This window comes from Vombatus ursinus, unplaced genomic scaffold (genome assembly GCF_900497805.2).
Source record: "Vombatus ursinus unplaced genomic scaffold, bare-nosed wombat genome assembly UNPS02014809.1, whole genome shotgun sequence".
Lineage (NCBI taxonomy): Eukaryota > Metazoa > Chordata > Mammalia > Diprotodontia > Vombatidae > Vombatus > Vombatus ursinus.
The window spans coordinates 8,743,525-8,815,613 of NW_020954587.1; positions in this window are offsets into that span (position 1 = coordinate 8,743,525).

Consider the following 72,089-nt stretch of genomic DNA (forward strand, 5'->3'; position numbering starts at 1 on the left):
ATTTGGGGTATTCTAGGCAAAGATACTAGAGTGGTTTGCCATTTTCTTCTCAGCTCATTTTACAGTTGAGGAACCTGAGGCAAACAGGGTTAAGTGACTTGCCCTGAGTCTCACAGCTAGTAAGTTTCTAAACCAGATTTGGACTTGGGAAGATGAGTCTTCCTCACTCCAGGCCAAGCACTCTATCCACTGTGCCACCTATACCCAGGGCTTTTTGCACCATATCTTGATATGAGCAAAGGCATGATCCCGGTGGGGGGAAGAAGGGGAAGAGGCAGATGACTTGCCTATGTGGAACGAGCATACTATGATGTAGTAAGAATAAAAAAGCTTGCAGAAGGCCTTGAAAGCAGCAGAAAAGTTTATAACTAATACAGTAGGCAATAAGGGTACTTTCCAGCCCCTTTTAACTTTAGTACCTTCTCTCTTTTATTTCCTGTTTATCCTGTATTTTTGTTTGTAAATACTGGTTTGCTTTTTGTCGCCTCCATTAGATTTTGAACTCCTAGGAGGCAGGGACTATCTTTTGCCCCTTTTTTATGTCCCCAGTGCTTAGCTCAGTACCTGGCACACACAATGGTAGGTGCTAAATAAATGTTTACTGACTGACTACTTGGAAGCTTTCTGAGCAGACATATGACACAATGAAAGCATATTTTAGTCAGTTAAAAATTCAATTGAGTAAACATTTTCACCATTTATTTTGCCAGAACATGTGACTATAGGGAAGCAAACATCCATGGACTTCATAGGTGTGTCTATAATGTCTATGCTGACATGAACATATATTCCACTCATGTACACTATCGTCGATTCTTTCCGTTAATTAATTTAAGTTTGTTTACTTAGGCAAATGTGAATGATACAAATATGTTCAAAAACACACACTATTCTGACTGATTCTTTTCTTCTGGCACTGAAAGTTTCTGTAATATATCTACTGGAACCATGGAAAGGAGAAACTTCATACCGGACTGGGTTCCAGGGAAGAATAGGCAGAGTGATGGAATAGAGGGAGAACTGGATTTATAATGAGAAGACCTGGTTTCAGACTTTGACTTTGATAATATCTATATGGTCTTGTACAAGTTACTTCACTAATGAGAGAAAATGATTATTAATAACTGGTGATTTGGGGAGATCCAGAGTCCCCTTCTCTTTTTCTAAAGTCCTGATTTTAAAAGTTCAGTCTCATAAAGGACTTTGCTGATAATGATATTGTACTAACTCTCTTGTCAGACCTCACTCTGCTCAGGCTTGGGTAGAGTATAAATTCATGGAATAGGTTGCCCAAGACTAGGGGGGGGGGACTTATGCAGATAATATAATCCAAATTCAGGTTCAGCTCCTCATTGTAATATTCATTCTCTCATTAATTGTTAACCAATCAGAGTTGATTGCCATACTTCTGAACACTCCCCTTCCAAAAGGAAATATAAGCCATGAGCTGGACACCATGATTGTTTTTGGTCAAAGAGAGATGGCCAAATGACCATCTTTTTATTAAAATGTTGACGTTATTAATAAAATGATTAAATTACTCAGAAATTATCTCTCAAACTTTTTAAGTAGTGTTTTTTTCCAATTATATTTAAAGATAGTTTTGAACATTCATTTTTTATAAGATTTTGAGCTCCAAATTTTTCTCCTTCCCTCCTATTCCCCCTCCCCAAGATGGCAAGCAATCTGATATAGGTTATACATGTGCAATCATGTAAAACATACTTCCATATTTGTCATGTTGTGAAAGAAGAAACAGACCAAAAGGAACCACACACCCATATACACCCCAAAAATAAAGAAAGTGAAGCTAGTGTGTTTTGACTTGCATTTAGACTCCATAGCTTTTTCTCTGGATATGGATAACATTTTCTGTTATGAGTCTTTTGGAGTTGTCTTGGATCATTGTATTGCTGAGAAGAGCTAAGTCTATCATAGTTGATCATTGTATAATGTTGCTGTTACTGTGTACAATGTTCTCCTGGTTCTGCTCATTTCACTCAGCCTCAGTTCATGTAAGTCTTTCCAGGTTTTTCTGAAATTCACCTGTTCATCATTTCTTATAAAACAATAGTATTCCATTACATTCATATACCACAACTTGTTCAGCCATTTCTCAATTGATGGGCATCCCCTCAATTTCTAATTCTTGGCCACCACAAAAAGAGCTACTATAAATATTTTTGTACATGTAAGTCCTTTTCCCATTTGTATGATCTCTTTGGGATACAGCCCTAGAAATGCTATTGCTGGATCAAAGGGTATGCACACTTTTATAGCCCTTTGGGCATAGTTCCAAATTGTTCTCCAGAATAGTTGGACCAATCTTAAACATTTTTAATTGCCACACTTCTCTAGGCAACAGTTTCTAAATCTGTAAAAAGGAAGGATTTAGACTAACTTGTCTATAATGTACCTTCCAGCTCTAGATCTTGTGATTTTTTTAGAACAATTTTGACCTCTTCAGCTGATCGCAGCCTGAGGCTTCGGTGGTCACTGAATAACATGGGTTTCTAAGTGGTCTTAAAGGCTATTTGGGAATATGGTTTGAATGTGGATGGTCTGAAACTGCACAGTGAGGAAAATACCAGGGCTCTTAAATTTCTGACTCTTGCCTGCTGCATCCTCTCCCGCCCCCAACACATATGGCATTATACAAGGCTATAAGGAATAGAGGTTTCCTTACCTTCTCTGTAAATCCCAGGAGGGTTTCAATCAATCATGTAGGACTAATTCTCAACAGAACCAGATTCTCTCCACTGAATGTATAGCTTAAGGGAGAGGCAAATGGCCATGGACAGCTGTACACTTTTATTAAGAAAAAGAGAGCCAAAACATAAAATAAGCATACTTTAAAAAAAAAAAGACATGATCTGAAGAAATTGCTTTGTTCTGTAACTATTTAGCAGTATTCACCTTACCCTATATCTATTCCGTTAGACTGTAAGTTCCTTGAGGACAAGGATCATCTTCTTTCCTTGCTTTGTATCCCCCCAGTGCCATAGGAAGGTCCATGGGAAGTCCTTGATAAGTACTTGTTGATTGACTGGCTTTATCCCTGTCAGACTTTCCCCATCTTATGCCAGTTTGCTCACTAGAGTATAGTGTTTACTCTTAGTGTGTTAACCTACTAGGTAGAGAGGAAACAGTCAATAAATAATTATTGATTGACTTAAATCTGCTAATTATGAGTTTTTCACTGGAACTATTTCCCCTCAGTCTCTAATCAATTGGCCCAAATATCCTATCTCCTTGGAAATCTGAATAAAGTGTTATATATAAAGTGTCAATTCATATTATTATTATTGTCATTCATAACTCAACAGCATGCAGTCATGCAACTCACTCTCTGGTTCCTTGATAACTAAACAACACTCTGAAGGCATTAGATCTAAATGACCCAGCACCTGCATTCCCATTTAATAGTCATGCCCTAGGTTACCTCTTGATATGCCTCTTTTGATGAATTGTAAATGAATGGATATTGGACCAAATTTAGATGGAGATGATTGAACCAGGTGTTAAAGAGGCCAAGAGGACCTTGTCACCACATTAGTATGGATCAAAAAAGCTACATACAGCATGGTCTCCACAAGAATGGGAGGCTTGAAAAGCAGGAGAAAAGTCAAAGATATAACAAAATATAGAGAGGAGAGTCTTTAGAACATTGAGAGGCTGGCTTGGGATAAATCAGAAATCTCTGGCCAGCGTGACTGGACTTTATCTTTGTTAGGGCATACTACATCATACACATACAAATACAAACACACATACTTTAACACATATATGCATATATACACACATATTTATGCATACATAGGTATATATGTGTATAATGTATGTGTGTATGTATATATGTGCATATATATGTGTATATAGTTTTTATTTTTATTTTTGGTGTGAGCCATTTATGATTTTCCCAATGCATTAAGAGAATGGATATGAGCCCTCCCTGGTTCATCATTTATTCAGCAAACACTCTCCTACTGTTAAAAAATTTAATGTTGTGATGCATATCCTTACCAGGCTTGAAACAAAGCCCACTAACTATATATTCCATTTCTCAAAAGGTTTCCCCCAACACATCAAACCTGAAGAAATTGGAAGTTAGCATTGCAGCTACAAAAGGAAAAAAATATCCTTCCTGCAACCAAGCCAACATTTAAGGCTAGGCAAACTCCTTGAGAAAACTTAGAAAACAAAAATTTTTATTACCAATCTATGAGCAGGTGGAAGAAGTCTTTTTAGGGAACTCACTGCAAATCCTAAAGAATCAATGTTTTGCTATTAACAGGCATGCCATCACATCAACAAATTAGCTGAAGGCTGTTGACGAGTGGTTCAGGCAAAATGCCTGTTCCAGAGGCAGTCATCTGTGCTGAAATGGGGGTACTTGGCTGTTGCTAAATTTGTCAGCTAGGATGGTATGCCAGACCCTTATATGTTTATGTATTTCAACTCCACATAGAGATTCAGTAGGACCTAATGCCCTCTAATGGGGAAGCTAGGTCACACAGTAGATAGAGTGCTGCGTCTGGAGTCAGGAAGACTCATCTTCCTAAGTTCAAATTCAATCTCAGATATCTTCTAACTGTGTGATCCTGGGCAAGTCACTTAATCCTGTTTGCTTCAGGTTCCTTATCTGTAAAATGAACTGTCAAAGGAAATAGCAAACTGCTCCATTATCTTTGCCAAGAAAATGCCAAATGGAGTTACAAAGTGTCAGACACAATTGAAAATCAACTGAACAAAATGCACTTTAATAATAATACATTGTAAAGGTTCTGAAAGCACAGCCTATACCCCTTGTTGGTACATTGATCTCATTCATTGTTTTCCTTTCCTTTCCCCTGAGTCACAAGGATGATAGACTGCATAGCCCTTTGGCAAGGCTGAGGTCATAATTTGTCAAAGAGTTGAAAGAGACAGGGCTCTCTATTGGCCTCAGCTGCATTTCTGAGCTACTGTACTCTGAGCCTCTTTGGTGACCTTCTGGGACTTTCTTCTTCTTCTTATAATTATAAATTATAATTATAAAGTAAGATCAATCTTTCAAGAGTATGACTGAGAACCAAGTGAATCATGTTTACATAAACCATTGTAATCAGACACTAACATTATATATGTATATATGTATGTATTATATAGGTGTGTGTATATATATGTGTGTATACACACACACACACACACACACACCCCTACCTCCCAGATTTGTAATGAGGATCAAATGAGATAATAATTGCAAAGTGCTTAGCACAGTGCCTGGAACATAGTAGATGCTATATAAATATTAGTTATTATTATAATACAATCTGCAGGTATACCTAACTTTTAGTAAATGGGACAATGGAAAATGTAAATTTACAAAAAAAGAGGTAAATGAGAAGATAATTACATGATTATCCATTTTATAAGAGGGAAGGATGGAGTGAATGAACCCAAGACCTTTGATTACACATCTAGTGTTTTTTTTTTCTGCTACATCTTTACAGGTGAGGTAATGGAGAGTCAGAGAGGTTAAAGAGCTTACTTAAGGCCACATCATGACATACAGGGTAATGGCAGGTATGTGACTCGGTTCTTCTATTTCCAAGTTTATTGTTCATTTTGTTATATTGCCTCAGCATAGGTCGAGGCTGAGGATTTTGGAAAGCTGTAAAATGACGATGCAGATGGCATTATTAGGGTTGGCTTCGTGAAGAAATTGTATTATTTTTAGAATTGAAGGAAGGGGGGGGAATGGAATAAGAATTTTTAGATGACTTTATTTGAGGAAAGTAGAATCTAGCCCTCATCCTAATTTTCAGGTCTGGTACTTCACAAACTCTGACATTACATTTCGTTTTATTTTTCTAATGATTCAGAGTCAGTTTGATTAGATTCAGGCTAGGCTGCTATGTCTCTCCAAAATAAATCATTTCCTTGGATTTAAATGTTTTTCTTTTTCCCTTATCCCAACCCTCTCCCAGAATCCCTTGTTCCACTCCTCTCCCAGGCTCATATATATTTGGTATTAACCAGAAGGGAGCAGGTAAGAACTACTAACAGACTAAAGAATCCATCCATTTAACTGAAAGGAAGGTCCATTTCTTTGGAATAGTAGCTATTGTAAAAACACATTTGAATGATTGATAATGAAAACATATTTCTCTGAAGATGATAGGTGGAATAGGCTGTAGGTGAATGTACTGAAAAATTGATTGTTCTACAGATGATTTCCCCAACCATTATTCTATTTTAAGGTATTCATGATGGGGTACTTTCTAGGCCCCTCAAACATTCAACAAGTTCCTTTCTGAGATTGTATCATATTTCTGTGCAAACCTCATAGTGACTACCACCATGTTTTATTGATACAAGACGCAATTTGAATATTTGTTGATTTGAAAAAAAAGTCTTCTTGAATCCTAGGTTTGGGGATAGTTATCAGAATATAGAAACTTGAAACATTTGACCTTTATCAGAGATGTGTTGTATATGACTTCCTACATTATTAATTTAGGTAGAATTTAAACTCCAGTTCAGTTTGGATCTCAAAACTGTGGGTTCTAGGTCATACTGTCCTATAGCTATAGAAGGAAGAAATTCACGGGCTATTCTGGAGATAAGAAAATCCACCTGCCTTGCCTACAGGAGCAATAGAGACAGAGAATTTCTCCCTTCTGAAGACACTGGCATGATTTGTCCCCTTCCTTTCCAACATTCTTGGAACTTTAGGTTTTACAGAGGAATGAGACCCTCATGTAATCATAAAGCAATACTAACAAAACCAAAAGTCCAGTGTCAAGTCCTTATTCCTGTCTTTATCCCTATATGTTATTACCAATGTGCTTTAATTGACACATGAGAATTAATTTGAGATACCCATGGGTAGAGCAAATGGGAACAAGGGCAGAAGAAGTGAAGTTCAGGGCAAAGGATTTTGCTTGTCAATCACCAGAAGGGAAACTTGCCAGGTCACAGGAGGAGACAGAAGGGAGTAACTTATGGTCCTGAAAGAAACTGCCCCCAGACATGGCCAACAATGGTTTTAGGAAGTTTTTATTTCTTCTCTTAGTTGATATGTAGGAACACCTACATGGGAGGGTCCTTCTCTCCCATGTCAGGGCATCTTAGTTAGCATCTGCAGGGACCATGGGTATTTATTTAGAGGAGCTAAAAAACTGATCCTAGTTCTCTTTTCACATCAGGGATCACAGGTCAGGCAACAACCAGATGCCAGCAAATGTCCACACGCCTCTCTCTGACTTCATAAGCAAGCCACAGCTCCCAATAGGCCAGCAAAGACATCCGAGAAAAGGAAAAAATACAGTTGAAAATCGTTTTCAGGAACTCACAAATTTTTCCTGCAAAAAGGCCTAATTAACTCTCATAAAGTGAACAAAGACTTTAGAGGAACATAGAAGCTGGAGGAGTTGTTATTAATTCCTCCACAATGCAGCATTGGCTTTTTGAAGTTGGAAGAATGGTGAGAAGACTGATTTTTAAAAACCAACAACTGCTAACTGTGGCTATAGGGTAAAAAAAAAAAAAACACTTGTCATGGGCAATATAATTTTCAAAGACTGGAGGAAAAAAGATGATTTTACTAATGAAATTAATTTTTTTCATTCAAAGCTATACCCAAACCAATGTGAGAGGTAAGTCCAGGAGAGTTTGTAAGAGCTGAACATCTTCATCAAACTGTAAAATGTTCATCCCCAAAATATTTGGGGGATTTTTTTACTTCCAATGGACCTGGAAGTCTTATCCTCATTAGTTGAGTGATGAACTCAGATAAATATATTGAAACAGAATATTTTGGAATAATTTCAATTAATTTGGGAATTCCCAAGTGGACATGGACTGCTGCAACATGATCTTACACCAGGCTACTTTTCTACATGTGGTAAACAATGCTATAGATAAAGCTATAGAAGTTGAAGAATTGATCCAAGAAATGGAGATGAACATGCTTCAGTGACCTGATTTTAACTTCACAGAAAATCTATAAACAAGAATCAAAACTAAACTTGGAAAAATATATTGTTTGTAAAGAAAAAAGTATATTAATATCTAATGTAATCTGTGTCTTCATGAATTTAAAGTCAAATTGCATGAAACAAAAGATTGCAGACAAATGAGGATGTATCACATATACAAAGTTTTAAAAGAGGAAGTTGCAAAGTTTATTAGATAAATCAGTACATTTAATTATTTCACTTTTTCCTGGCTAATTTATATACCATTGTGGGTGTGGAATGAAGTATATCTATCATGTTAAATGTGCCCATCATTTTCATTGGTTCATCTATCACAAGGGGATCAAGGATGAGAGGGGGCAGTTCTATGCTGTGTATAACATGAAGAAGGTTAAATCCTGCCATCTACTACCTGTATGACATTAGCTGAGACACTTAACCGTAGATTTGTATCTTCATCTCTACAATGAGGCTATTGACCCATATAACTTCTCAAGTCCAGCTCAGCTCTAGATACAAAATAAATCATTAATGAAGGGACATGGGCTTCTCTACTCCAAACATCACTGTCAGTGTCACCCAACATCCCTAGGGAGGTAGAGGTCAACAGTAAATAAGTATGATGTTAATTCCTGTTGGAAATTTGGTCCTTTTATATCTAGACCCCTTTGTAGTTACCACCCACACATTCCCAAATCCATTAGACGTTTCTCTTGTTACTTGAATAACCTTGATTACTATATCCCCTTTCGAAGGCTGGCCTCCCACAGAGAATGATTGCAAAGAACTCTGTTAACTGGGCATAAAAAAGTCTGAATTGGTTCTTGAACCTTAGCAGTGACTTTCTGGAAATCCTCAAAAACTCTGTGCTGAGACTGAGCATAAGTCTCTGATGGCAAAGTAACAAGGCTCATTTGTATTTGAGCAGCTTTCAGTTAAAAACAAAGTCCCCATAAATCCATTCTTCATGCATAATATCTAGATGTCTCTTGCATCTATCTCATTTTCCTACCCTCCTCTACCCATCTCCTCAGAGTCTGCTTCTCAGTCCTTATTCTTGTTTGCAGCATATTATCAGCTTTAAGCATGCCTTTTTATTTTTTTTAATTAAGGGAGAAACTTCAGCTCACCTCATCAAAATAACCCCCTAAAAACACAGCCTCCAAAGACACTGCTCAGTGTTTCACAACTGTAGGACAACCACTTGTTAGATGTGTTATAGTGAGGATTCCTTTCATGTAGAGGTTGAACTAGATGTCCAATCAGGTCTTTTCTAAGTTTCAAAGTCTATGATGTAGTGATTTGGATTTTTTGTATCACCACATTTTAAATGTTCATCCCTCTATGCCCTAATTCTCAGGGAGAACATAACATATTGAACTATGTGGGTCTCCTTTAGGAAGAGATAAACCTTCCATCTTTCAGCTCCCATCTTCTACCTGATCACCAGCCTCCTGATCTCCAGCCTGGAGTGGGAATATAGAGAGGAGATCTTATAGCACTCCTAACATTATACCCTTGATTTCATCATTACCAGTACCATGTGGTTAGCAAAACAAACCAGAGTCCCTCCAAAGCACTGTCATTCAACATCATCATAGTTCTCTTGGAAGTGGGATCCTTAGCCTTTCCATCTGGGGAGATGTCATTAGATTCTCTCTCTCTCTCGCTCTCTCTCTCTCTCTCTCCTTCTGTGTGTATGTCTCTGTCTCTGTCTCTATCTCTGTCTGTCTGTGTCTCCTTCTCTCTCTGTCTTTCTCTGTCTGTCTGTCTCCCACTTTGTTTATCTCCACGGAACAAGATACCTCCGCACTGGGTACCCCTTGGTGTCACAACCCCCCACCCCTACTTTCCTGTCTCCTTTGGTGTGCTGTCTCCTCTATTATATGAACAAGCTAAAATCAATATGCAATGGGAAAATGCATGCAGCAATGAACATTTTTGTATTTCCAATAATGATGTATGCTTTTGAATCAATAAAATGGGACATAATATACATCAAAGGTATCCTTTATAACAAAAATGCATACTCTTAATAAAATACATTGGTCAACACTCTAAGGCAACTATAAAAATATGACCTCTTTGTTATCATAAAAGGAGAATGAGGATTGAAAGACATTCTCAAAGCACATGACAAACAGTTAAAAACCCAAAGAAATGCTTTTGGTATCACTTCACTGACCAATAATAAAAACTGATAATAGATACTGATAATAGATCATTGGATTCATCCAATGGAATGAAAGCAGTTTACCTCTGAATAGAGTATATAAAATGGCTAAGATCTGTAAGAGAGGAATCAAAAGTCTCTCTATGGGTGACATCCACTCCAACTCAGTCACCAATATACACATCAACTTATTCAACAAGCATGAATTGAATAAATGACTGATTCATCTGGTTTTGTTTCCAGGAATGGAGGAGTTTATGATGGCAATTCAGAAAAAAGTCATTGACACATGAAATCACAGACAAGTTATCCCTAAAAAGCCTAAATCAAGGGAGATTGTTCAAATAAATGGTAGAAACTGTGCAACAAACCCCTGCAGGCTACAAATATTTAGCACCTTCTGAATGCATCTTTGAAATTATAAAGATCAAGGAAAATAAATCAAAATAACTTAGGAACAACCTGAAGTACATGAAGCCTTTTTGTCCTGTCCACTCTTGGAATTGTCCTGAGGATGCTTTCAATGAGCCCCTATAAGATGAGCTTACATCCCAATACTTGGATTCAATTACAAAAAGCAATTATTTTATCTACTTATGCAATAGTCCACAGAATATCAAATATAAAAGAAGTAACAGGAGAGTGATCTGTCCCGTGGCCATTTATGTCTGAACTTTGTAAAAGATGAGAAAAAGGAAATGATACAAATAATTATATTTGTCTTTGCTTTAAAACTTTCACATCTTGTATCATTTGATCCCCACAGCAACTGTGTGAGGCAAGCAATGCAAGTCTATTGTATCCAGTGCACAAATGAAGAAACCAAGACTCAGAGAAGTCATTTGATTTGCTCTGAGGTCAGACAGCCGGGAAGCAATGAAACCAAGGCTAGAACCTAGCTCCTGTGTTTCTTCTTCTAGGGTTCCTTCTGCTTCACAGTAGAGGTTGGTGTCAATTTTCTTTCCTCCTCAATCTGTTCTCTTCACTTTCAAAATGAAACAAAACAAAAATTAAAACCAAAATACCAGTTTGGGAAAAGATAAAAAAGGAAGAAAATTATGTAATAATTTGAAAAAACTGATAGAAGATAAAAAGAATGCAGTTGTTTGCCTTTTGGGGTTTTATACTTGCAAATATTTAGAGGTTCAATGTAAGTCCAGCCAAGTCAAATTGACAAGCATTTATTAAGCTCTTACTATATGCCAGGTATAATGTTAAGTCTTGGAAATTCAAATATAAGCAAATATAGGGACAGTTCTACCTTCAACAACAAACACATCAAAGGCAGATGAAAATTGGGGCAGGGAAGGGTCAGGTGGAAGAAGGAGAGAGAAGGGATTTGGTGGTGAAGTCCAGAGAGTCAGGGGCAGAGCTGGGAGAGGGGTGAAGAAGGAAGCGTGGTGGTCTGCTTCCTGAAAAACTCATCAATCAAAGTAAAAAGCCACCCATATGGAAGGATCTTTTCAGGGTGAGAAAGCTTCTGGAGGATTGTGGGAAAGTCCACAGAGTGCAGTAAGAGCACCTTACCTTCTTCTAAGGTTATTTCCTTAGTTAATCGGCACATACACATGGTGTACAAGTAGTATTCCTTAAGTAGCACTGTTAGGAACTGTAACTAACTTGTGCTTTCCCCCATATCCAACCCTCATACATTTCAGGTAACTCTAGAGGCTTTAAATTCTTCCCTGGGGACACTATTGAATATGACAACTAGTGTCTGTCTTTGAAGCTCCCAATTGTTAAAATAGAAGACAGAATGTTAAGGGCTCCTCTGGAAACCCTTTACCCTTGTACTGGGCAGATGAAACTCTTTTATTACAAATGATATGCTTTGTACCTGGGGGTGTTTCTGTTCTTATGACTGAGTACTTGGGTTCAGGCTGTGAGCCATAGGACTGACAAAGACATCAAAGTCATTCTTTCTAGGACATAATGTGACAGGAACACCAAACAAAAGAATCCCTCCAGCCCAAACAACTCTGCATACTTTCAAATAAAACACCCAGGGACGGAAGAAGCCAAAATCAGGTTACATTAGGTTAAAAAAATGGAAACTTTATTTTGCTGAAATTAATCTTTTCATGGGCTAAGTTTCAAGAGGGAGCATCAGTGAGTCATGCCATAAATAAGGTACAATTTGCTTTTCGGAGGAAGTTTAAATAAAAAGTTGGAGTATCACTGACTGAATGAGAATGGTTTGTACATGTTTTGTTTCATAGTTCACTCATGTTTCAGGATCTAGTATTTGACAAGACGCTCCTCCAAGCACAGGCAATGTCAGTATGAGACCATTCACTTAGAGATGGTCTATTCTTTTGCACTTTCAACGGGCTATATTTTTTAGAAGGATCATTACCTATGCTAAACATTTCAATCATTCCCACTCTCTTACATCTTCAATTGCTTCCTGTCAACTGATATCTTCGACTCTTCCTAAAAGCATCTTTATCTCCCCTCTCCTAAAAGAAAGAAAGAAAATATAACTTTTACCTTGTTTGCCTTGATCTCAAGCTATTATCCTCTATTTGTCCTTGCTTTCACTGATAAACTTCAGTGCAGGAGTATCTAACTTTTTTTAAGTCCTGGACCCCCTTGGAAGTCTAGTGAAGCCTAAGGACCCTTCCAGAATAATGTTTTTAAATAATTAAGGAAAGGTTAAACTTTAGTCAGAGGTTAGTGAAAATTTTTTTTGAAAAGTTCGTATTCTAGTTCACAGCTTCTCTGAAATTTATCCACAGGCCCTTGGGGATCCACGGACCCCAGTACCTTCTTCTAGTCAGGGTAGTCTATACTCACTTCCTTCACTTTCTCACAATTCACTCCTCAACCCCATGTAATCTGGGTCTCCTGCAGCAGCTCTTTGAAGTGGTAAAAACCTATTAATGCTTAAATCTAATATCACTTTCCCAGTCCTCAATGTCCCTGATCTTCCTATAGCATTGACACTTTTGACACCCGCCTTGTTACATTTCCTCTTCCATGACATTGGTTTCTCCTGATTCACCTCCTGCCTACTTTGTCACTCCTAAGTTTCCTTCAAAGGTTCAATTTGATTTAATTCCACACACATTTAATAAATAACTACTAAGTTTAAGGCATGGGCATTTAAAGTAAAAATCTAAGTCCTTGATTTCGATGAGCTTATATCTGTCTTCCTTCTCCTGCTTCTTAACTGTAAGAGTTCTTCAAGTTTCTAACTTCAGCCATACCTTCTCTCATATTGGCTCCAGTGGCAGGCTTATCCATTCCAGTGGCCTCAAATTATGTTTTATGAATTGATTATAGATTTCAAGGAAAAGGTACACAGTCCACATTTTAGCAGACCTCAACTCCTAAAATTCATTTTTGTGAAAATCCCCTATCTAGCTGATGCTATCTTATATTCGGAGATGATGAATAAAAGAAAAGAAAAGAAAAGAAAAAATAGACGAATAAAAAGGTTAGTGACCTTTCTGAAGATGCTTATCTGTGGTAAAAGAATAATTGAACATATACGAGTAGTACAATTACAAGTCAGAAGAAGGCAAGTCAGTCTTATTTCTGTATCTCTAATATCTTGTGACAATGATATGAACCCACCAGTCATTTTTGGCTGATACTATCAGTCCTTAACAAACAGAACCTCCACCCCAGCCTGCATAGGAAGTAGAGGAGAGGAGTTAAATTTAACCAACCTGCAACAATGATCTCTATACTATTACCTTCTAAACTATGTATCCAGTCCATGTCATGCCTCTGAGCTCCAGTTCCACATTTCTATCCTGGACACTCCTATCTGGATCTTATAGTGGCATCTCAAGCAACATGTATAAAATAAATTCATTATTTCCCTCCTAAACCTTTCCCATCCTTCTATATGCCTTGTTTTGGTTAAAGACACCAAGTCAACTACTCTTGAAATCTCAGATAGTCACTTACTTTTCCTTGTCTCTCATATCTCACATCATTGAGCTGCCAACTTCTGCTGAATCTGTCTTTATAATATTTCTCATTTCTATCCTTTTCTTTACATTCACAATGTTATCACCCTCATTTGGGCTCTTTTGACCTCTCATCTGGTCTATTTTATTAGCTTCCTGTCTGTCCTCCTGCCTCCAGTTTCTCCCCTCTTTAATGCTTTCTTCACATATTGTGGATGCCAAATCATCTTCCTAATGTACAGATGTGTTGGCATCATTGTCCTGTTCAAAAAGTTCAATAGCATATCATTCCCCTTTATATATATATATATATATATATATACACACACACACACATATGTGTGTGTATGTGTGTATGCATGCATATGTATATATATGTGTGTGTGTGTATATGTAGTATGTGTATATGTATGTATGTATATACACATATATATGTATGTGTATATATGTGTGTGTGTATCCTTAGCATGATATGTAAGACCTTCCACATTCGTCCTACAATTTGCCTTTCTAATCTAATTTCACTTTATTCCCCTTCACTTATTCTGTTTTTCAGTCAGTCTAGAATACTAACTGCTCCTGCATTTCATTCAGAATTCCCACTCTTTCTTGCATTTGATCAGAGGTAGATGAAGAAAGCTGGTGCCCTTTCAGATGTCCATCTGTGGTAAAAAGCCTAACTGAATAATATGAGCATAATCAAAGGCAAGTCAGAAAAGAATGCAAATCAATTATTGATACAATATCTGTAATATCTTTTGACAGCTATATGAACCCACCATCATTTTTGACTGATGTTGTTAATCATTAACAATCTATCCCTCCAACCCTAACCTCTATGGAAGGTTCATGGTGGGGGGCAGAAGAAGAGCTTGAATGTATCTCCTTGTCATTGTCTGACCACTGAAAGCCTTCTTGTCATTTAAGATCCAATTCAGGAAACACTTCTTATATAAAACCTTCCCTGATTCTACCAAAACATTGCATATCCTGTTATATAGATTATCATACACCACTGGAGGAGTTCACATGCAGAGTAAACCTGTTTAATAAGGGAACTTATATGAAGGACACATGATCTACACATAAAAACATTCATTAAAGGGAGCACATGTTTTACTTTATATCATACTTCCATCAGCACATATACCTCAATTAAATTTTAGGTTCCCTGAAGGGAGGAATTGTGTTGTATTTTAGGTTTGTGATCCTAGTTTCTTATTCAGTATTTTGCACACAGTAGAAACTTATTAAATGTTATTAAATGGAACGGAATGGAACATGTCTCCTATGTAATAATCAATGGACTGATAATTTATTTAAATAGTTCAGCCCCTAGCAATTGTTCTATGGAAGAAGAAGGATGGTGAAGTGAAAAGAGAGAAAGGAGCAAAAAGAGGTTACTCTTTATGTGTCTTCAGTACTTGATAAACAACAAGAAAATTTCAAGAACAGATGGAAGGATCTCTTCACCAGAATGTAATTAAGGGATTAAGGATAATTTTAACATTATGCCTATCTCTGAGGAGCCCAAGAATTAAACTTTTTGCAATGCAAGCTAGTGTCTTTTGATATCACAGTGTGTCAACATGACCACATGTGAGCTCTTAATGTTTTAATAATTATTGAATAGAGCCTGATGGACTGAATGGTCTTATTTACCTTGCTACAGGGTATGTGTGTGCATAAAATAAAATTTAAATTTATTAATCATTTTATCCATTGGAAACACAAATGAAAGAAGAATTCTATGCTTCATCACTGCACAGATCATTGATAACCTTCAGGCACCATAAGATCTTTTCATTCATTTTGAGTCATTAAAGAAAGATTCAATTATAGTCAATCTAATTGTAGTTGTCACATGTTTTATTGTGTCCTATTTCTCTAAAAATTGGCTTTCACTATATGATACATATGTGGCTTCAATATGTGAAAAATACTTGTTTTCTTTGATAGTGATATTATTTTCACTGATGCAGCTCACAATACCCCACCCCACAACTCGGAACATTTTCATGAGTTGCTTTAGTTAAAAAATATCAATTTCTAGGTGGCCAAACTTCCAGTGAGGATCCTAACTAGGAGATTCATATCTGTTGGGGTTCCTGCTAAGAGAACAACCTGTGGTTGAGACTGTCTTATAATGAAATTCTTGTGATACCGTGACAGGATCACGGGTAAAGAGCTGTCAAGAAGGAACATAAGCACTCAAATGACCATGATACGGGGAGCTTATTATTCATAGCCATATAAGCATATATTGCTTCATCAACCTTCAGTTACATGGTCACACATTAACATCTGATTGGCCATACAGTGGTGGCTTTGTGTACCCCTATTGAGAACCCAGATCTCCTGGATCTTTCCCCTCATATCTGATTGTTGTTGCTGGGTAGATTTACAGGGACTGAGTGGGAGGAGGACCTTAGGGGCAGTCAATCATCAGGTGGTATGGACTGCAAACCTCCATATCAACTACAAGGCCACTGACATTAGTAAAGTTTGCTGATAGTTTGCTAACCTTGTTTTCCTACCCCTAAATGAGCCTGACCAGTTCAGTTGTTGGATACATAGAAGTTTCATGGCATATTGGGGCATCAATTAGGGGTCAAACATAGAATCACTTCTGTCAATTAGGGCCTAGAAATAGGCTAATTCTCAAAGATCTTTCTATAAATAAGCCCCTTTGAATAAAATCTAAGCTAGACCAATCTCGGCTGAATTCTGTTTTATAGCAAATGTTAAGACAAGGAAGTTCAAGGTTATATTCATTATTTAGAGTGCTTTCAATGTTCACATCTAGAAATTCTTATCATAGTCTAGATAACAAAGTTGCTCACAAGCATACTGACATATTATTTAACAACAACAACAATTCACATTTAAACAATGCTTTACAGTTTACATAGTACTTTCCCACAATATCTCTGTGAAGTAGGTAGTACAGCTATTTTATTATCCTTATTTTACACGTATGAAGACTTTGAGGTATTTCTGTGGACACTAACACCAAAGCCAAGTCATTTTTATTATTATTTTGTTGTTGACAAATACACACAAAAGAGTCAGGAATATAAAGGTAGGTCAGGATAATGGAGGACAATGAAGCTATCTCCACAGTTTGGCTTTTGTTCTTCATGAGTTTGTTTGCATGACAAGCTAGAGATGATATTGGAAAATGAGGTATGCTTCATAACCCCTGTAGTTTTCACGAAAAATCTTTGGAAGAGCCATGTGAAATGGCTTTGGAGGGAAGAGAGAGGGACACAAGAAATCCCCACAAACCAGTTACAAAGAATTTCTTACCCTAAGTCAAATAGCTGTCCAGGACAAAGTATTGAGATTTAGCTTTAAACTCAGGGGATTAAAAGACTTTATTTTGGTCTAAGAATATTTTGCTCAGTTTCCATTCACTCTTCCTTAACTTAACATGGTGGCTTATTGCCTCAGTTGGACTAACAAGCTGCCTTTATATGAGAGAAACTTCTCAATCAATGAAGCCTGGCAGACAGGAGCCAAAATGACATTGGGTAGCCTGAAGATATGAAGCCTAGAAACTGGTAACAGAAGATGGCAACCAAAAACTACCAGAGATTCCCATTAGAAACAATGTTATGCCCAGTGGAAAGTAGAGACAACATGCCCAGAAAAGATGGCAAGATCATCAGAGAGTAGCATTTTTTTCCTGTGTAAATATGCTTTATTATTTGTCTTTCTAACCTTGTGTGGAGACACATAGGTTTGTACAGTTAGTATAAGGATGATTATTGACAGAAGGAGGAGTTGGAGGCCATACATTTAGGCTTGAGAGGACATTGTAGAGCAGGTCAGACACCTGCAAAGTATCTATCACTCTCAACTACTTCTGTTCTCAGCACAGAGGACAGAGCCAGTGGGAGGTGATGCTATGTATATGTGTGAGAGAAAAAGGGTGAGACAAAGAGAGTGGAAAACCTGCCCCACAGGGTCTTGTCTATTAATTAAGTGTAAATCAGATCTTGGAGCTGTTTTATAATGTGAGAGGTATGAATTTCTTTAGTTATGTTGTTGTTTAGCAGTTTTTCAATCGTGTCCTACTCTTTGTGACATCATATGAGATTTTCTTGGCAAAGATGCTGGAGTAGTTTGCCATTTCTTTCTCCAGCTCATTTTATAGATGAAGGAACTGAGAACAAAAGGGGTTGATTGACTTGCCTAGGGTCACACAGCTAGTGTCTGAGGCCAGATTTGAACTCAGGAAGTAGAGCCTTCCTGACTCCAGGGCTAGCACTCTATTCACTGTGTCACCTGACTGCCCCTTCTTTGGTCATACATTTCACCTATGTTCATGCCTTTTGTTCCAACAACTGGCCATGTGCCCTCTTGTCATGTGATTCTTCATATATGTTCCCAGGCCACTTATTTTCCTTAGATATATGTCCATCATATGTGGTCTCTGGTAATGAGGGTTGTATGTCATCCATTCTTCATATGTGTTTCTTAGTTATATATATATATTTTCTCTGCATGTACCTTTCCCCATTGGTAATATGGAAATCTATGCAATACAATATCTCATGTCCACATGGTGTCACTCTTCTCTTGTCCCAATTTATTTGCTGTTATTTTATTCAACATCTTCTGTAAATGAAACAGCTTAATGGGGGCTCTTGAGCTATGATTTTGAGTGAGTCTTGACCAATGGAGCATCTCAAACCTGGGGTGACTTTTCTAGGGAGCTTACATAAAAGAAGAGATGTCTTTGTGGAGCCCAAAGTTACACAACCCAAGGCAATGTAGCTAGAATTGCTACTCTGCCTGGTTTCAACTCCATGAAACCAGATTTCCCTCCCAGGTTAAGCTCATCATCTCTAATCTCATCACCATGCTTCTAACTCAAGACATAACTGATAGCACCTCCCTCAGCCTCCTCTGCCATCTGATTGGAAGGTTGGAGGATGGAGTACCAAATTCCTCCCAATGCCTTCCTTTATAGAGGGCAGAAACAACTTTTTAGTTCACTCCACTCTGAATCTGCTGCTCTGCCTGAATTCAACTCCACAGAACAAGTTGGGGCCTGGAATTTAACAAAGGGCAAGTAGAGGCAATTCCCTAGATGCCCTTTATCAGCAAGGGCATGTAACCTAGTAATAGAGGGATCTTATTGACTTGCTTCCATTTTGTGTCAAAAGACCCAAAGAAAGGGATGATCACCTTTTATACCTAGACATATCTTCTTTCTGATTGGTCTGACAATGAATCATTGATACCTTCCCTGGCAGTCCTGATTGGTGGATTTTAATGAGGAAGTGTATCAAGAGTCTTCAGTGCGTCCCCATTACTTCATCCTTGAAAGGGGGAGGGCTTGGGTAGATCAACCTACAACTAGGGAAAATGGCTTTCAGATGTGGCTTACCCACCCCTCTCTGGCACTTAAATAGAATGTGAGCTGCTTTATGAAAACCAACTTCCTCTAGCAGTCTTTGGCTGGAAAAACATAAGTTATCTTAATCAGGTTTTCACTGGCTTAGTTTCCCCTACTGTAGACTAGGTCACCCAAAATTTTGATGAGGGGAATAGTAAGGGCAAAAGTCCATGCCCAATGTCTCAGGGGCTGGGAACAGATTACTTTTCTCTGCTAGAATGGGAGAGGTCTCTTTTGAGTTAGGCTAAGAGGTGGGAGAAATTTAAACAGAAAAATAAATACAGGTCAATATTAAAAATCAAATGCTACAGAATTAAAATTAATTTCTTTAAGTAGATGCCCCTGTGCCAGATGCCTTCTGATCTCTTCACTTCCCCCCATCCCCATCCCTACTTTTCTCCTTTCTTTTTACTATTGTTTACTCTTATTAGATTCTAAGCTTCTTGTGGGCAGGGACTATCTTATCTTATATTAATTGTATTTGTATTGTATTCCCAGTGTAGTGCCTGGACCATAGTAGACCCTTAATAAATGTTTAATGGATTGGATTAGGTAGTGGATAAGGCACTGGCTTTGGAATCAGAAGGTCCTATGTTTGAAATCCAGCTCTGACACTTCCTATCTATGTTACCCTAAGAGAGTCACTTAACTTCTCTGTGCCTCAGTTTCCTCATTTGTACGCTGGGAGTATTAGACTCAATAGCCTCTAAATTGAGTTTCAATTCTAAATCTATGACTATGAATCAGTACAGCTATAATTTGGACTCAGAAGGTCACTGCTCTTTCCACTATACTATGGTCACAGAGATTTCACAGGTCTATGGAATAAGCAACAGAAGGGATCTCAGAGGTCATTTATTCCAACCCCCTCATTTTACAAATGAACACCCTGAAGTTCTGAGGGAATTTGTCTGCAATATTCTGTCTCTCATTACATACAATTCAAAGCACATAAAACAAAATATGGGCTCTACAACAGAATGTAAAGTTGAAAAATAGTGCATAACAGTTTCTCATCATCACCTAATATGAAAGAGTACAGTGCAAAAATATAGTGGAAGGATAAAGTATGATCTATCTACAAAGGACAATGAATTTCCACAATTACTGAGGTTTGCCTTTCAAGTCATACAGATTCGTGTGGATGGGTTCTTCTAGTTGTGTGATATGGGGCAAGTAATTTAGCCTCTCTGAAACCCAGTGTTTTCATATGGAAAATAGACATAATCATTCCTATACTCTCTACCTCACAGGGTAAAAGTTAAAATGCTATGTAACTATCAGTTATTATTATTATCATAATGTCTCCATGGGAATTTTGATCTTCCAGAGGAAAATCCTCTATGCTAATCAAATCTAGGATCTCTAGGAGCAGAGACTACTATTCTAACGATCTAAGTACAGGCTTTTAGGAGCATACTAACTGCCTCAGAGGACATGTCCCCCTCATATATAGAGGGAAAAAGAGGACATACATTCCAATTCACTGCCTCTTCCTGGGTTACTATCTTTGTCTGATTCAAGGAAATGACACCAAACACTCCAATGTTTCTAGGAAGCCAACTCTCTTCTGATGAATTCCAAAGAACAAATGGTTCACACATGTTAGGGGCTATACTTTTATATTAGTGTAGACAGAAGAAGTGACACTCTTACCTTAGGTTAAGTGGACCTTAGGTACCTTAGGATATACCAATCATAAGTAGTTTACATATAAGGCTAAACACAGGATCTAGTAGACCACCTGGAAGTCAGGGGCTGCATTGGTGGATATTCATCATTCACTCAAATTATCTTTGTCTCTTTATTTTCTTTTTCCATCTTGGTGAAGGGACCTGATCTATACAGACTGCATTGATTATACAATTTGAGAAATACTACTAATCTCCTTGGGTCAGATCAGATGGTTTACTTATGAGTTAAAAGCAGAAAAAAGTTAAGCAGACATTGCCACCAGGCATATAAACAACTCTCTCCCATGTATGTCTTCATATTATCTTTCATTACCAGTTGCCTCTCATTTCTAGCCCTGAGATCTGATGTGACATTCCAAAGTCTATTGATTTTTTTTATCTGCTTGTGTGATGCTGACAAATTCCAGAAGGTTTAGGGGTCTGCCGCTTCATTCAGTAGAAACAAAGCCTTCTGGGGCAGAGGAATACTTTTTCTGGCAGAAAGACAACAGATGGAATATAAGCAGGTTTAGAAGCTCTGGGGATATGAATGATATTACATGGAAATAAATAAAATACAGCCAAACATCCCCAAATCATTTTCCTTCATTAGGATTTTTCACAAAACAACTCAGTTAAAAGACTGAGGCATTGTTTAGTGAGGAGAGACAATAACCAAAAGTCAGAATATAGTTTACATGTTTTAATTTCCTCACCAAACCTTTCTGGCATTCGTGTCCCCATCTGGAAAATGATAATAGCAAATAGTTAATTACAAAGGGAGTTTGGGGAGCTATGGATCAACAGTCCACTGAAAGTGCACAATATCATTAATTATTTTAAAAATATGTTTTCATTCTTGCATGCTAATGTTATCCAGTTTTATATTGACAAAGCAGAATGAAAATTTCCAGAAGACATCTAGGTTTCTGAAATAATAATGTCATTTAAAAAACTTAAAATGTAAATGGAACTCTTTTACTCCAAAATCTTACAGGCAGCATAGTATAGGGAAAGGCTGGATTTGGAGTCAAAGGACTCAGGTTTTAATTCCAACTCTATCAGGGCACCACACCTAGATTCAAGAAGACCTGTGTTCAAACTTGACCTCAGACACTTAGCAACTGTGTGTGAACCCAAGCAAGTCACTTAACCTTGTTTGCCTCAGTTTCCTCATATGTAAAACGAGATGGAGAAGGAAATGGCAAACCAAGAAAACTCCAAAAATTGGGTCATGAAGAGTCTGACACAGCTAAAATGACTGAACAACAAATCCCTGTATGTTAGAAAGGTTTGGTGAGGAAATTAAAACATGTAAACTATATTCTGACTCTTAGTTATTGTCTCTCATCACTAAGTAACAACAAGTCCGTGTATGATCTTGGAGAAGTCACTCAAATTCTCTCAATCATCCTTCTGGAAGCCTACTCTTTAGCTAAACTGCCTTCTTGCTATTCCTCCCTCCTCTCTATCTCCTTGGAAATGATTGTCTGTAATCCATGGAATTCACTCCTTTCTCATCTTTGTCTCTTAGCATCCCTTGGCTGCTTATAATAATAATAATGGTTAGCATTTATATAGTGTTTTTATATGTTAATTCATTTGATCTTCCCAGTAACCCTTTGAAGTTATCCCCATTTTACAATGGAGGAAACTGAGGTACAGGGAGTTTAAGAGACTGCTCAGGGTCATTCAGCTAGTATTTGAAGGATGATTTGAACTCAAGTCTCCCTGACTTAAGACTTCCTTGGGTTAAATGAGATGTTCAAAGTAGATGAGCTCTAAGATCCGTTCTATCTCTAAATCTGTGGTTCTTTGCACTGCCTTTCCATTGCCTCAAAGGACTGATGTCTTTTCTGATTCAAAGCTCAAAGACCTTGAACAAGTTATTTTTTCAAAGGTGAAAGTGGCTGTCTGGTCATTGTTATAACTCACATCCTAGTACTAATGTTTCAAGCATATCCTTGTGTTCTCAGATTAATGGGGCATTGCTTAAACCCCTCCCCACCCACAAAGGGATTGCTTCATTCTAGAGTCCAGATTCACAATAAAGAAGGAAAAAAATAATTTGCACATTAATTTACAATTATTTGTCACATAGTAACTAATAGTGAATAAATCTCCCCCACCTTGGACAAGTAACTTCTCTCTTGGCTTTAGTTTACTCATCTGTAAAGTGAGAAGTTTGAACTACATAGTTACGGTGAGACCATCGTAACTTGGTCCCACATGCCTGTGGAACTGGCTTCATTTCCTGGAACCTCAGCCTGAGGTTGAATTTCAGAAGCAATATTTGGGCAGCTCTTTATCTAATCATTCCAGGCTGCCTGATGTCCTTCCTAGACAAATTATTTTTGTTACCTTCTATGCTTCGACAATCTTTCTACTCCCTTTCTTCTGATTAAAAGTTTCTTTTCCCAGGGTTTCCTCCAATCTGCAAATTAAGTGAAATAACCCTGGTTTGGGGATCAAAAGACTTGGATTTGAATCCTGGCTCTTCCACTGCTCTGTTGTTGGTGTGAGCCTCAGCAAATCACTTTATCTGGCTGGGCCTCAGTTTCTCATCTGCAAAATACATGGGTTAGACCAAGTGACCTCTAACATATGTACTAAATCTAGATCTTGTGATCTATGAGAAATATGCATATTTCTGTAGGTCATTGGAAATAAATGTGTTTTCATCTGTCTGTCATTTAAGTGTGAGTAATCCTATAGGTAGTTAATAAGTACAGATTTAACTACCATGAGGCTCTGCTAGCCATTCTCCTGGATTTATTCAACAAGAAGTTTCAGAACCTGGGCCAATCCCCCAATGGTCAGAAGTAATAATGATGTGTCAAGTTCCCTATGACTATGAAAGAATGGACCACCTTCTACTACCCAGCACTCTCACTCTCTCTCTCTCTGCAAAGAACATTGACTTACTTATGATTGCACCCTCTAAAGCAGAACAATAGAGACCACATTTGGTAGGAGCTAAGCCACTCTGCTCTCCATTCTCCGAGATGATACAACCTCCTCTTCATCCCATTTTCTTTCCTACTTTGCCACATATATCCTCCTTCCTCCTTGCTTCCAGCTCTTGTCCAGAGAACTGTAATCAAATAAATAGTTCCATTGCCCTTAGAAAGGGGTGTCAATTGACTGCCCATTATTCCATTCTTTGTGATCTGCCAAACTCTTAACTCCTTTCCTAAGTTTTCATTCCCCTTTGAGGTGTTCCCCCACTCTCATTAAATTGTAATTTTCATTACATTAAAATGTGAATTCCTTGAGGATAGGGACATCTCATTTTGGTATCTGTATCCTTTGGTGCTTAGCACAATTTACATAGTAAGCACATTATAAGGAAGTATATAGTAAGTGTTTAATGAATGTTTTATTCATTATTCTCAGAGGGTAGATGACCTATTACTAATCTCTGTGTTGTGATTCAACAGAGGCAACAATGGAGAGTGGAGGGAGAGTCAGATTATAAATGTGTCTGATTTAAAAAAAAAGTTTTTATAGTGGCAAGCCAGAATTGTGGGTAGAACAATACTTCTGGATGATTAAGTCTAGAATACATGCAAACACACATATGCATATAAATTCACACATATGTATATGTATATGTCTACACACAAACAGCAACAAGAATATAACTAATGTTATACTTTTCTGGGAGGTGGATTCTTAAGATATCAAGATGATGCAGTTTTTAAGATTGCTTAAAAGACATTTTTTTTCACCTCAGCTCTGCACCTTCTAGATAATTCACTCAGGGTCCACATTTCTGGCAATCCAAAACAAGAGCTGAGTTCCTTGCCTCTATTTGTGGTCATCCTCTACAATGCAGAAAATCCCCACTCTCCCATAGTAGTCGGCTCTAGACAAAAGTCCTCTCAAATCTCCGGACCTCTCAAACTTACAGAGTTCCCTTCAATACTGGTCACATCCACCTGGGGATCACTGTTCAGTCAACCATGCTTAGGGATGGAAACATAAAGTAGAAGCGTCATCAAGGAATCCCATTGCCCAAGTTCAGCTCATCAAATTTAGAGATTTCTCTAAATGTCACGTCAAAGCATAAGCTGTGCTGTTGTGGTAGGGGGAAGGGTGGCGCCTCCCTCAGTTTCTCATTCAAAGTCCAGGGCCTGCTACTTGCTACACTAAAGGGTTGAATAAGAAAAGGATAGAGTGAAACAAATCTTTTAAAGTTCACTGAGTAAGCCACCCCTCCTGGTTTAGCGGCCAATCCTGTATGGTGTATTTTTGATAACAGCCACCCTATACCCTCCCCACTCTCTAATGATTAAGGGATCAATAAGGGGGTTACTTTGTCACCCCAAAGCTGAGCCAGCACACATTGTTTGCTGAGAGTAGGATAAGCAGTTCTGCACATGCTCATGGTATGCAACTATTAATATAAACTTGTGTGTAGGTAAGAGATCTATATCTATATCTTTAGATATGAATATGTGTGTGTGTGTGTGTGTGTGTGTGTGTGTGTGTGTGTGTGCAGGTAGGTAGTTCCCAAGAACTGAATACTGTCTATACCCTTTGAGTTTAAAGCAAAGGAGTCCCTAAACAGAAAAGAGATTGCAGCTACTCAGGGTCCAGGTTTCAGTTATGTTTGTTGGTTAAATGAACAAATGAGTGGAAAAAACCATTTATTAAGCTATTGCTATGTGCTGGACACTGTGATAAGTTACGGAGATACATAAACAAAACAAAACAAGCAAACAAACAAAAAAGCCCGTTTCCTCAAGAAGTTTACATTTTAATGATGAAGATTACATAAAGGGGAGCTTGGATTGGAAACAGGCTAGGGAAGGTGAGAGTACTGAAAATTGTTAGGAATTGGTATTGTTACCTGATTCCAGGCAAGATAGGTTGAAAGCTTACCTGTTAGGGCCCAGGGTTCCAAGGGCAGTCTGAGTTCTGGTCCTAGGAGGAGGAAGAAAAGGACTAGAGAGCAGATGGTGTCATTTGAAAATGGTAGTGGTCAGGAGCTGGACAACATAAAGTGAAAGCTGAACTCTTAGAGATCAGAGATATGTCATTACATTAAATAATACAGCAAAAGAATTCAACTACCTCTCTTGTATTGAGCTAAAATTGAATCCTTCTTTCATATGACATTCCTTCAGAAGTCTGAAGACAGTAACTATAACCCTTTGAGTCTTCTTTTTAACGACAGCTACCATAATTCTCTAAAATATTAATATCCTCAGCTTTTCAATTATTACTTTTATTATGTAATTTTAAGTCCCTTACCATCCTGTTCACCCATCTCTCAACTAGCCCCGGTTTTTCATTGGGTCCCTTATGATAAGATGTAGAGAATCTCTCCATAAAACTACAATGATCTGCTATATCTTCAGCTGCATGATGCACAAGGCAACTGATCCATTAGCTGCAGTCTTAGTTGTCCCAGGGAAAGTCAATTTACTATGTATTTTTAAAAATATGAATCACAATTAATAACTCAGAAGACAGACTCTATTTTAGAATATTTCCACCAATGCATTAAAAAGCACAGAACACAGTGTTTTGCTCTCCATAAAGAACACATATTTTAGACAACTTTTTAAAAGGACACTTCTCTCATTGCATTTTGATCTATTCTGATTTAATTTAAAGTTTGGAGATTAGGCTTGACCTTATCTATCAGTGATTGAGAGTTGTCTTATGGTAATGCAGTTTGGTACTTATTAATAGGGTTGAGTGAACATTATAACAGAGAAGCTCTTGGTTATCACTGATGCTTGCAATTACTATGGAAACCAAACTCATATGCATCTTTCAGAGATCCTGTCTGAAAAAAAGGAAAGAAGGAAGGAAGGAAGGAAGGAGAGAGGAAGAAGAAAGGAGGAAAGGAGGAAGGAGGAGGGAGAAAGGAAAAAAAGGAAAGAAGGAAGGGAGAAAAAAGGGAGGAAGAAGAGAGGAAGGAATGAAAGGAGGGAGGGAAGGAGGAAAAAGGACAGGGAGGGAGGATAAAGGAGGGAGGGAGGGAGGAGAAAGGACAGAAGGAGGAAGAACAGAAGGAGGGAAGGAAGAAGGAAGGAAGGAAGAAAGGAAGGAAGGAAGGAAGGGGGGAAGGAAGAAGGAAGGAAGGAAGGAAGAAAGGAAGGAGGGAAGGAAGGAACTCCTTGAAAGAAAATTCCTTATCATGCATAAATAGGTTCAGCCATGGAAAAATGCTCTGCCTACAAAACTGTAGTAAGGGTGAGTGAGAACCTGTCTTAAGTTTTTGAGGAGCTAATAATGTATACATAGCTTTGTTTCATGAAACCATAATTTGAGTGGTTGAAGTGGTTAAAAATACCGTGTGGATCAAATCCCTGCAACACATAAGCACATACAAACACTTTGAGGGAGCTTATAATTTGACTATTAAATTTATAGTTTGCTACAAATTACAGTGTGATATGTAAGCATTATCCGACCATTCAAATATCTATGCACAAGCCCCAGGTGTCTATATTCATTCCATTGCTGGGAAAGAGATAGAACTGAAAGACCCAGTATTCTCTCCTTTGGCAAATTGATTCTACAGACAGTATATGACATGAAGGTTTTTAAAAATCCAAATTTTTAAATGACCAAGAAATTTTTTTCATATTTTTCCCTTCCATTAATTTCTTCCAATAGAATTGAATTAATTAGGATTTAGGATGCTTAATTCCTCATCTCTCCTCCTGCTTCCAATTTGCAGAAAAACAGTTTGCAATATAGAACATTGATAAGAAGGTTCCTATGAAATGGCAAGAGAGAAATAAAGAGAACAAAATGTAACTGTATGAATGACCCACATGATTCCCCCCACAAAGACATGTGTCACATGGGCACTTTATGTCCCTGTCTCCCCACTCTTACTCCCTATTCTCATTTACCTCTCTGTTCTTCACTTTGCCTATCTCTGCATCTCCTTCTGCCTAGCTCTCTACATTTATTTGAAGTCTGCTCCTCAAGAAACCATATTTTTGCAATTGCAGGACAGGAGTGTTAGGAATCATAAATGATCTGAGAAACAGGAAAGAAACTGGAGAGGGGGCAGGGAATAAACATTTATATAACAACTATTTTGTGTCAGGCACTGTGCTAAGAGTTTTACAAATATTGTCTCATATAATAATAACAACAACACTTAACATTTTATGTAATGTTTACTATGTGCCAGGAACTATACTAAACACTTTAAAATTACCATTTCATTTGATCCTCACAGTAGCCCTGTGAGGTTGGTGCTATTAGTAACTACAGTTTACAGATGAGGAAACTAAGGCCAACAGGGTTAAGTGACTTCCCTGGGGTCACACAGCTAGTAAGTGTCTGAAGCCAGATTTAAACTCAGGAAAACTAGTCTTCCTGACCCTAGGCCCAGCAATCTACACACTGTACCACCTAGCTGCCCTAACAATTATACATTAATTGCCAAATCAGATGGTTTTTCCTCAATCCTGATTCTGAACCTCTTTGAAGCATTTGACATTGTCAATCGCCATCTCTTTCTGCACACTCTGCTCTCTAGGTTTGGATGATTGTGATCTCTTCTCAGTCTCCTTTGCTGGTTCTTCATCCATACCATGTTCTCTACATTAAAGTGGTCCCTTAGGCTTTATTCTAGGTCCCCTTCTCTTATTTGGTGAACTCCCATGGGTCCGAGTAGCTTCTCTATGCAGATGATTCTCAGATCCATATAGCCAACTCAAATCTCTCTACTGAACTACAGTCACATATGTCCTCATGGACATCTCAAGCTAGATGTCCTCTAGGCTTCTCAAACTCAGTGTCCAAAAGAGAATTCATTCTCTTCCCTCTTAGGTCACATCTTCCTGTTCCCTGCCCTACCCTAGCCTAAAACCTTCCTCTTTCCACATTTCCTCATTACTTTCCAGAGCACCATCATCCTCCCAGCCACCCTGACCCACAATCTTGTTATCATCAAATCCTCAGTCTCTCTTACCTCAAATCTCTAACCTATCATCAAATCTTGTCATTTCTACCTTTACAACATCTCTCATATACACCTCCTTTTCTCCACTCATATAGGTACAATCCAAGTCCAGGCCTTTATAATCCTTTAACCCTGACTTCTGCAAAAGTCTTTAATTGGTCTCTCCACTTCAAGTCTCTACCCTGAACAATTCATCTTCAACTAATCTGCCATGGTGATTTTTCTGACATGTAGATTTGACCATGGCTCCCTATTACCTCTAGGATCAAATCTAGAGTCAAGTTACGGTGAGTCTGACTGTGGCTGATTAAACTAATACAAGCTCAGGCTGCTCTACCACAGGTGGGGCACAAATAGTACATGGAGGTGGATTCTCTAAATCTGCACATCTCACGTTTCTTTTGAGCTACTTCAATTCTGCTTTGCACATAGAGTACAGTACCTTCTATGATAAGGGCATGCCATGCTGGGTAGTCCTGTGCCAATGTTTCCCATGTCACACAATCAATTCCAAAGTTCTGAAGAGAGACCTTGAGATTGTCTCATATTGCTTCTTCTGATCATCATGTGAGCACTTACCCCATGTCTGTTCTCCATTAAATAGTCTTTTTGGCAAGCGTATATTTGGCATTTGAACAACGTGGCCAGCCCATGAGAGTTGTGCTCTCTGCAAGCTCTCTGCTTGGTAGTTTAGTTCGAGAAAGGACCTCAGTGTCTGATATCTTATTTGGCCAGGTGATCTTCAGAATCTTCCTAAGACAATTCAAATTGAATTGCCCATTTGAATTGTCTGGAAATAGTAGGCACAAAAGTTTTTGTTGACTGACTGAATAGAACATCTGAGAGTCAATTTAGTCCAATCTTCTCATTTTACAGATAAGGAAACATTAGTGAACTAAGCATTAATCCATAAAGTAGTCCCATATTTCTCCAAATTCTTCATATTTATCTTTTCTTATAGCGTAGTAAAATTCCATTCTACTGATATATCACATAAAACCATTCCCCAATTAATTAGTAATTAGTTGATGTGAATATTTTGGTGTATACGGGCTTTTCTGTTTTGACCTCCTTTAGGTCAATAGTGGATTCACCAAGTCAATATCTATCTGTGTATCTGTCTGTCTGTCTATCTATCTATCCATCCATCTATCTCAGTAGTGGAATTATGGACTATATTTTATATATGTATATGTATGCATGTATGTATGTATACATATATATAAACATATATGTATTCAAATATATACACAGATATATACATATATACACACGCAGACACTTGACTATGCCTTTAAACCCAAATCTCTCTGGCTCTCACTGATTGGCCAATAATAGGTCTCAGCCCAAACCTCATTTGCTCATTGTTTGGGTTTTGATGGCTCAGAGTGAGTGTAAATAGTGATTGTTTCTGTTCTGGCCAGAAACTCTAGGAGTCTTCCCCTCCCAGACGGATTCTTTTGTGAGGGCAAAGTAGACCATCTTTTGCCTTAATTTTTACCCAGTTTTTGATTACTAAATATGCTTTACCTCTTACAAACTGAGCCCTAGAAAGGCCTTAAATTAAAATGGCCAAGGTTTCCCACGACATTGAGGTCATCATCAGTCATCTTGACCTATGTGTTGCCACTGGACTCCGATGACAGGAGGAGAGAGTAAGGCTGATGATTTTGCACAATTCTGCCTCACTTAAATAAAATTCACTTTCAAATTAAGACATTACCCTCATGATATCATTGGTCCTTTTCCAATTGGAGGGCTAACAACAACAATAAACATACATTCATACATACATACATACATTATGTACGTATGTGTAGTATATACAAGCATGCCTGGGGATACAGGTTCAGTTCCAGAGCACCACAGTAAAGTGAAAATCTCAATAAAGCAAGGCCAATGAATATTTTGCTTCACCAGCTAAGTTTATACTATTCTGTAATTTATTAAGTGTGAAATAGTATTATGTCCAAAAAAAATGTATATCCCTCAACTAAAACATACTTTATTGCTAAAAAAAAAAAAATGCTAACCATTATCTGAGCCTTGAGTGAGTCATAATCTTTTTGCTAGTGGAGGGTCTTGCCTTAATGTTGATGACTGCTGATTGATCAGGGTGGTGGTTGCTGAAAGTTGGGGTGGCTTTGGCAATTCGTTAAAATAAGACAACAATGAATTTGCCACATTGATTGACTCTTCCTTTCACTTGAACACTTAGAGGCTATGGTTATTAATTGGCCTAATTTCAATACTGTGTCTCAGGAAATAAGAAGGCTTGAGGGGAGAGAGAGAAAAAGGGAACAGCCAGTTGATGGAGCAATCAGTACACACAAAACATTCATCAATTAAATCTGCTGTCTTATGTGGGCATAGTTCCTGGCACTCCAAAACAAAACATTAAAGATGACTGATCATAGATCACCGTAACAGATATAATAATAATGAAAAAGTTCAAAATATTGAGAGAATTACCAAAATGTGACACAGAGACACATTGTGAGCACATGCTGTTGGAAAAATGGTGCCAAAAGATTTGCTTGGTGCAGGGTTGCCACAAAGCTTCAATTTGTTAAAAAAAAATATATATATATATATATATATATATAATTTAATCTGCAATAAAATGAAGCACAATAAAATAAAGTATACCTGTATATGCATACATGAATGTACATATATTTATATATACATATTTATACAATATTTTAAATTAGATTTTATACATAATACAGCATATATAATTTAATTTTTAAAGTATGTATGTGTATATATGAACATATACATGCTTAAATACATACATATATAATTAAATATAGTCTAATAAATATGTATATATGTGTGTACATACATACACATATGTGCTTATTTTATGTTAAATATGTTACATGTACTTTTTTAACTTTGAAAAATACGATAATATAGAGAGCTGGAAGGGAACTGAGAGATCTTCTAGTCCAATCTCCTCATTTTATAGCCGAGGAACTTCAGAGAAAATACATAATTATCTAATAAGGTCATGGTATCAGGGATGAAACTTGAACCCAGATCTTTTGGCTATATATTTGATGTTCTTTATTTCTGTATCTCAGAAAGTTTCATTGTCCCAAATATAATCTTTAAATAATGCTTTTTCTACATTGATTGACACCCTTGTTTCTTCTTTTTCACTTTTTTCTACTATCTCTTTGTCTCCTTTTTTGTTCTACCCTCAATAATCCCTTGACCTGTCTTCTTTTGGGGCTGTCTCCCTCGTTGATTGACATAGATAATAAGTCTTTGGAGGACCTCTGTTAGGTGTTGGATCTATTCCCTTCAAAGACTGTAGATGTGTTCTCATCACATCAATAAAGAGTTTCTGGGTACCACTAGCCAGGAATCACTATTTATTACTCTTTTTCTTATTATCCTCTAACTCGTACTGGATGACTCTCACACAATCATTTCTGCAGCTCTATTATAGCTTTCTTTGAAGAGTAAACAGCTTCTTTCTGCTTAGAGAAAGTAACTCCTGCCTCTTTAGGAAAAACTCATATCTAGTCAAGTTTAAACTGTCATTTTCCTTCCCTTCATCCTCTGTTTAACTCTCTTCCCTTTGTCAACAACCTGACAAGGGTGAAGTCTTCCTCATTCACCTCAAATCTTTTTTTATCTCCTATTAAAGCCTTGAGGCTGTAGTAACACTTCATTCCCCTGAACAACCTGGAGTGTGGAGAGGCCTCCCCTTTCTGCAGAAAGGAAAACAGTTTATACTTGGAACCCAGCTAACAGTCAGAAATACAAATTTTGTATGCTCAGGGCAGGTCCCTGGACAGTTTTCCCTTCTCTCTATGTAGTTGAAACTGTCAACTTTTTACTTTTCTTTTTTTTTTAAGAACTTGGAAGCGTTTATACTTTAACCCTAAGCACCTGGTTCAAGCTTTTGCAGCCAATTATCACTCTTTAATAATTTGACTGCCTAAATCAACTTCCTTAGTCATAACAACAGATCCATAGCCATACTCTTCTCCCCTTCAGCCTTCCATAAACCGCTTGATTCACCATCCACCAATCCACTGGGTCAATTTGCTTTAAATTGGCGTTTCCCAACTTTCTTTGCTATGTCTCTTTAACTTCCTTGAGTCTTCCTCTTCAGAGTCTAGTCCTTAAGATTCTGTGATTATCCTCATTAATTCTTTTATATGTTCATTAATTGTCCTTGACTCTGCTCTTGTTTCAACACATGGATGATGTATCAGTTCACAGTTCCACCAACAGTGAGTTAGTGACCCAATTTTTCCACATCCTCTCCATTTGTCGCTTTGCCCTTCAATCATTTTAGCCAATGTTATAGCTGTAAAATAATATCTCAAGATTGTTTTAATTTGCATTTCTCTAATCAATAAATTCCTATTGAAAACACTGGAGAGCACAGGAATAAAGGGAGCATTCCTTAAAATGATAAACAGTATTTCTCTAAAACCATCAGCTAGTATTTTCTCTAATGGGGATAAGCTAGAAGCCTTCCCAATAGGATCAGGGGTGAAGCACAGATGCCCATTATCACCACTGTTACTCAATATAGTCCTAGAAATGTTAGCTATAGAGATAAGAGAAGAAAAAGAAATTGAAGGAATTAGAATAGGCAATGAGGAAACAAAACTATGACTCTTTGCAGATGATATGGTAATATACCTAGAGAACCCTGGAGAATCAACTAAAAAACTTCTTGAAATAATTAACACCTTCAGCAAAGTTGCAGGATATAAGATAAACCCACACAAATTATCAGCATTTCTTTATATGACCAGGAAAACCCACCAGCAAGAGATGGAAAGAGAAGTTCCATTTAAAATGACTGTCAACAATATAAAATACTTGGGACTCTACCTGCTAAGACAAACCTAGGAATTATATAAATACAATTGCAAAACATTTTTCAAATAAATAAAGTCAAATCTATACAATTGAAAGCATGTGGCAGTTCTCAGAACTGGAGTCTGTCTATTCCTCAGCTACCCTGAGGCATGTAGTGGGTCCTGGTATTGGCATTTGACTGCTCCACTGCACTGGGGCTCAGGATCTGCAACTGCTTTGCTGGAGTAGGGCTTGTTGCTGACTTGCTGGGATGTTTTCTGCCCTGGACTGTGCTCCTACCCAGGTGATACAAATCTCTCTTGCCAATCTTCCAAGTTTCTTGAGCTCAAAGATTATTCCCCCCCCCCATCTTTTTGCTGGTTCTGCTGTTCCAGGATTTGGTTTGAGGCACTATTTTATGGTTGTTTGGAAGTCATATGGGAGAAGTATGGTAATTTATTGCTTACTCCACCATCTTGGCTCCCAGAAGTCCATCAGCAATATTGTTTTAAGAACAACTTCAAGTCACTAAGTCATTTTGACTATCATAAGTGCCCAAATTAACTACAAAGGACATATGAATGAAGATGCTATCTGCATCCAGAGAAAGAACTGATATATAGAATTATATTTAGAATGATCATACATATACATATATATATTTGTGTCTAATGATAGCCATCTGGGGGAGGGCAGGGAAGAAAAAAGGGGAAAAAAGAAAGTTACATGACAACTTTATTATATATTTAAAAGGAATAGCAAGTTTTAAATAATACATTTCCCACTTCATGTAAAATCATCTTTTTTTTTCAGTTTTACTATGGTACAGAAATGCTTGTTTTATTTCTTAAGTTCAGAACAAAATAAACTTTGTTTAAAAAATAGATAATGGGTCAATATCTGGACCTATAGGTTATTCTCCAAACCCAGGCTAACCAACCTTCATTTCCCTTCTGACTGAGATTCTGACTTTCTGAATTTCATCATGGTGCCCTCTTGGCAGTATTGTCCTCTCTCCCCATGTTTAGAATGTAAACTCCCTGAGGGCAGAGAACATCTTTCTGTTTGTATTCATATGCTCAGTGCTTAGCAAAGTACCTGGCACACTTGCTTAACAGATGTTTATTGCCTTCCAGGTAAGAACCCTATAAAAACCCACTAGTCACTAGTTGGGAGCATGCCCCATTCCCTCCAGGTCTCCAATAGGTAAAGCCCAATTCAATTTGATGGTCTGTCATCTTTCCTGACTGTCCGTTGTATTGTAAGTAAGTTCCCTCAACAAAGCTCACTTGCTTGCTGTCCTATTGTAAGCTCCATGTTTCCTTGCATAGGGCCTTGGTAACTCAGCCTTTGAAAGTCTGCTTTAAGTCACTGCACAGTATGATGACTGATGTGCTTGCCTTGGACTCCCACACGACCTAGGTTCAGGTCCTACTTCAGATACTAGCTCAGTGACCATCACAACTTACTTATCTTCTTGAACCTCTGTTTCCTCATCTATCCTAAAGAGATTGGATTATATTAGCTTTAAGTTCCCTTCCACCTCTAAATCCATCAATCAATGATGTCAAGCTTCAAGAGTTAAAATAATTCTTCCACCCAAATAGGACAAAGCCCCAGATCATAGAAAGTGTGATGCAGTAGAAAGAATGCTGGACTTGGAATCAAGGTATAGCTGGGATTGAATTCTACCTTAGGTACTTACGAGCTGTATGAGCACAAGCATAATTAGGTTAAGGGAACTGGATCTTTGTCCCAGGGCACTGATATCTTGGGCTTTTGGGGCCCAGCCAAATGTCCTTATATCCTGAAATCCTTTGCCATCCTTGAGGACCTCCTCTATAGTGCAAATACCCATACTCCCTATCCCATATCTAAACTTCCACCTGGGAGTGCCTTGTCACCATTTCACTCCCCTCTAAGGACCCACATTCCCCCACTGCCACACCTACACATTCATGCTCACCCTGTTTGCCTCCTCCCAGTGGCTGCAGTTGGTCATGATATGTAGGTTGCATGGCAGAGACTTAGGTAAGACTCTTAGGAGGCAGATATTCCTAGGAGTTCATCACCCCACACTCATTCGATTGTTCTCAGCCAGTTCTTGCCAGTCGCCCTCCTTATTTGAATCTGCCCTATAAAACAGAATTGCTAGTAGCTGCTCTTGTGTGTGACTTCAGTTAAGTCACCTCTGTGGACCTATACATAGTGAGGGTTGTCATCAAGCAGGAGGAAAGAAAAAGGCATTTTCCTGCTTTATAATATTTGGCTAAGTTTAGTCTTATTATTTTTAGCTTATGAGGAAGAGTCAGGGAAGATACAATTACTGGTTGCTATTGCCAAAGAGCTATCATGTGGGAAATGAATTAGATTTGTCCTAGTCAATAGAGCATATATTTCCACAAGGTAAAGACCATTTCATTTTTGTCTTTGTACCTCCAACACCTAGCAGAGTGCCTGACACATAGAAGGACCTTACATGTTCTTGGTCACTGATAAATTCATTGATGCTGCTTGGCCTCAGAGGACAGACTTAGGAGCAGAGCTTGAAATTTGAGAAGGGGTACTTTTAGACTTAACCCAAGGAAGACATCCTAACATTTAGAGCTATCCAAAAGTGGAGTGGACTGCCTCAGGGGGAAGTAGGTTTCCCTCATTAAAGGGCTTCAAAGAAAAGCTGAGTGATGACTTTGGGGGTGGTTTACAGAGGGGATGTTTGTTCAGGTACAAGTTATAGTAGAGAACTTCTGGGATTCCTTCCAAATCTGAGATCCAATGAAAAGGAAGGGACAAAGATAGTGATAAGGAAGGATGATGAGAGATTAAAGGAAGGTAGGAAGGAAGGGAAGGAGAGGGGTAGATGAAGGAAGAGAATAAGGGAAAAATAAGAGAAGGGGAAAAGGGAGGAAGTAGGGAGTTGGAAGGAAGGAAGATCTAGTTTTACATTTATTTTTCTCCAAATACTATGCAAGTTTATTCTTTTCAATGACATAATTTTTCTGCCTCAAGGTCCCGTGCCTGTTGGAGAATGAAGAAATTAAAACATAAAAATCATAGCAACTCCTGCAATGGACTTAAGAATGCAGCATTCAGTTTTCCTTGTCCAAATTCTAACTTCAGAAACTCTGCAATCTCTCTGTAACTATATCATTCAACCTAAGAAAGCATTAGATTCATTGTTCTTACAAAGGACCCTATAGTATAAAGCTGTTTTGTACTTAAAGATTTTCATGAGTTGAAAAGTTGCTAGTGAAGGACATGGGAAACCCTTTAGATATGTCAGGAAAAGCCTTTCATTATTCAAAAATATGCTGAGCTTTCCTTTAAAATAGCATAGTGGGAGTGGTATTGCAGCCTAGCACAAACACAATTTATCTTCATCGTTGATAGGCAAAGGTAAAAATATGTATGTTGAGTTGTAAACAGAATGTCAGGGGAGGCAGCAATTCAACCACATTGGTCTTTTTCTTTTGCTTGCATACGACATCTTCCTCTACAGACTGCAATCCCTGAATACATTCTGCACTAGATAGAAAGAGATAAGGGTTTTCTGATCTTCAAGTTTTATAAAACTCAAACACTGAAGAGTATTGCAGAAACTCAAGGTATAACAATAGTGTCTGCTCCCACTGGTTCTAGAAAGTGAGCTGGAAAACAATGCTGAACTCAGGAACAGACAATGTCTCCTCCAGGAAGGGAACTGTTCAAGATAATAACCTTATATAGGTTGCATAGGCATGCAACAAAGTGAGCAACTATCCCCTTTATTTCTGCACATATTTTCAATGGATGGGGCAAAGTCTTGTTTGCAACTGTTTTATAGTTCTGACTGGTTTCTTGGAGAGTAATGAAATTCCTGAGGTAGGAGGGGAAGAAGAGATGACTTGGGAAAGAGAGTCTGCCAGAGTGAAGGGCAACAGAAACTGTAGCTAGTAAGGTGTGAAATAATCAGGCAATTGAAGTGAATGAAGTGTACCTTGCAATGGGGAGCTGTGGAGAACAAGACTTGGTGGATGTGATTGGAGAATAGCCAAGCAGGATTACATAGATACTGGAGTGGGATGGTGACTAGAGCAGAGACAATGAGTGTTTATGGGTGAGAAACTTCATTCTAGCCCACAGAGCTATTTGCTTAATTATTCAACCACTTCCTTGTAGCTAGGGAAAAAAAAAGAAAGAAAGAAAGAGAAGTCCTGCTGTCCCGCTTACTGGCTGAGTAAGCCATGGGTATTTGGAAATTGTCTGTCTTTTTGCTTTAATTTTTATGTCGTCCAAACCATGGTTTATTGTTTGGCTGTGGGTACCAATGCCTGTATGCATCATTAGGGATGTGATTGGAAACACAGAAAGGAAGGAGATTTAAACTATTGTTTCACCATTGTCTGCTGATTAGGAACTCATATACAATGAGAAAGGGATAATTTATTGATTATTTTAACAGTTTTCCAAAGCAGAGAGAAGACATTCATTGTAGGTGTGCTTTATGACTACAGAGATCCAATAATCACAGCAGTGGCTGGCTGGTGCAAGTTAGGCTACAGCTATATGCCCTTTGCCAGCCTAATGGGGACTTGGAGTATGCCTAGATTATCTAACATGGAGGCACTTTGTTTCTCTGTATTCTCCTATCACCTTCCAGTGGCTTCCAATGTAGCCAGAACAGGCTGTCTTTAAAACTGCCAGACTAGAACAGTTTTGGTCTCTTTCCTATATATTTTTTTCTTATTCATCAAGCAGAAAAGGTAAAGGTTGAGTGAAGGGAGGAATAGGGAGGGGCTTCCTTCTGTTGATATTTTCTTTTTCCCATAGCTTCAAGAAATTGTCCTGGGTCTCTGTTCTGCTCTAATTTGTCCTCAGTTTCAGGTTCAGGTGGTGATCTCCATTGAACTCAAAAGTTCAAGTAACGGTGAACTTGGAACTAGGATTCTAAACGGGATATTGCAGTTGGCTAACCTAGCAAGAAAGCCTTGAGAAGCCATGGTACCTGAGACTTGAGCCCAAAGTGAATCGACTCGGAAATGGAATTGCGCCATATAGGAAATGAGCTTAGCTATGAGCCCAAACCTTTACCTTCCCTAGATACTGAAGTGGTATAAGATAGGGATTATGCCTCCCCTGCGTTATTGAGTGTTTGTATATTTGTTCTTATCTCTTTGAAGTAAAAGCTAATCTGTTAGTGGTTAAATGAAAGAGAGTATAGGGGATCTACCCTCTTACACTTGAGGAAACACCATCAGTGGGGACAGGAACAAATGGCAGAGAACCTAGACACCCCAACCCTCTTAAAGGTACTAGGTAACTCTAATGGAGGGGTGAAATGGAATGTACATGGCCTTCAAGCAGGAGGGATCAGAGTAGTCAATCTTACATGAGGAAACCAGTCTCCTAGAAGGGAAAAGGGAATTCTTAAAAAGTTATATTTCAAGAATGGCCCAAGTTCTGGTGAAGTTCCATTCACAGAAAGATGGTGAGGATGATACTAAAGTAGCCTTAATTATGCAACACATGACAAAAAGCTTGGCTGATATAATTAAAACTAGAAAAGTGAGAACATTTAAACTCATGGTTAGAAACTTTGTTGTTGTTCAGTTGTGTTCTACTCTTTGTGACCATTTGGAGGTTTTGTTGGCAGATCCTGGAGTGGTTTGCCATTTCCTTCTCCAACTCATTTTACAGATGAGGAAACTGAGGCAAACAGGGTTAAGTGACTTAAATGATATTGTAAGTATCATTTTCAACAGCTCTGTAGAGGTAATCCTCTCATGTGCACACAATAGCCTGTTGTACTCTGGAAAGTACTCTGGGTTGCACAAGCTTGTAAGCGTCTGAGGTCACTGCTTTAGGAACTGAAGAAACACAGACCAAATGTAAAATAGTACTTAGTAGCTTCAGGAGCTTAAACTCTACTAGAAGGATAAAGCATGTATATATAAGATAATTTGAGGAAGAAGAACATGCCACCAAGTAAGTGGATTAGGATAAGGGCTCCAAAGGAGATGACACATGAACTAAATCATGAACAAAATTAGATATTTCAGGCAGCAGAGTTAAGGAGAAGTGCATTCCAGGCACAGAGGGATGGCCTGTACAAATGCATGGAGGTGGGAAATAGAATACCAAGCTCAAGGAACTGCAAATAGGGCAGTTTGTCAAGAATGTAGAATGTAGTAAGCAATATAAAATAAGGCTATAAAGTTAGGTGGGACCCTAGGTTGAGAAGGGATTAAGTATTTTTAAAGCCTCCTCAACTAACGCTTAGAGGCTAAATAAGAAGCCCCTGAAGGTTCTTTCATGGCACTGTGAAAATTATATTGGTAAAAATGCAATTTTTACAGGATGGATCAGAGAGTCTGGAAGCTGGGAGTACAATTCAGGAGAGAGGTGGTGGTTTATGAGTGCAGGGAAGGGGGAAGATGCAAGAGATTTTGTGGAGGTTGAATTATCAAGACTTGGCAACTGGTTGGATACAGGGGGGTTGAGGTAGAGGAAAGGTTATATACCCAGATAATTGGAAGGAGGTGCTATGTGTAATGGAAGTAGAAATGTTTGGAGTTAGGCATGGGTTTAATGTGGAAAAAATAATAAATTCCATTTTGAACTTGTTGTATTTCAGATTCCTATGAGACATTCAGCTGGTAAATGTGGTGTGGGACCAACAGTGATGTGGGACTAGTCATTAATAGAAGAGATTAGTGCTGGAGATATAGATCTGAGATTCCTTTGCAACATAATGATGATTGAACTCATAGGAGCTAATGAAATCACCAAGAAGAGAAGATAGAGAGGAGAAGAAATCCTAGGACTGATTTTAGGGGATGCCCACAGTTAGGGAACAGAGCTAATAATGATCCAACAAGAAAGCATGATAAAGAGCAATCAGAGGTAGAAAGTGAACCAGGAGAGATCAGAATCCTGAAACCTTAGGAAGGACAGTAGTTAGGTGTAAGGTGTGGTCAAGAAAGTCAAATACTATAAAGTTCAAGAAGGGTGGAGACTGAGCAAAGGTCATAGCATTTAAATTGTTCAGGGATTGCTTTTGAAGGAAGCCTTTGAAGGAAATAATTTCAGATGATTGGTGAGATCAAAGGCTGACTTGCAAGTATCTGAGAAGTGAGCTAAAATGGGATGAAGTGAGACCTAGAAGATAAATGAAGAAGAGATACAGGGCAATAGCTGAAAGGATGACAAGGTCAAGTGAATGAATTCTTTTTCTCCTCCCCCCTCCTCTTCTTCCTCCCCTTCCCCTCTCCTCCTCCTCTTTCTTCTTCTCCTCCCCCCTCCTCTTCTTCCTCCCCTTCCCCTCCTCCTCCTCCTTCTTTTCCTCCTCCTCTTCCTTCTCTTCCCTCTTCTTGTTGTAGTATCCCATCTCCATTTGGCAATTTCTATAATTCCAGAACAGTTCTGCTTCTCAGCATATTTATTTGAGTTCATCATTCCTTCGATGTAGGCAAGAATTGTAAGCTCATTGGAGGTAAAAAAAAATCAAAATCCCCCAAAATGTTTTAGAGTGATTAAGATGCCCGAATCTTATTGGCTCACCTGGACATTTTCTGACAAACGTTTTGGTGGAGCCCTATGTGAAAAAGGGACTGTATTAGTTGTGATGGTTAACAGCCGCTCCTCCTCCTCCTCCTCCTCCTTTAAAACAACTAAGTCATACTGTGCAGTAATCAGCGATAGCCTCACCAGGCTCTTCTGAAGGTCTTTGTTTTCTGAGAACTAATTAAGTTGTTTTGTAGCAATAGCTTATCAGTTTTTGGAGTTACTTTTCATTTTTAACTGCGTTTTACTTTGCATTTGGTATGACAGACTATTTGTTTTGAATGAGACCTCCTTACATGAACAGCCCCTTCAATATCTTTAGCAGTCCACAGAGTGTGTTCTTTGAGAGTGACATTTTCTTGGAGTGATATCCATTTTTAAAAACCATAGAATTAAAATTAGAAAGAGAGAGCAATGAAATCCATGTGTGTGGCGTGCAACCTAGCACTCAAATGACAGAGAACTAACTAAAGATGGAGAAGGCAGATCAATCTGGAGTCAGCTGGTCAAGATTAGATATTCTGAGTAAAGTTAGTGGCAGCAGAAACACATATGCTGACCTTTGCTTTCACAAGATGTAACCATTTTGTGGAAAATGGTTGGGGATGTTGCTTCTGCATGTCACTCAATCAGGATGCCTGTGTGACAGCATTGTAGAGTTTGGACTAGGAGGGAGTATGGGAAATGGCTGGTTTCCATTTCCACAGGGGTGGAGGTTGAACAGAGGAGGCCATGGAGTAGAATTGGTGGATGAATGGACTGGCCAATGAGGGTTGATGCTGAGGTTAGGTGTGGATTGACACATCCATGTCACAGGCAGAGGGGGTGTGGGCATACCCAAATAAGGGCAAAATTAAATAAGTGCCTGAGTGGCTGAATTGTGGGGAATGAGAGATGTAATTAGGGACAGAGACTCCTGTGGGGAAATTAGGCACTTCTGATAGGCTGTAACCTCTATAGTACCCAGCCAAAGGAAAAACAGAGGAAGGAAATTCAAATTGGGAATAGGGAATAAAAAGGTGTGCATCTGTCGACACATGCTCTCTCACACGTGTGCTCTCACACAGGTGGGATGCCTGGCCTTCCCAGGTAGTTAATAAAGTTTCTTCTTGGTTCAACAATGGCTTGGTGGAATTCATGATACGGATAACAATTTGATAATCATTGCTTCTTCCAAGTAATTTCCATGCCTATGAAATTATAATGACCAAGTCAGATCACCATTAACCTTGAAAAGGGAGGCGACTATGGATATTAAACAAATTCAGGGGATAGTAGAAAGAAAAAGCTCTGACTCTGGAATCAGATGGCCTGGATTCCAGTCTACTCAATACCTATTACCTGTGTGACCTTGGACAACTTATCTTCCCTAGGCCTCAATTTCTTCATCTGCAAAATGAATGGATTGAATGAATTGGCCTCTTGAGCCCCTTTTCCAGTCCATATCTATGATTCTATGATATGTTTGTTAGTTTTAACTGCTTTCTTTTCCCTTTTTTATTCTTTGTTACAAGGCATGGCTCTCTGAGTAGTGAAGGGATGTATTTGGGAAAGTGAAACAAAAACAAGAGAAATTCGTATTCAACCATCTAAACACATATATATTTATGTAGTACTATTTAGAAACTTACCACTTATTTCCAAAGCAGAACAAAAGGGCCTAATGTGTTATCTGCAGTATATTTTTATGGGTTGGTGATTAAGAGAATCATTAGGGCAGGGGATTGGGGTAGTAATCTCCTCCTAGAGCAAGATAAATGAGATCTGAATTAAGACTATAAAAATATAAAAACTATAAAGAATATTGGACTTAGAATCAGAGGACCTATGTTTGTATCAGAGGACCTGTACTTATATCCTATTTACAACCTATGTGATGTTGTCCAAATCACTTCATGACTCATCTCTTGCCACCAGAGGGAGCTCATGAATGACTTCAGACACTGGTAGCAGATGGCTAGGTTGCCATGGTAGTGTCACCATGATAACCTTCCATGCACAGTTGATGCCCTCTGTCCTTGCTCCCTCTCCCCTCTAGAGATTATGATTTTGAAATGAATGTGAGAAAGCTGGCTGCTCTGAGCCTCTCACACTGAAGTGGTGGCAGATTGTCTTTCTCCCCTCCCCCCAACAGCTGTTGCTTCTGGTTTTCGGTCTTAATGGAAAAGGAGAGTTACTCTAGAGGTAGCCTTCTATAATGGGTCTCAGGTTTGCCTGCAAAACTTGCGGTAGATAACAACACTGCCTCTCTTTGCCTCTATAATTCCAGCCCCCAGCCTAGCCTGTATGGATAAAAATATCCTTTGATTCTGAAAGGAATTAATTTTTCTTCTATTTATGTTTTCTGTGCATTGATTAATACAGCAAACACCTTTTCTTGCCCAATAACTTTATCAAAGGTTGACAGCTTACAAAGTAAACTTTCGGGGAAGGAACCTAAGCAACTTCATCAAGCATAACATGGTCAAAAGGAAGCAGAAAATGAGAAACAATGAATAGTACAAGTCATTCATCTTCTCCCTGGGCAAGGGAAGAAGGTCACCCCCTTTCCCTCCTGAATCAGATAGGTCAGGAACACAGATTCAATGGAGCTCATTGTTCACATATAGAACATCTCAATTGTCCCCTCCCTTAGCTTATCATTCAGTTTACACTGGTCAACCTCTGGCATTTCTAATAGTTCCCCATAGCTGCCACTGCTGATAGTTCCTAGCTTCTTACTTCCTTTTTTTTCTTTGTACAACCTCCTTTCAGTTCAAGATAAGGGGATGATGGGGCAGCTAGTTGGTGTAATGGAAAGAGCACTGCACCTGGAGTCAGGAGGACCTGAGTTCAAATATGGCCTCAGACACTCACTAGCTGTGTGATCCTGGGCTAGTAACTTAACTCTGATTGCCTCTTTAAAAAAAGAAAAAAAGATGAGGGGATGATCCCAGAATTTGGGGGTGCTAGATAAAATGTCAGGTGGTTCCTTCTCTTAAGTCTCTCAAGTCACTGACCCTTGTGTGAGTGGGGCCAAAGATAAGTTTCACCAGTAAAATGATGACCTCTAATATTCCTGCCAGCTCTAGATTCTATGAAACTATAATAGTATTATCCAAGTAAGTATAAACCAAATGCTAGGCTGGGAGAAAGAACCTGAGTTTCTCTGGGATCCAAAAATCCACGGGCTTAAGGAACAGGAAGCTATGCACAAGAATAAAGAACTTTCAAGAAGGTCACTACTCAATTAAGAGATAATTGGACCTGTACATGGTGGCCAGGGTTATGCTGGTAGATGTTTAACAACCAGCTCAAACATACTCATGACACAGTTTCAAATTTAATTTGCATTATTAATATGTCCTCCATCACTTTATTAAGTCTTTATTAAATCAGCAAAACAATAAATCAATACCTAATTTATAACATTTGTTGATTTCCAAGATGTGATGGTCACAACGAAAATTTAAAAATAGGTTCTTATAAGCTGATGAGCTGGCTCTAGCATAGTTTCAGGGTGGCACAGCCTTCTAATCCTTGTTACTGGGGAGGCTGAAATTGGTGGATCTCTTGAGCTCAGGAGTTCTGAGCTGTAGGGGGCTAAGCCTATCATTTATCCACACTAAGTCCAACAGCAGAATGCTGAACTCCCAGGAACGAGGGAGCCACCAGGTTGCCTAAGGAAGGGCAAAGTGGCCCTGGTCAGAAATGGAGCAGATTTAAGCTTCGGTGTTGGTTAATGATGAGACTGGGTCTGTGCATATACTTTGTGGTGATATGTAGGGTTCATTTCATTTACTTTAGCTTCTCATCCACTAATGATTATATGCCAGGGAAAGGCAAATCTTTACTTAAAAAGACTTCAGAAGTAGAATTTAGATGTTTGAGATAATCTGGGAAATCTGATTAGAAGTGATATGAGATGGAAGATTGCAATTGAAAATTTTCTTTCAGGAACAAACAGATGGCTTTGGCCATGGTAGGTGCTCCAATTCAGTGGAGGAATTCAGCCGTATTGGTCTAAATGTCTTCTACCATCAAGACACATTACATCTATGTGATGGGGAAAGTTTGTGATGGGCATTATTGCTGCCCAGGGATGGAATGGCATGACAGGGTTTGCAGCAAGCCTGTGAGATAGCCCAGTGGATCCTTGGCAGTATCATGCACTTTATTCAATAATATTACCAGCAAGTATAGTCCTGTAGTCATGCCCCTCTCTCAAGTCCTCTAACTCCAAAGTCAATGTTTTTTCTACCACACCACATTGCCTCAAAAAAGAACAATCTAGTACAATAAAATAAAAACACTTAGAGGGCAAACATGGTCAAATGCTCAATGAGTAAGACATGGAAAAAGCTGTATGAGTTCAAAGAAGGAAGATGTTGTTTCAAATGCCTTCATGAATAGGGTGAGGATTAAGCAGTAGTATACTGGTTACTGTTTGACAAGAGGCTGTCTGGGAGGGAAGTATTCATAATACATTTTTAAGTTGATTATGTATTATTAATATTTTTGCATCATTTTCTTAAGTCCAGGCAATTAGCAAAACAGTAACCCAAACCCTGATTTGTAGCATTTGCTAATTTCCAATGTATAAATGCTTACACTGAAAATTTAATAATTGGCTCTCATGAGCTGTTACATGCTGGCTCTAGGACACCCTTGGGCTAAATTCAGGTCTTGAAAAATGGATTGGATAAATAGAAAGGCTGTGGAAGAGCATCCCAATAAGGAAGAAAACATCCTTTTTCACTAGAGACATGTTCTAGCTGGAGTCAAATCAGGAAAGTAAATAATGTCACTAGGAGATCTAAGGGATAAAAACTTACTTTGCTTATATTAGTAAGATTCCTTGAGGCACTTATGTAACAATGACATGACTAATATTTCCCATACATGCAAATGTGGCTGAAGGACTGAAAGTGTGACCTGGGCTCTGGAAGCAAATTTGTTGCTTCTTTGTTTCTAGCAAGAATATATAACAAAAATAAGAAAGAATATAGGAGGGGAAAATGCTATGTGCCCTTTGTATGAGCTCTTTACCCACAAATATGTTATTGAAGTCTTTGGGTTCCTAGAAGATGCTGCAAATATACTGAGGGCATGCTAATGATTCAGTAGCAGGATGTCTCCTGCAGAGAGTAGGGCAAGTGGAGAAGTTGTCACCCAACTCCAGTCAATGATTTATAGTATTCTTGATGACCACATGCTAAGACTGTCAGCTAGTGAATTATTCTAGCTGATGGTACACAGTCTTCTTCCTTTCTGATATCAATCCAGCATTTAAAGCTAATACATGTCAGTCCTAATATACCCAGGTAAACTCAGAGGTAGAGGTTGGTGTTTACTTACTAAATATCCCCCTGTAGTTTGACTGTGTCTAGAAATGACCAGTGAAATGGGTCACTGAACGATGAAAGAGCTGTTATGGTTAAGGGTGCTGACTTTAGAGTCAAACAAGCTGGATTGAATCTTGGTTGTGCTACTTAACTATATAAGTTACTTCAGCTCCCTGTGCCTCAGTTTCTTCATCAGTGAAATGGGAGTGGGGGTGGGGATAGTGAACAAAATGTTCTCCAAAGTCCTTTCCAACTCTAAACTTACAAACCAGACAGTTGTTAATAATCATTTATTAAGCATGTGCCAGGCATTGTGCTAAGTACTGGGGATACAAAGAAATACAAAAACAGTACCTCAAGGAGTTGACATTTTAGTGTAAGAGACATGTGAACAATTACATACATACAATATTTTCACAAAGTGGGTGGAAAGTGGTATCAGAAGGAATGCATTAGATAAGGACAGTGTGTGTCTGTGTGGGAGAAGGACTGGGAAAAGCTTCCTGCCAAAAATGACATTTCAGGTGAGTTTTGGAGGAAGTCAGGGAAGCTTGGAGGTAGAGGTTAGGAAGGAGAGAATTCCAGACATTAGAGACAGCCAGTGAAAATGCATGGGAGTGGTAGCTAGGTGGTGTAGTGGATAAAGCACCAACCTAGAGTCAGGAGGACTTGAGTTCAAATCCAGCCTCACACACTTCATACTTATTAATTGTGCTACCTTGGATGAGTCATTTTTAATCCCAATTACGTCCCACACAAAAAAAAAGAAGAAAAAGAAGAAGAAAGAAAGTGCAACTGTTTTAGAGAACATTTGGAACCAAGCCTAAAGGATTGTAAAACCGCATACCCTTTGAACCAGCAATGCTGCTACTAGGTCTGTATCCTAAAAAGTTCAAAGAAATGATAGAAAGACCTATTTGTATAAAAATATTTATAACAGCTCTTTGTGCAATGGCAAAAAAAAATTGGAAACCAAACGGATGCCCATCAACTGAGGGATGGTTGAACAAATTGTGGTATGATTGTAATGGAATACTATTGCACTATAAGAAATGACAAGCAGGATGGTTTCAGAAAAACCTGGAAAGACTTATGTGAACTAATACAAAGTGAAGTGAGTGGAATCAAAATATTGTATACAGTAATAGCAATGCTGTAAATATGATCAACTGTGAAAGACTTAGCTACTCTGATCAAGACAATGTTCTAAGACAATTCCAAAGGATTCATGATAAAAAAATGCTATCCACATCGAGAGAGAACTGATAAACTCTAGGTGTAATCTGAAGCATAACTTTTTGCTTTCTTTATTTTTCATCTTTGTGTGTTCTCTTTTGCAATACGACTAACATGGAAATATGTTTTACATGATCTCAGATAAATAATGGACATCATATTGCTTGCCTTTTCAAGTGACCAGGGAAGAGTGGGAGAGAAAAAAAATTTGTAACATTTTAAAAATGAATATTAATTCTACAAAATATAATTAGGAAGTATTTAACAAAATAAAAATAGATTTTTAGAAAAAGAAAATGTATGTGAGTCAAGAGATGCAATGTTAAGTGCAAGAAACATTAAGAAAGCCATTGTTGCTGGATTACCCAGTATGTGGAGTAAAGTGTAAGAAGAATAGAAAAGTAGGAAGGGACCAGATTATGAAGCCAAAGAGAGGATTTTTAAATTTGATCCTGGAAATAATAGGGAGCCACTGGAATTTATTGAGGAGGGGAGCATGATCAGACCTGCCAATTAGGAAGATGACATTGGTAGCTGAAATAAGAATGGTTTTAAGTGGAGAAATTTTGAGAGATGTAGACCAAAAAGAAGACCATTGCAAAAGTCAAGAAGTGATATGATGAGGGCTTACAAGAGAGTGGCAGCTGTGTCAAAGAAGAGAAGGAGATGTGAACCATAGATGTTGTGAAGGTAAAAATGACTGGACATGGCAAAAGATTAGATATGAGGAATGAATGTGAATGAGGAGTTGAAGATGACATCTAGATTATGAGCCTGGTAACTAGGAGGATAGGTGGTATCCTCAAATGTAATAGGGAAGTTAAGAAAAGAAAAAAAGTTTTAGAAGGAAAGATAATGTCTGTTTAGGACATGTTGATTTTAAGATATCTGTAAGATATCCTGTTTGAGATGACCAGTAGACAGTCGATATTTTGAGACTGATGTTCAGGAGAAATGTAAGGGTTAGATAAATAGATTGAAAATCATCAGCATAGAAATGACAACTGAATCCAGAGGTGCCCATGAAATCATCAAATGAAAAGGTATAGAGGGAGGGCAGGTATGTGGCACAGTAGATAGAACTCCGGTCTTGGAGTCAGGAGGACCTGAGTTCAAATCCGGCCTCAGACACTTGACATTAAATATGTGACCCTAGGCAAGTCACTTAACCCTGATTGCCTCACTTAAAAGCAAAAAATAAAATAAAAATAAGAAAGTATAGAAAGGGAAGAGAAGAGGGCCCAAGTTAGAGACTTCAGGGATACCTATAGTTAGTGGATGTGACCTAGATGAAAATCCATCCAAGGAGACTGAGGAGACTTCAGACAGAGAGGAGGAAAACCAAAAGACTGTTTTATTCAATTGTTTTCAGTCATGTCCAACTCTTCATGACCCCATTTGGAATTTTCTTGATAAAGATACTGGAGCGGTTTGCTAGTTCCTTCTCCAGCTCATTTTAAAGAAGAGGAAAAGGAGACAAAAAGGATTAAGTAACTTGTCCAGAGTAACTCAGCTAGTAGGTGTCTGAAGCCAGATTTCAAGTCGGGAAGATGAGTCTTCCTGAGTCCAGGCCCAGCACACACTGTGCTGCCTAGCCTCCCCAAGACTCTGTGGTGTAATGAAAATCTAGAGGGGAGAAGGTGTCAAGAATAAGAGAGTCATTGACAGTGTTAAAGGCTGTACAGAGAGCAAAAACCATAAAGATTAATAAACAAAAAACCATTAAACGTTAGCAATGAAGAGATCATCGTAAAATTATTTCTTTTTAATCTGTCTCTCTTCTAAAGTCTGTTTTTCTTCTGACCACTGCATTCTTTTTTCCACCTTTCCTTTTATCAGTCCCTCTTTTATTATCCCTTTCCCCTCCTACTTCTATAGAGTAAGATAAATGTCTACACCATATTGAATGGGTGTGTGTGCGTGTGTGTGTGTGTGTGTGTGTATTCCGCCTTTGAACCAATTTAGATGAGAGTGATTTTCACACATTTCCTGCCTCCCCATGATTTTCCCTTCTGTGGTAAAACCTCTTCTTTATGGGCATCTTTTATGTGAGATGATTTTCCATACTCTTCTCCCTTCCCACTTCTCCTAGAGCATCTCTCTTTCTCATCCATCCGTTTTTTTACATTATCCCAACATAATTGTCTCGCTCCCAAGCCTTCTGACTATGTTGAATCCTTCTAAGTGCCCTGATAATTGTTCTTAGAAGTTACATGTAATAAATTACTTAGAAAAAAATAGGTGAAGAAGGAGTCCTACCAAATTATTTTTATGGCACAAATATGGTCCAACCTATTGGGACAAAAACTCACTATTTGACAAAAATTACTGGGAAAACCAAAAAAGAACATGGTAGAAAATATGCGTAGAGCAACATCTCACACTGTATGCCAAGATAAGGTCAAAATGGGTATATGGTTAGACATAAAGGGTGATACCATCAGCAAATGAGGGGAACATAAAATAGTTTATCTGTCTGACCTACGAAGAAGGAAAGAATTTGGGAAAAACAAGAAATAGAGAGCTTAACAAAATGTAAAAAGGATAATTTTGATTATATTAAATTTTAAATGTTTTACATAAACAAGACCAATGCAACCCCAATTAGAAGGAAGGCAGAAATTTAGGGAAAGAATTTACAGCAAGTATCTCTGATAAAGGTTGTATTTCTCAAATATATTGAGAACTGAGTCAAATTTATAAGAAGACAAATCATTCTCCAATTGATAAATGGTCAAAGGATATAAACAGGCAGTTTTCAGCCAAAGAAATCAAAGCTATCTCTAGTCATATGAAAAAAGTGCTCTAAATCTATTGATTAGAGAAATTACATTAGAGAAATACAAATTTTTGATTATAGAAATGCAAATTAAAACAACTCTGAGGTACCACCTCTCACCTATCAGATTGGCTAATATAACAGAAAAGGAAAATCATAAATGTTGGAAGGGCTATTGGAAAACTGGGATACTAATGCACTATTGGTGGACTTATGAACTCATCCAACCTTTCTGGAGAGCAATTTGCAGCTACTCCCAAAGGCCTACAAAATTATGCATCCCCTTTGACCCAGCAATACCACTACTAGGTGAGAGAAATGATTATTAATAACCAATGATTTGGAGAGATCCAGAGTTCCTTCTTTTTTTATAATCTTCATTTCAAAGTTCAAAATCTTGAATGACATTACTGGTAATGAGATTGAATTAACTAATTATTGACTTCAACTTCAAAGAAGAAAAGGTTATTAAGTGATAAAGGCAAAGTAAGTGATTAAAAGTAGAAGTAAGTATGCTAATTCCTTTCCCTAGCCCCCTGAATGCCAGTGATGCAGGTTTATGCAGGGGAGTTGGGGGGAATGGAATATATATATGTATGTGTATATATATATATATATATATGTATGTATGTATATATATGTATGTATATATATGTATGTACCCATATGTATGTATGTATATATGATTTCATAGCCTGAGGCAACATGCCTCTTCCTATACTTATTAAGTCCTTATTAGACATTGAAGATGTGCATTACATTATCCAATCCTCCATTTTCTCCTTGTCTTTATACTTCCAAATCTTTTAAACAACAGAGACATTATCCTTTTATTCTGAGGAAACGCTGAGTATGACAGCACCTGTCAGCAACTAATGTGAAAAGGATTTGGGGCCACTTGCTGACCATTATTAAGATGATGCTTACACCTGTGAAAAGCAATCTAGGAAGTGAGATATATTGACTTCAAAACAAGTCAGTAAAGAAAAACTGCATAGAGGAACAATAGTCAGAGAAAAAGAATGAGAATTCATTTTTGAGGGCTTGGGTTTATTACGGTATCTTAGCATTGAAAACCACCTTCAGGATGCCCCTAAAACTATACCCAGAAAAAGCTAAGATTATAAGAAAAATGAGATGTTACGCAATATGAGGATTATTATTCAATATTTTATTGCATTAGCATCCCAATCTCCTGGTGAAAGGAAAATCTCCCCTTCAATGTCTTTTAATGAAAACAAACAAAAAACCAAACTATTTTAGCCAGATATAAAGCAAATTCATTTCCAGATTGATTCCAAACTGCAAGATGAAAATCATTAGTTTGACACATGAGCATAAATAATGCATAACCATAAAATTGATACAGGGTGCCTTATTGCAGACATGAAGTAATATATTAGAAAACCACGATAAAGTATCAGATACTTAAATAGAATATGTTTCCTTTTTTGCCGGGATAATGAAACATTTCAAGGCCCAGTCATTTCCAAATGATTATACCAATGTATTTTTATGGTTTCATTTCCTAACACAACTCCAGGTATGTGCCAGAAATTATAGTGGAGAGGATGAGGAAGTGGCCAGAAATACAAACATCTATTCTTTCTTTAATGTCTTATTAGTAGAGGAGCCCAAGTCATAAGGCAAAATGATGCATGGAAGCCATTTGTCATCCACTCCAGGTTGAGCAGCGAGAGGGTTCCAGAGAGCTTCCTCACTCCTTCTGGATTGTGATTTTAGTTTTATTCTCCAAATTTGGTATTGTGATAAGGATATGAATTCATACACCATACTGATTAGTTAGGTAAATTTCCTTGGAACTTATCCTGAAATTTGGTTGAAGCTTGACTATTGCCTATATTCTACTCTACTGTATTCTATTTGCAGCTAGGTGGGCAGTGGATGGAGTGCTGGATCTAGAGTCAGGAAGACCTGTTGTCAAATCCAGCCTTAGATGTTATGTAATCCTGGGAAGATCATTTCATTTCTGTCTGCCTCAATTTCCTCATCTGTAAAATCGGGGTAATAATAACACCTATCTTTCAGGGTTGTTGCATGAAATCAGATATTTATAAAGCGCTTTGCAAATTTTAAAGTACAATACAAATACTACTATAGTTATTGTTGTTATCCACTCCAAAATGTGTACTTGAGAGACCTCCTCTGTAGTTTATCATTCTGTATAAAAAAGCATAGCAAACTCCAAAAACATCAAGACAAAAGCTAAAGCATAATATGTATTTAAATGGCATAGCAGCATTGACTGGGATGGGAGGGTGGGGTGGCAGAGGGGCAGGTAGCAAAGAATTGGAAACAAAGTAGGTACTCATATAGAGGGGGATAGCTGTGTATACTGTGGTATTATAAATTTTTAGTTGACATTCTAGGGCTTTCTACATAAACCATCATTATCATCTACAAAAAGCAATTATTTTGATCCCTTATTACCTATGTTTATTCCTCTGATTTCTTTTTCTTGTCTTACTGCTATAGTTAGTATTTCTAGTACAATATTGAATAGTAATAGTGATAATAGACCTCTTTGCTTCACCATTGATCTTATTAGAAAGGCTTCTAACTTACCCCTGTAGAAATAATATTTGCTCTTCATCTTAGATATATACTACTTATCATTTTAAGGAAAACTCTATTTATTGATATATTTTCTGTTTTCAAAAGTTTTTTTTCTGTCTATTGAAATGATCATACAATTTTTGTTGTTTTGCTGTTAATAAGGTCAATTATACTTACATTTTCTCTAATATTGAACCAGCCTTGCATTCTTAACATCAATCCATCCTAGTCATAGTGTATGATCTTTGTGATATATTGCTATAATCTCTCTGCAGGTATTTTATTTAAAATTATTGAATCTATGTTAATTAGTAAAATTGGTCTATAGTTTTCTTTTTTCTATTTTGACTCTCCCTGGTTTAAGTATCAAGACCATTGAGAGTAACCAACAAGTCTCAAATCTTTTGGTGAGTTAGGGGAATATCTACCCAAGAATGTGAAAGCTTTCCCTGGTGAAATGGGTGGATGAGAACAATTTGTTCCAGTGACCAGGAAGGCCATGAAGGAGGCTGAAATAGATTCTATGGAACTCTTACAGATTGGTCAGGTGTTGAAGACACCAAGGTCATCCACTGCATCCCAGGCCATCACCAGTCATCTTGACTTCTGTCCTTCTAATGGACTTAGATGACTCAGGAAGAGAGAGTAAGGCTGATGACTGTGCAACTCTACATCACTTAAATCCAATTCATGTACAAATCAAGACATCACTGGTAATGTAATTGGTCCTCTTTGAAAACAAAGGACAAACATCAAAAATCAAGGCCACATTTGTGGCATGGAAGAAATGTTACCCTGGGCTCAGATTCTTATAATCTAGCCACTGCTGGGATTCTTATAATCTAGCCAACAAGCCAATAGTTTATTACTAATGTTCAGACTCCTTAAGAGTCTGCCCAATATGATGGATGTTCTAATAAACCTTGTCTTTGGCTGAAAAAAAAAAAAAAAAGAAATGTTACCCTGACTCAGTAACTTTCCAGGAATCTCAGGGGGAATTTTAAGTTCCCCCAAGTCCTGCATCCAAGACTTGCTCATTTAGGTCTTATTTTGGTTCGACTCAAGCTTGGGCTTTGGGTTCTCTTTGTATTTTGGCTTTATCTGAATTATATTGAATATTTATACTTACTGATATCCATCTCAATTGACCTTGTTTTCAAGCTGCCTTTTGTGCAAAATTGCTTAACTGCATATATTTGGTTCATGTGTTGGTACCTTTGTCTGAATCCTATATAATGTAAACCTTACAGAGCCTGGAAAAAAAGAGAACCACATCCTTTTTATGGACTTTTGGGTTGTGTGTGTATGGTGGTGGGAGGTTGTGGGGGGGGGGAGGTTGATGCTTTGTACCAATTATACCACTATAGTAAGTAGCTTAGGGCTAATTAAGTCTAACTGGTGTTAATGTCAGCTATTAATCATAAGGGGAAGGTATACCAGTATGGAGGGGCTTATGAAATAAAGAAATAGAAAGATAACTCTAAGCCCTCTAGGCTGAAGTTAGAGCTCTGCTGGGAAATAATAGCAGCCTCCTAGATATCCAATCTGCCAGTACAAAGGGGATGTGTGGAGTGTTCGAGGAAGACTAACATCTCTGGTGTGAAAGCTTGCCAAGCCCTTTTCAGGGCTATTAATCCACCTTTGGGGTTCCTCTTTCACTCAACATTCACCTATGGCTCCAAGAAACTGTAGCATGTGTAGCAGCTACAACCTGATGAAACCATCTCAGCAGATGGGCTAAACCCTCAAACCTACCAGTGAGTTAGAGGGATGTATACCCTAAGTATGTGAAAACTTACCCTGGCAGAATTAGTGGATGAAAACAATTTGTTCCAATGACCATGAAAGCAGTTGAAATAGATGCTGTGAAGCACTTAGAGCTTGGTCAGGCATCAAAGATGCAAAAATCATTCACTGCATCCTGTTCCATCACCAGTCATCCTGACTTTTGTTTTGCCACTGGACTTAGATGACTCTGGAAGAGAGTTTGAGGCAGATGACTTTGTGCAACTCTGCTTCACTTAAATCAAGTTCACACCAAGGCAAGAATCACCACATGATGCTATTGGAAACAAAGGATGTGGGGGTTGAGATAGTAAATCCAGAGTTTACATGTGCTACAATACCATTTTCAACATCTCCTTCACAGGGCAATTTGAAGGGAATGGTCTATAAACCTTAAGGGCACAATATAATAATGAATTGATGTTATTTATACTCTACTATATATATCACCTCTCAGAATGTATTATTATTTAGACAACTCATGTGTACAAGAAGGAAATCATTTTAAAATGGCTACATCATAAAAGTACATTAAACCTCAAGAATACTTAAGAAAGACAATGACTTTGTGACTGAATTCTGTGGTTAGCAAAGGGATATCTTTACTGTCCTAATAAGTACAGTCAAGTGAGAATGACATTCTGTCTTTGGTAATTTATAGAATCGTTGAATCACAGAACTGGAAAGCAGTTTTGGAATCATATATGGTAATCTGCCTTGAAAGGTAAAGTAATCTGATATATCTAATTAGAAGGTTAATGGCAGAGGCAGGCAGGTATTTTGGGTTCCAAACACAAAGAAACTTAGAATTTGGAAGAGCCTCGGAAGTCATGTAAAGAAAACCTGTAACTGAATAGGACTCTCTTCTACAAAATACCTGAAAAGAATGGCCCCACTGACTTCTCTTGCAGAATTCTAGTGATGAAGAATGTGTTTCCAGCTCAGCGCATCTCCTCATTTCTCACCTGACTGCACTACTTTGGGACTTCTCTGACTTTTTCAACAAACTCATTCATCAGGTACCTCGGCCAGCAACCTTCCCTGTTTTACAGCTTCTATTTCCTTGTTGTCTTCCCCCATTAGATTGTAAACTCCTTGAAAGCAGGGACTGTCTTTTTTTTTTGTATTTGGATCCTCAGCACAATTCATGACACATAGTAGGTGACTGACTGAATGACTTGAACAGCACTAGTTGTTAGAATTATATCCTTATATTGAGCCAAAATCTGCTTCTCTGCTTCTATCCACAGCTCCTAGTTCAGTTTTCTGGACCAACCAGAAATTATAACTATCCCTCTTGTATGTGATATTCCTGAAATACTTGAAAATAGATATAGTAGTGACATTTGGACTCAACTACTTGGTTTTCTTCCCAGAATTGTGATTTTATTTTCTTCTAATTATTTATCATCTTAAATAAAAAATGGAAGGAAAAAAACATATCTAATATCATGTCCTCCTCTCCATGTTTAGCATTCCTACCTCTATCAACAAATTCTTTTTTGTTTTTTTAGGCAATTGGGGTTAAGTGACTTGCCCAGGGTCACACAGCTAGTAAGTGTTAAGTGTTTGGTCTGACGCCACTGTTCCACCTAGCTGTCCTGCGCCACCTAGCTGCCCCACAAATTCTTATATGGAATGAATTCCAGTTTACCATCTGGTTACCTCTCTCCTAGGCCTATTGAGGTTTGTCAATGTTTTTAAAATGTGTCATCAAGAAATGATCATAATACTTCATAATATAATAAGGGACTTCGCTTATTGGAACCTCTTGTTGTTGTTTCAGTCATGTACAACTCTTCATGACCTCATTTGAGATTTTCATGACAGAGATAGTAGAGTGCTTTGCCATTTCCTTCTCCAGCTCATTTTACAGATGAGGAAACTGAGGCAAACAGGGTTTAGTGGCCTGCCCAGGGTCACACAGCTAATAAATGTCTGAGACCGGATTTGAACTCAGGAAGAAGAGTCCTCCTGACTCCAGGCCCAACACTTTATCCACTATACGACTAGTTGCCCTTTATCTCAGAAAATGCCAGCATAGGTTATATTGCATTTTCTGTCTTCTGTATTATATTGTTGACTTGCATTGAACTTGCAGTCCAGAAAACAAACATATCTTTTTTTTGCATGAATTGTTGTCTAGACTTATTTCCTCCACCTTGAATTTTTGAAGTTGACTACTTGAACTCAAGTATAGATAATTATATTTATCCCTATAAAATTTCACCTTAAAAAAAAAGTTGAACCCATTGTTTCAACCTATCAAGTTCCAAATAGATCCTGACTCTGTCATTCAATGTGTTATTTCTCCCTCAAAGTTTTGTGTTATTTTCAAATTTGATAATGAAGCTAACTATTCCTTCATCTAAAGGCAATGATAAAATTATTGAACAGTACAGGTATAGAGCAGAGCCCTTTGAGCATCACACTAGAGCCTTCCTTTCAGGTTACTACTGACCCATTAATGATTACTCTTTGGGTTCAGCCATTCAATGACAATAATAGGATCATAGGATCATAGATTTAAAAGCTTAAAGGCACTTTAGAAGGCCATTGTGTTCAACCCCCTTAATTCTGAATTTATCTAACTGCTAAATCATCTAACTGACATAACATCACCATATCATAGGTTTAGGGATGGAAGGAACCTTCAAGATCATCTAGTCAAACTCCCCCTCCCTTTCATAGTGGAAGAAACTGAGGTCCAGAGAGACTTTTGCTAAAAAGTATACAGGTATTAACTGGCAGAGCCAACATTTGTATCATCCTCATCCTCTGCTTTTTAAATCCAGCTATCTTTCTGCCATATCACAAATATTTCTATTTGTCCGTAAGTGTAGTATGGGAACTTTTTAAAAAATGTTTTGCTGAAATACAGATGTGTGTATATATACGCATATATAGGTGTATATATGTATATTTGTACATGCTTGTATATATGTGTGTATATACACATATATGTGTGTGTATATGCTTATATATATATATATGTTTTTACACACATCATTCCCTAAATTTACCAGTCTAGTAACTCTATCAGAGAAAAGAAATTACTTAATTCAACATGACCCGTTCTTGATGACGTATGATTCCTTTTCTAATCATTCACAAACTATACCTTAATAACACGTTGTAGAATTTTTCCAGGAATTGGAGTCAAACTCAGCAACCTACAGTTTGCAGACTCTACCTTCTTCCCTTTAAAAAAACAATTAGTAAATATTTTTGTCCTTTGTCTAGTCCTATGACACTTCTCCTGTTTTTCATCAGTATTCGAAGATCAGAGACTGTAGCTTAGTAATCATATCTAAAAATTATTTAATTGTTGTGGAATATATGTTTTCTGGATCTGGTGACTTAAATTCATTGAGGGTAGCTAGGTACTCTCTTACTGGTTTTTGCTTTTTGAGAGTCTCTTGAAGCATAACAGATTTTGTTCCATTTTCATTCTGTATGTGTCAGTATGTTTGGTGTGTGTGTGTGAGTTTAATGTAGGAAAACTATTGGTTTTTTATCTATTCCTCCATTTCTTTTGTTTTTATTGGGGAATTTAATCCATTCACAATAAGGATTATGATTGTTAAATTTGTGTTTTCTTCAATGTGTGTACACATTTCTCTTCTCTTTAGACATTACGTAGCTTCCCCCAAATCACCCTTTCTCTTCTTACTTGAATGTTATTGTCTGTCTCTCAGACCCTCTGACTAATCTGTCTGTTTTTCTGACAATCTTCTTACCAAACTCAAAACTTCTCCACACCTACCCACTTCTTAATTTGGAATTTCCAAAGAGTTAACTCCAGAGACTTCCATGGGATAATGCAGTTACAAATATTTGCACTGGACGAAGTGGGGTGCCCTCTTTTTTGACTTTTTGTACTTGAAATAAAAATAATACTAATCATGGGGCAGCTAAGTAGCACAGTGGATAGAGCATCAGCTCTGGAGTCTAAAGGATCTGAGTTCAAATCTGACCTCAGACACTTACTAGCTGTGTGACCCTGGGCAAGTCACATAACCCCAATTGCCTCAAAAAAAAAGTACTAATTATAATGACAAAAGCATGTTTTCATAGCACTTTAAAACTTATTGAACCTTTTTTCTCATCTCAGCACCTGGCACATATCAAGAACATAATAAATGTTTGTTGACTTTGTTTGAAACAATGTAAAGTTAAGTAGTAAAATCAGTAGTACATGTATTACTCTCCCCATTTTGCAGAGTAGAAAACTGAAACTCCCAGATGTTCCAGATAGTAAGGAAAACCAAGGTTTTTCAAGTTTCAGGTCCAGTGATATTTCTCCTATATCAGCTGTCTCATTAAATTCCTTGTAGCGCCATAAGACCATTGCTATGAACATCTATGGAAGTCTATAGGGAAGAAACTAGGTTGAATTTCTGATGATTACCCAGAACATGCCATTGGGATTGTCCTGGTACATAACTATGAATTGGGCAAAATGTTTCTTCAGTATTATATACTCTGTCCATGCTGTCTTCTACTTACAGGGTTAGGAAAGAGAGAGAATATACTTCATACTCTTTCTTTCCTTTCAAAACATATAGGATATCCCAAGAGTCTTAGTGTAGTGTTAAGCTTTAGCACTAAGACTTTTGGGTCATACTATATTTTTGGAAATAATCAGTGATGAGCCATTTATGAGTGATTTAGTCCTTAATGTAGATTTTAATTTATCTACCACCTCTCTCTCTCTCTCTCTCTCTCTCTCTCTCTCTCTCTCTCTCTCTCTCTCTCTCTTTTTGGTGAGGCAATTGGGGTTAAGTGACTTGCCCAAGGTCACACGTGTCAAGTGTTTGGTCTGAGGTCGGATTTGAACTCAGGTGCTCCTGACTTCAGGGCTGGTGCTCTATCCACTGCACCACCTAGCTGCCCCTTATCTACCACCTATTTAAATTTGAGAAGTATCATAATGAAAAGAGCCTGGAGTTCAAGAACATGGGTTTAAGTTCTGGTTCTTCTGCTTCTTCTATGACCCTGGGCAAAACTCTTTACTACTCTATTCCTCATTTTCCTTATCTGTAAAATGAGTGAAGTTTTTGACTTCTAAAATTCCTTCCAGCTCTAATGTTTTATGATTCTGTTCTTGGACATGGAAATTTCAGGCATCAAAGACCATTTAGGCAATGAAGATTAGAGTTATAGACTGACATCTAGAAGAAACCCTAAGAGCCTCCAAATTCATCCACCTCATTTTGCAGATAAAGAAACTGAGGTACAGAGAGAGTAAATGATTTGCTCATCTTGTTCAATAAATTTCCTCCTCAATCATTTCTTCTCTAATTGTCCATTTTTCCTAGTTTACTAGTTCCTTCCTTACTGACTTCAAATGCCTTAAATCTTCACAGCTTGAAAAAACAAAACAACCAAAATAAAAACCTCCATTAGACTCTACTACCCCTTCAGGCTAGTGTCCCATATCTCTACTCTGCTTCTCAGCTGAATGCCTTGGCGAAAACTGTCTGTAATTGCTTCTATTTCCTTTCCTTTCACTGCAGAAACCTTTGCAATCTTACCTCCAAACTCAATACTTAACCAAAACTGCTCTCTCCAATGTTACCTAAAATCTCTCAATAGTCAAATCTGATAACCTTTCTCGGGCCCCATCCTTCTTTGCTACTCTGCTGTTCTTGACCCTCTTGACCACTCCTCCTGGATATCCTCTCTTTTCTGGATTTTGGTACCATTTCTCTCCCCGGAGGCCATTTCCTTCTCAGTCTCCTTTGGTGCCTTATAATCCATATCATATTGTTTTATATCCACCCAGCTGTGGATATAAGACTTTTTCTGAGGCCTATATATACTCTTTATCTTGGTGACCTCATCAGCTTCTATGGTTTTGATTATCTATATGCAGATGACTCCTAAATCTATAGATCTAGTACCAATCTCTCCCTTAAGCATTAAGTTCTATCTAACCAAATATTAGTGATCTCTCTCCATAACTATATTGCATTTAGTTACCTTATATTTATATTTATATATTTATATTTGTTCTCTTCAAATGTATTCTGCATGTACTTAGATACACAGTTGTTTTCTCCTGTTAGATTGTAAACTGCTCAAGAGTGGAGATTTTTAAATTATTTATATTTGTTAGTGAATGAATGAATGAAAATGTATTTGTTTCTTTTTATGTTCCAAGCACTGTGATAAGTACTAGGAATACAAATACCTAAGTAAAATCAATCTCTTTCTCAGTTACCCAACTAATAAGTGTCTGAGGTAGGATTTGAACCCTATGCCCTGAGGGGGAGGGAGATCAGCCTTCCTGGAGTCCCTAAAATTACATCATATAGGTGGCTACCTACTCAACTAGCATCTAAAGTCTGCCTTGAATACAAATCTCTAATTTGAGCTTTTTTCTAATCATTAATTTAAGGTAAACAATCTTTGACTAACTAATAGTTGCTGACAATTGGGTCCTGGACAAATTTTTTTTTATGATTTTTAACATTTTTTAGAAAGATGTTGAGACCATTGTTGTCACAAAATTATTTTTGTTATTGTTGTTGTTTAGTATTTTATTTTTCTCCAGTTACATGTAAAAAAATTAACATTCATTTTTAGAACTTTGGGCTCCAAATTCCTTCCCTTCCTCCCTCCCCACTCCCACCCCTACTGAAGAGGCAAAAAATTCAATGTAGATTATACATGTGCAATCATGCAAAACATTTCCATGTTAGTCATGTTGTGAAAGAAAACAGACAAAAAAACTCAAGAAAAATAAAGTAAAAAACACATGTATGCTTCAATCTATATTCAGAAACCATCACTTCTTTCTCTGGGGATGGATAGCATTTTTCATCGTAAGTCCTTCAGAGTTGTCCTGGATTGTTATATTGCTAAAAATAGTTTAAATCATTCACAGTTGATCATCTTACAATATTGTTCTCACTTTATACTCAGTATATTTCACTTTGCATCAGTCCATGCAAGTTTTTCCAGGTTTTTTCTGATAGCATCTTGCTCGTCATTTCTTATAGTACAATAATATTCCATCATAATATTCTATCATCATCACATACCACAACTTGTTCAGCCATTCCCCAATTGAGGAACATCTCCTCAATTTCTAATTCTTTGCCCCCAGAAAAGGGCTGCTATAAATATTTTTGTACATTTAGGACATTGTCCTTTTTGTTTTTTTAATCTCTTTCAGGATACAGACGTAGTAGTGGTATTGCTAGATCAAAGGGTATGCATGTTTTTATAGCGCTTTGAGCATAGCTCCACCTTGCTCCACAAAATGATTGAATCAGTTCACAACTCCACCAACAGCTCATTAAATTATGTTTCCCACCTCCCTTCCAACATTTGTCATTTACCTTTTCTGTCCTACTAGCCAATCTAATAGGTATGAGGCAGTGCCTCAGAATTGTTTTAATTTGCATTTCTCCAATCAATAGTGAGTTAGAATAATTTTTCATATGGTTATAGATAGCTTTGATTACTTCATCTGAAAACCGATAATATCTTTTGATCATTTATCATTTGGGGAATGGTTCTTATTTTTATAAATTTGACTCAGTTCTCTATATGCTTGAGAAATGAAGTCTTTACCAGAGAAACTTGCTTCAAAATTTTTTTCCACAGTTACTATTGCTAACTGGATATAACTCCATCCTATTCCCCCACCCCATTTATTCTATTCTCTCTCTCCTTTCACCCTGTCCCTCCTCAAAAGTGTTTTGCTTCTGACTACCCCCTCCACCAATCTGCCCCTCCTCCTATCACCCCCCCTTCTCTTGTCCTCTTCCTCTCCTACTTTCCTCTAGGGTAAGATGCATTTCTATACCCAACTGAGTGTGTATGTCATTCCCTCTTTGATACAATTCTTATGACAGTAAGATTCACTCACTCCTCCTCACCTCTTCCCCTCCACTGTAAAAGCTTTTTCATCACTCTTTTATGTGAGATAATTTACCCCATTCTACCTCTCCTTTTCCACTTCTCCCAGTACATTCCTCTCTCACCCCTTAATTTTATTTTTTAGGTATCATACCTTCATATTCAACTCACACCTGTGGCCTCTGTCTATATGTATATGTATATATATATATATATATATATATATATATATATATATATACTCCTTCTAACTATCCTAATAATGAGAAAGGTCTTATGAGTTACAGCTGTCATCTTCCTATGTAGGAGTGCAAACAGTTTAAATTTATTAAATCCCTTATGATTTTCCTTTTTTGTTTACCTTTTTATGCTTCTCTTGAGTCTTGTATTTGAAAGTCAAATTTTCTATTCAGCTCTGGTCTTTTCATCAAGAATGCTTGAACGTCCTCTATCTCATTGAATATCCATTTTTTTCCCCTGAAGGATTATACTCAGCTTTGCTGGGTAGGTGATTCTTGGTTCTAATCCTAGCTCCTTTTCCTTCTGGAATATCATATTCCAAGCCCTCTGGTCCTTTAATGTAGAAGCTATTAAATCTTGCATTATACTGATTATGACTCCGCGATACTTGAATTGCTTCTTCCTGGCTGCTTGCAGTATTTTCTCTTTGACTTGGTAATTTTGGAATGTGGCTACAATATTCCTGGCAGTTTTCATTTTGGGATCTCTTTCAGGAGGTAATCGGTGGATTCTTTCAATTTCTATTTACCCTCTGGTTCTAGAATATCAGGGCAGTTTTCCTTGATAATTTCTTGAAAGATAATGTCTAGGCTCTTTTTTTTTATCATGAATTTCAGGTAGTCCATTGCTTACTCATTTTCCCAGCCTATTTGTTAAAGTACAGCTCTGTTTCCAGCGCCAAGGGAACATTTGTCCCAAGCTTCAGGAGTTTTGTGCAGCTGTTTTCAGAGACACTTCTAGGGACCTGTAAGTTTTCAGTTCTTTCAAGGTGGTATGATTTAAGGAGAGGTGTTTACTCCTCTCCCGTCCTTTGCTCTGGTCTGTGAACAACCACAAGCACTCTTTCCTGCCTTGGAACTGTGAGGAGGGTCTTCCTTCTCCACTGTGACTGCAAGCTCTGCTGTGTTAATGCTCCTCCTTGCCCTGGGACTGGCACCCAGGACTGCAACCCAGAGCTGAGTATGGCCAAAGCAACAGAGTCTTGACTCAGTGTTAGAAAAAAGACCACTGCAATCTCCTTCTGACCAGTTGTTTGAGCCCCAAACCATCTGTGAGCTGAGGGCTCCAGAAACAGCCGCTGCTCCTCTTGATACAGCCACTCCCAAGGCCTACTCCAGGTTAGCTGTGATCCAGTCTACACTGGCACAACCTGTGCTTGACTGCATTCCTTTCTCACTCTGGTGCAACAGACATTTCCTGCCAGCCTTCCAAGTTGTCTTGGGCTGGAAATGTGTTTTACTCCATCTTTTTGTGAGTTCTGCTGCTCTAGAATTTGTTTAGAGTCATTTTAAAGGTATTTGGAGGAGTGTGAGGGAGAGCTCAGGTGAGTCTCTGCCTTTACTCCACCATCTTGGCCCTACCTCCCACAAACTTCTTTAAAGTGTCTCTACCTACCTGATACTTTCTGGTCATTTTACACATAGAGAAATACTTCCATGGTCCCTGACCTTCATGATCAGAAGCACAAATCTGTCTAGAAAGATAAAAAGATGTAATAAAGTTACATTACACAATGGTCAAGAACCTGGGCTTTGGAATCAGAGGGCTAGAAACCTGTTCTTTGCTTAAATGGACTTCAAGAAACCAGGGTTATCTCTCCATTGTGAGATATTAGAAGACATTAATTCATATTAAAATTTAGCGATGTCTTTTATTTTACAACACAGTTATTTCTTTATATATCCATTACCCTTTTCAAGCAAACCTTCTCTCATTGCAAATAAAAACAGTTCAGCAAAACCAGAAGACAAACTGGCAGTGTCTGACAGCATAAGTAATACTCTACACTTAAAAGCTTTTCACCTTTCCAACAAAAGGAGATAAGTGTATTTCTGAAGGATAATTTTAGCAGGGACTTTGTGACCCTTGGATAAGACTGAAAACCTTTCTGGGTCTTCAGTTTGCTAATATGTAAAATGAAGAAGTCAGATTACATCAATGATTTTCAACCTTTTTATCTTTATCATACACTTCTATCAGTAAATAATTTTGGGCATACTCTCAATAGATGTATATTTACTTATTTATATATGTACTATTTTACTAATAATTTTTAACATCACATAACAAAATAGACATTTAAAATGGGTGTGATAAAGATGAAATGATATTTTTAAATATTTATTAATGGTACAAAATGTTTTGCTCTTACTAAAATATTAATAATGATGTTTTAGAGAGAGCAGCATGATTTAGTATTTCATTATTTTTTAAAATCATGGTTTAACATTTTGTGATAGAAACTTGAAGGTCTCATTCAAAGTTTATTTCAATAAAACTGAAATAATGGCTGTCCTAGCTGCAAAAGGTACCTCAAAAAGGTATGTAGCTCCAAATGGAAGAAGTTAATTTTTGGCTGAAATTATTAAAACACGATGCTCATTTTTCAATGTCATTCACCATTATTTTATGCCAAAGGTTTTGGTGAAATTCAGCTACTAAATTTCCATTTTCCATGGAAATTCCATTTCCAAGTTCTTGCATTTTTATAATTTTAACAAATGGATTCAAAACTTATTGAAACTCTTCATTTGGAAGATTTTTTAAAAAGGTTAGAAAATTATTTTTCTAAGTTTTTAAATAGAAGGCAAAATCCACATGGTGGATGGAGATAAAACAAAGAGTTGGGCCTAGCTACCCACTACTTTTCTTCACAATGACCTAAAAAATGCACCAGGCTTCTGATGGGGGAAAGACAAGAAAAAGTCACAATGAGACATTTTGTCTAGCTTAGGTAAAACTCAGAGAAAAAGAGAGGCAGAGACAGAGACAAAGAGAGATAGAGATCTGCAGGCACTAGGGACTGGGGATGGGATAGGAGCAATGGTGTGGAGCATTCTAGCACCCAAGGATTGAAGCAAAGCAGAGATGGGGACCAAGACAGGAAGCACCAAAGCAGGAAGAGATCTCAGGGGATCCCTGAATTACCACTGAATGTAGGAATGGGTACCATGTGGAAGCTTTGTTGTCTACTACTCAGTTCTGGATCACAAATACTAGGTAGAAAGGAGCAGTTGTGAGCATGGCTTCAAGCTATATAAGCAAGAAACATATTCTGGAAACATAGCTGTATGACTCTGCTCCCAGGATCAGCAACTGAGTTCTAGCCTTTAAACTAACATCCAAACCAGTAGTAGAATAACCAGAACAGGAGTCCCAGACCAGAGGGGAGCCAATAATTCAATCACTACAATCCTCTAGAACCTCCTGGCTTGCTAACATTGATTGAGTACAGCAGTAGTCTACTGAAACTCCTAACCAAGGACAGATCCAAACCTAGGTTAGAATCTTACAGAGAGAGGTCAGACCAGGAGGTCTAAGTGAATAGACCTGAGCCTGGATTATACCAATTTTTTTGGAACACTGAAAGTTTACAGGAAGTGAAGTGAGCAGAACCAGGAGAACATTGGACACAGTAACAGCAATATTGTACAATGATCAATTGTGAATTACTTAGCTATTCTCAGTATTATCATGATCCAAGACAATTCCAAAGGAATCATGATGAAAAATGTTATCCACCTCCAAAGAAAGAACTGATGGAGTCTGAATGCCAATCAAAGCATATTATTTTTCACTTTGTTTTTTTTTCTTTTGGTCTGTTTCTTCTTTCACAACATGACTAATATGGAAATATGTTTTACATGATTCAAATATATAACTTGTATCAAGTTGTTTACCTTCTTAGGGAGGAAAAAGATAAGGGTGGGAGGGAGAAAATTTGGAACTCAAATTTTTTAAACAAATGTTTGAAATTGACTTTACATGTAATTGGGGAAAATAAAATACTATTAAGAATAATAAAGAAAGTGTGTAGGCCCACAGCCTGAGCTGTGAAAATAGGAGAAAAATGTAAAAGTTCAGAAGCTTGGGCCTGACATCCCCTTCAACCACTGCCATGAATTTTACAGAGCCTTGCACTAACATAAAGTCAAAAGTCAAGAAGTAGGTTGTAAGAAGGGGATGAAGAGAAAAGCAGCACCACAGGTAAGAACTATTAAGGGGAGAGGCAGTGGGGCAAGAAAGCATAAGTCACAAACACAGAAGAGAATGACTTAAAAACATCTATAAGCAAAGCCTCAAAAATAAATGTAAAGTGGATACAAGTCCAAAAAAAATCTTTAAAAAAATTAAAACAATACAATTTTAAATAGCTAAAATTATTTTAAAAACCAAATGTGAGCAAGTGGAATAAATGGAAAAAGCAGAGAGATATGAAAAGAGAATTAACAGCTTGGAAAAAGAAATATAAAACCTTACTGAAGAAAATCACTCCTTGAAAATTTAGAATTGGCTAAATGGAACTCCATGAGGCATCAAGAAATACTAAAACAAAGTAAAAAGCCTGAAAAAAATAAAATGTGCACTATTTAATAGGAAAAACAACTGACCTGAAAAACAAGTTGAGGAGAGATAATTTAAGAATCATTGGATTACCTGAAAGCCATGAACTAAGAAAGCTTAGATATCACATTTCAAGAAATCATAAATAAAACTACTTGTATATGTTAGAACCAGGAGGCAAAATAGAAATGGAAAGAATCCACCAGTTACCTCCTGAACACCCCCAAATGAAAACTCTGGGGAAAGGATATATGTAGCCCTTCAAAACTTTATCATCACCAGGGGAGAGCGAATCTAATTAGACAGAGGATGGATATGATTCTATTATTGTTTGGATGATCCCAAAAGAAGAATAGAAAAGGTGAGATATAAGAATGTACTGGTAGAGGAAGATAGAGATAGATAGGGAAAATTGTCTCACATAAATGGGGTACACAAGATGAACTTTATAAAACAAGGAGAAGACACTGACAGGAAAACAGGCAACACTTGAACCTCATTGTCATCTAAACTAACTAAGGAAAGTATGAATACATACATACATAGATATATGTACATGTATATATATATGCATGTACACATATATTACTCATCAGGGAAAAAGGTTAAGGGAAAAGATGGAAATAACAGGGAGAGTAGATTAAGTAAGGCATGAGAAGCAAAACAAAAGAAAAGTTGGGGAAAAAGGAGAAGGAAAAGTATAACAGTACAGGAGGAAGAGAAATGCACAATTTATAATCATAACTGTGAATGAAACTGGTATAAATTCATCCATAAGATGGAAAAGAATAGAAGAATGAATTAGAAACCAGAATCCAATAATATGTTGTTTACAATAAACACACTTGAAACAGAAAGATATACACATGAGGGGCTGGAGTAGAATCTATTATGCTTTAGCTGAAGTGAAAAAGATAGTAGTAACAATCATGATTTTGGACAAAGCAAAAGCATAAAAATTATTTTATTTATAAGAGATAAACAGAGGAATTACATTTTTCTAAAAGATATCATAGACAATGAATTAATATGAACATTAAATATACATACACCAAATGTCATAGAATATAAATTCTTAAAGGAAAAGTTAAATGAATTATGGAAGGAAACAGAGTAAAGCTTTAATAATGAGACTTAAACTTACACTTCTAAGATCTAGATAAATCTAACTATAAAATAAACAAGAAAGTAGTTAAGGAGATGAATAAAATCTTAGATGTTAGATATGATAGCTCTCTAGAGGATGATGAATAGGAATAGAAAGGAATATATTTATTTCTTAGCTGTTAATGGCACCTTCACAAAAACTGACCACATATTAGAGCATAAGAACCTCACAAACAAATGCAATAAAGCAAAAATATTAAATGCATTTTTTACAGACCATAGCAAAAAAAAATTGAAGCAAAAATTGAAAATTCATTAGAAACCAAATTTTTAAATGAGTGCAGATAATAGTATATAATTTTCATAGGACAAATATCATTTTCAGCAACCCAGGGTGAAAGAAGTCAGCATCTAGGACGGGACGGTGCCTGTTAGTCATTGAATATTTCATGGAAGTCAAGAAGAATGAGACTTGAAAAAGATTTGGCAATTGAAAGCACTCATAAGTGAAAAGAGAGTAGTTTCAGTTGAATAAAAGTGCAATCCATCCATATTTGTTTATCCTGTACCACACTTTCCTAACAAACAAAAAAGGGGTGTGGGTAGAAAGCTTAACTCAATGGTCACTGACCCATAGAACAATGTGCCCACTGAGATATACTTGGCCATAATATGATCTCATGAAAGGATGTGGGGACTTTGGGCAGAAGGGGTGGGAATTTTACCTGAAAAGCTGCTGCAGATGCCTGGGTAGAGTTTAAACTATAGGTCCTGTGGTACTGACAAAAATAGCTCTAGAAAGCCATTGGTGGGAAAGAATAGAATGGAGAAATGTTGCGTTATAGTGGGTCTGTGTTTTTAAAATATTTTGATAACTGTATTTCAATATAATTGGTTTCCTTTGTAATAATATGTATTCTATTTAATGCATTTAAAAACATTATTTTGAGAAGAGGTCCATATAGGTCCATATAGGCTTCACCTGACTGCCAGAAGTACATGACACAAAAAGTTAAGATCTACATTGAAATCCTGTACTTTACTTTGCTTGAAGTCTTCTAGGTTTGTTAAAAAAGAAATGTCATTCTCAAAGGTTTTGATAGGCAAGTTTTGTCCATATTGTAAGATTTAAAAAAAAGACATATGAGTTCCATGAATTTTCCTGATTTGGCAATGAATTTTCACTTAAAAATAAACTTTAATTTATTTATAAGAATCTTTAATGAGCTAGATAATCGTGTATAACTCATTTTTTAAATTAGAAGATTTAAGGATGTCTAGTTTCATTTTCTACATTTTCCTTCTCTATTTATTCTAAGAGATTAGCCGTGCCAAAGAATCTTTAATATTTTAAGTAACCAATTTCCCCGCCCCCTGAAAGTACCATCTTTTATGCTAGGAAAACACAAACCAGGAAGGGTTTTTATAGTGAGGCAAAATAAATAAATAAATAAATGAAAACAAATGAAGCAAGATTTGATAGCATGATATAATGGAAACAATCAATTGTCTTAAAATATAAAGCAAAGATGACAAGTTTAACAAGAATTCTGCCAAAAAAACTTATACAACAAAAAAGCATCAAAACACCTTAGAATTAGAAATAGTTTCACATAATTTAGAAGTTAGCTACTCAACAGTAAATTTGACTAAATTTTGATTTGAGAGTATATGAAAAAATTACTCTTAGGAAAAAAAATCACGATGCTTTTCAATCATCATCATCTCCAAGCCATATGGAATAAAAAGCTTTCAAAGTATAGAGACTTTGCAGAGGAGATAAAAATAACATGAGAATTATAGGAGGTGTACATTACCCTTGCTCTCAAGTCTGCTACTGAAGTCATAGCAAGGATGCTTTCAGTGAGCCTTTAAATGATAAGTTTATATTCTGGTACTTTTATTTAACTCAAAAAAAAATCCTCACATATTTTATCTACTTGTGCAATATTCCATAGAACACTATAAACAAAGCCATAAGAGTCAAATACTGACATTTTAGGAATGTTTCTATAGGCATCCCACTTAAAATAATGAGATGACAATAATAATTATGCCCCTCTCAAAGTCAAAACAATCACCCATGTTGTATTTTTGTTGGGAGAGGGATAGGAGTTGTAGGAAAAAGACAAAGTAAGGGAGTCAGCTATGCCATTGGGTTCTCTGGTGCCTTAAGACCTTTATGGCTAACCTTAAGGCTAGGCTCAAACACTAAAATGTTGGCCAGTGGGTTTCTGGTGACAGCACTAACCCTGGTTAGTAAAATGAAACTATTCCTAAGAATCTAAGGAATGGAAGGGGTAATATAGAATCATAGGCTGACTCGTCTTAAAACTGTCAAAAAAGATCCGGATACTTGAAACAGCAGAACAAATGACTCTCCTGTGAATGCTGGTACCACATGAAAAGCAAGAACAAATATGAAAAACCAATACCCCACCTGCTGGAAATCCTTTATTGTAGATGGATCTGATAATCAAAGGAGTGTGCATAAAATGAAATGAAGACAGGAATACTATTGTCATACACCAATACTATATTATAACAATTGGAAACAGATCTCAGCAGTTATAAGCAAAGGCTTCAAATTGTTTTTTGTCAATGATGCTATCAGCTCCAATTTACACAAGAATATGATGATGACAAGTGTAGAGCACTAATTAAAAAATAGCTTTTCCCACTAAATCCAGATTAAAGGAAATAGATAAAATTGGGGTGCTACTATATTTTGAAGAGGGAAAATGTGTATACCTGATGTCATTAAAAATCTTCATTTATTGCAAACTCCAGAAATTATACCTAATAATGAAACAGATGACAAAAACAGTACTAATTTCTCAAATGATTTTGAAAGGGGGATGGGCAAACTTAGACTAGAGTTCCCCAAAAGACATTTTTCATGTAAATGGCATGAATTGCAGACTATTGACACCAAAACAGAGTAATAAAAGAAAAACCTAGCATTTTCCTCAACCACTATGAATGAATACACTCCCTACAGTATTTGACAGAAAGTATAAACGTATTTCAGGAACTACATGAAGCATGATGCTCTTCCTGGCATCAACCCACAGGAAGGCTGGTAAATCTACTTCCAGAAATGCATAATGGAGAGGGTGAACTTTCATCTTCCTGATTTGATGCATGTACAGGTATTCTATTGCTTGTCAACTTACTGTGCAGTGAGGAAAAGGCTTCTCATTAGCTGCTCAACTGGAATTAAATGTTCATACACAAGGCATTAACAAACTCTTCCTGGCAGTTTCCAAGTGAGAAGGGGAAAATTCTGTGAGCTGCCAGGTGGAGGAGCTCCTCACTCACCTAGTCACCATGTGGCCATGAACTCATGGTGCCACTGTTTTCTTAGGCTGTGT